Source organism: Camellia sinensis, chromosome 15 (assembly GCF_055761805.1).
Source record: "Camellia sinensis isolate YWXY chromosome 15, ASM5576180v1, whole genome shotgun sequence".
Taxonomy (NCBI): Eukaryota; Viridiplantae; Streptophyta; class Magnoliopsida; order Ericales; family Theaceae; genus Camellia; species Camellia sinensis.
Window position 1 is genome coordinate 54,108,049 of NC_138975.1, and position 72,089 is coordinate 54,180,137.

General features: G+C 35.8%; 1 protein-coding gene across 12 annotated transcripts; it reads right to left on the bottom strand.

Moving 5' to 3' along the window:
* Positions 1 to 15,447: 15,447 nt before the first annotated feature.
* On the bottom strand, positions 15,448 to 35,442 carry APG7 (ThiF family protein). 12 transcript variants are annotated; one of them, XM_082909473.1, is made up of 17 exons: positions 35,105 to 35,442; positions 34,031 to 34,240; positions 30,404 to 30,598; positions 19,976 to 20,193; positions 19,550 to 19,741; positions 19,409 to 19,463; positions 19,213 to 19,307; positions 18,861 to 19,050; positions 18,642 to 18,747; positions 18,408 to 18,552; positions 17,835 to 17,993; positions 17,552 to 17,740; positions 16,891 to 17,079; positions 16,698 to 16,813; positions 15,961 to 16,120; positions 15,706 to 15,878; positions 15,448 to 15,588 (listed from the first exon to the last, which is right to left on the bottom strand). In XM_082909473.1, the coding sequence occupies exons 3-16, from the start codon at positions 30,537 to 30,539 to the stop codon at positions 15,708 to 15,710; spliced, it is 2,121 nt and encodes a 706-aa protein (XP_082765599.1). In that variant the 5' UTR covers positions 30,540 to 30,598; positions 34,031 to 34,240; positions 35,105 to 35,442; the 3' UTR covers positions 15,448 to 15,588; positions 15,706 to 15,707. The 12 variants fall into 12 exon arrangements, with proteins under 12 accessions (XP_082765599.1, XP_028063290.2, XP_082765602.1 ...); XM_028207489.2 differs by having other exon boundaries at positions 30,404 to 30,607; XM_082909476.1 differs by lacking the exon at positions 34,031 to 34,240 and having other exon boundaries at positions 30,404 to 30,607; positions 35,105 to 35,437.
* Positions 35,443 to 72,089: the final 36,647 nt, after the last annotated feature.

Here is a 72,089-nt window from a genome sequence, read left to right on the forward strand (position 1 = left end):
GGCTGGCTAAAGTCGTGGTACATCTTTGTGCCTCATGGGTGTACCGCAAGGTGTGAATGGTGAAACTCTCAGAGTACTTCCTCTCTACAAGAAAGGGCGGTTTGAATATCTCACTCTAAAGTTAGAGTACACATTCAAACCCTTTTCTACCTTTCCGCTAGATATCTTCTCCCAGATGGTCTCTACCTTATGATCACCCTGTTGTGCTTCTATAACTCGGCTTACAAGTTTAGGTTATGCAACTATAGTAAACAAAGGAGCCAACTCAATAGACTCACCAAGATGTAAATCAAACTCTCTCATAGCATCCAACATCTCTCATTCCCGGATGGCAATACTAGCTACACTGCTTATGGATTTCCTATTCAAGGCATTAGCCACTTCATTGGCCTTCTCCGGATGATAGTTCAACTCAAAATCATAATCCTCCATAAACTGCATCCATCTCCTTAGCCTCAAATTTAAATCTTTTTGTGCAAACAGATATTTCAAACTCGTATGATTGGAAAATACTTCAAATCTCTCACCATATAAGTAATGCCTCCAAATTTTCAAGGCAAAGATCACTGCTGCTAGTTCTAGGTCGTGAGTAGGGTAATCTCTCATGTATTTTCAATTGCCGTGAACCATATACTATCACCTTTCCCTCTTGTATCAAGACACAACCTAAACCTTCTCGAGACGCATCATAATAAACCGAATAACTAGAACCTCTCTCCGGAATAATCAATACTAAAGCAGTGGTAAGTCTAACCTTAAGCTCTTAAAATGACTTCTCACAAGTCTCACTCTATACAAACTTAATTCCGTTCCTCATCAGTGTAGTCAATGGTGAGGCCAATCTACGGAAATCTTTCACAAAACGTTGGTAATACCCGGCTAAGCCCAAGAAACTCTAGATCTCAAAGGCATTCTTATATTGTTCCCAATCTTGCACTGCCTCTGTCTTAGAAGAGTCTACAATCACCCATTTCCTGGATACCACATGGCCTAAAAACTTAAATTTTTTCAATCAGAACTCGTACTTCCCGAACTTAACATACAACTGGTGTTCTCTAAGCAACTCAAGTACAACCCGCAAGTGTTCCTCGTGTTCCTTCTCGGAGGGTGAGTAGATCAAGATATCGCCAACAAAGACGACCACAAAACGGTCTAGGAACTCATGGAAGATTCGATTCATCAAATCCATAAACAAAGTCGGTGCGTTGGTTAGCCCGAAAAGGCATCGCTAAGAACTCGTAGTGGCCATACCGTGCACAAAATGCCATTTTCTAGATATCCTCTTCCTTCACCCTCAAATGATGATAACCTGATCTCAAGTCTATTTTAGAAAAATAACCCCTTCAACTGGTCCAACAAGTCATCTATGCGTGGTAATGGGTACTTGTTCTTAACAGTTACCCGGTTTAACTTTCGGTAATCAATACACAGTCGTAACGTGCCATCCTTTTTCTTGGCAAAGAGAGTCAATGCTCCCCAAGGCGAAGTACTAGGGTGAATAAAGCCCTTATCTAACAGTTCTTGGAGCTGAATCTTCTTCTCACTCAACTCAATGGGTGTGAATCTACATGGTGCCATAGAAATCAGTGTCGTGCTGAACACTAAGTCAATGGAGAACTCAATCTTAGAGTTGGGTGGCAAACTAGTGAGATTTTCGAAAAAGACGTCTGGTATTCACAAACTACCCTCAGTAAATCAACTAGGACGGCATCACTCTCATTACTCAAGAAAGTAGCAAGAAGAAGGCTAAACTCTCCCTAACCATGTGGGTCATACAATGGCGACAAAACTCTATCACTCAGTCTCCTAGAAAATAAAAAACAATCAACACTCGAGGTGCACACCATAACTCTCTAACAATAACAATCTATAACAGCACAGTACGAAGGTAACTAATCGATGCCCAAAATGACATCAAAACCTAACATATCTAACAATACAAAAGCAAAAGGAAGTCGGCGACTGGAAACCTCTATCTCACAATCCTGACATCTCTGGTTCAAAACGACTTTACCCCCAACAGGTGACTCTACTCTGAGCGGAGACGCTAACCGAGCCTTTTCTAACCCCAATGTTGATGCGAATGCAGACAAAATGAAAGAATGAGATGCACCAGTATCAATCAACACATTGGCAATAGAATTGCATAACAAGAAGTTACCTCACTACAGAAGGTGTTAGCAACAAATCCGGCGTGGTAACAGCATACACACACCCAGTGGGTTTCTGCTTTACCTGCTCACCTCTAAGAGCGTTGGTCTGATACACTGATTGAGCCGAAAAGGCCCCCTGATTGACCCTCCAATGCTAACTAAGTAGGCTGAGGGCTCTGTATCTGTCTCGAACCAGACACACCATATGTGCCACTAGAATGAAGGCAAAACCTCCTCAAGTGCCCTAACTGCCCACACTAATAACAGGTAGGCAGCTATCCTCTCTCTTGACTCTGGATCTAAGGACGAGTTGAAGACGATGCAGATTGTTGCCCTCCTCTCCTCTGCGGGGAAACCGAAGACTTGTAACCCAACTGGCCACACTTGAAACAAGTGAACCCTCATTGTTTACCTCTTCCCGAACTCGAACTCGGCACTGAAAACGTGGATCTAAATTGTGCTCCCTGGGATTACTGTAGGCTGGAACCCCCTATCTCTTGTTGTCTCAAGTCTCCCCATGAACCTCCTAACTCCTCTACCTGGAGCCCCTCATCGCTCTTTCTCCAACTAGATCACGGTCTCAAGATGTGCCGCTGCCTCCACAAGGTGACTATAATCCCTAATCATAGACCCGACCAGCTTGAAAGGAGCCCGATCCTCAACCTCTTCTCAAACTCGATACAACGGCGTTCCTCTGTCGCCACGAGTTCCTGTGCAAACCTCGATAAATTACTAAAAGCAATCTCAAACTTAGCCATCGGTATGTTAAGCTGCTCGAGCTTCAGGAATTGCTCTCTCAACTTCTCCATAGCAGTAGGAGGCAAGAACTTATCCTGGAAGGCGTTGACAAAGACCTCCCAAGTCACTCCAATGCACCCTCGCGCATACTTCCACCATTGACCCTCATCTCCCTTTAACTGGAAAGATGCCAAGGTCAGTCTCAACCCTTCATCCTCGATGTCAAGCATTTCGAACGTCTTCATCATCTATTCAAGCCACTCATCCGCTTTTAATGGCTCCTTCGAATCCCCTAAAAACTCATCCGGATTCAGGAAAAACCCCATCTTCAGAAAAGACAACTTTGTCTCAGCTACATGGGTCTGGACTTGATTCTCAACCCTGAGAATGTCCATGGGTTCTCGCAAAGCTCCGCCCATTTCATGGGCCAAAGAACCCATGGCCTGCTAACTTGCTGGCTCGATCACATTAGCCTGATTAACTTCCTCTTCTTGCGCCGGAATATCATCTGGTAACAACACCTCCTACTGCCTAGGCCTACCATACCTATCACCACCACGTCCATATTCTGACATCCTAATTAAGGTAACACAAGAGATTAGCACATTTACAAATGTGCTGAAACTAATTCACCTGTGTCCTAATACGATGGAAAACAAATAATTCACATCACAGAAGCACTTAGTCACATAAACACATACGAATCCCTTTTCTAGATAATGACCATCTAGCGACATTGTCAAAGTTCCAGTTAGAAATAGCAGTGATCAAGTGCTCTTCTAATAGGACTTCTAGAAACTCGTAGTCCCAATCAATTTCTTAGAAATTAAATCACATACTCACTTAGTCTCATAAGCATTTTATCACATAGCATACCAGGTTTACTTATAATATTAACGAGCGATATACCCATTGTGGTAAAAACCGCATCCCACAATCCCAAAATATTCAAACCCGGTAGCTCTGATACCAAATTGTAACGCCCCAAAATAATAACGATAAACCATTCCACGATATTTAATAAATAACAACATATTCCAAAATCATAATCTTCCATTCATATGAATTCATTGTACAAAAGGTAACATAAGCAAATATACATTCATAAGACCTAACCCCGAATCTATAGCATATGCCATATGCAAACGAAATGGAATAAATCTTTCTAAACCAATGCTTAAGTACAACAAAAGTGAGCTTAACTCAACACAGTTAAAGTCCGAGACTTGTACAAAAATAATTACATCAATAATCAAAAGGGAAGCCCTCGACTCCAAGTCCTCTCAAGCTATGTCCTTCGTGGAGGCATATCATCAGGACCTGAAAGTTGTTTTCCACATAGGGTGAGCCAAAACCTAGTTGAGATACTCTAACACAGTGTATGAATCTTAACAAAGTCATAATGAGAATACGCATGCAATGCCATTTTATAATTCAATTCATGAAAATAACTTTTAACATCATAAAATAAGGCAGTGGATACAAGCACTGGAATCACTAGGCACATGTCTGCCAGTAGGCTATACAAGCATTACTAAAGCAATTTTACCGGTACTAACCAAAAAGATCGGCACCTAACCGCGGGTTTCTGGACTTTCACCAAAGACACAGGCCAACATAATAACCACAATTATACACCCTGTCTAGATTCACCAAGGTATTCACCCATTTTTCTCAAAATAATACATTTTTAATGTTTAATCATGCAACAATGCTCAATGCAATATATATGAGAAATTAGTTTCAATTCACCTAATCTTCATGCAATTTTTACAACAATCAAAGTTATCATCTACCGATAGCCTAAAACAAATATTTCTATTCAAACAAATAATTTTCAATAAAAGGCATGATTCCATCATTTTCAAATGGGAGTGATATTACATATCCAACTCCACCATTCTCATCAACATCAACATTCATTCCAATCTTACAAATCCAACTCATTTTCCCATTTTCTTTCTAAAATCAATTTTGAGTGATAAAATCTACCATTTCAACATAGCTCAACTATAAACACATTCCCACAACCATTTCCAATAACCTATTTGAAAACCCCTCTTTTAAGTTCAAAATCAAACCCTAAGTTTTACCCAAAATCTCCAAATCACTAGATTTTTTAAATAGACAAATAACCAAGTTGAAAACCATACCAAAGGTTGAAGAAATGCCTACCTCAAAGCTAGAAGAAGACAAGGAAAACAAGGATAAAACTTTGATGAAGCCGAAAACGAACTTTGCTCCAATTAGAATGAAACTCTAGATGAGCTCTACCTTTTTCTTCAAAGGATAAAGGTGAAGAAATCAATGGATGATAGAGTATTTGAGGTTTGAAACCAAGAACTAGAGAGAGAATGTGTAGATTTAGGGTTTTGAAATGTTTAGACAGAGAGAGATATGAAAAAGTGATCCAAAAAATAGTTTTTCCGAATTGATATACACGCAAACCGCTCGAGCGACTAAAACACCGCTCGAGCGAACAGACACAATAAGTGACACCGCTCAAGCGAACAAAGTGACCGCTCGAGCGCACAATGACACTCTCCCAGAAGTTTTGCAGATAGAAGCAGACAACTCGAGCGCAAAAAAGACTGCTCAAGCGCAAGAAAGACCGCTCAGGTAAACATGTCAAAATTTGGACAACAACTCTTTTGAAAAACTAACTCTCAACCTGTTCCAAACGCAATAACAACACCCAAACAACCAAACTCAACTAGAATTAAGATGAATAAGGACATGATTAACCATTCAAGACAAGGAATCCCGGATCCAAAATAATTAACGGGTTGAGTCTAAATCAGAATCGTTATATGAAATGAAAAAAATTGTGATTAATATTATAGAAGTAATCCTTTTTTTTTCCATCAAATAGTAATTATAAGCTCATAAAGTCATTAGATTAATTTTGAAAGTTATATAATTTATAGACTTGATTCACTCATTCCTTTATTTATTTATTTTCTCTCTCTTGTAAGACCCTTTTATCTTATACCAAAAGTACAAAGACCACTTAACTCTCCACCTTTTGGAAGAGGACTTGGAGGTGGAGGACTCTTCTTCCTCTTCTTCAATGAATAATTATTGTTTTTGTGCTTTTAGGAAAGAGTCAAGCTGTATGAGTTGGTTTCGGAAGACAATGGAATCATAATATATTTAAAAAAATAAAATCTGAAACTTGTGAATCTATAGTGTTCTGTTATGATAGTACACTAAAAATAAAAATAAAAATACAAAATAAATAAGTAAATAAAAAATGATAGAAAGCCAAATACCTTCACGGTCTTATTTCAGCACAATATAAAAAAGGTATGCCATTTTAAAAAAATATTCCCAACCTCTCTAATCTTAATCACCTAAGCTACTAAAATGTTGACAAATAAATGAAATATCACTCATTGGTATCTTAAAATAACCGAAACTCTAATTTAAGTGTCCATTGTATTAAACACTATAAAATTCACACCAATGTAGATGGTGCATTGTTTATGGTGTGAGTTTTGTGGTGGTCCTTCCATGCATAATAAATACACCAACATACTAACTTAAAATCTTACACTTTATGATTAAGATAATTCATCATATTTTATAGAGAGTTAATACATTGCAGTTGTCCAAATATATTCTTCAAGTCTATTAGTAACCATGAAAATTTTATGTTACAAGGTTTGTAATTTATAGGGAACATTAGTGAATGGTCTAACTTTAAAAATCTTTTGTGGTAGACATGTGAGAATTGATCTTTGTTTATTACAAGTACAATCATATGTATTTGTTGATTATTAAGTCCAAACATGAGATGGGTAGGATGATTCATGACATCTTTTCCTTTTATGGGTTTATGTTAAAAAAATTTAAAATAACTTCAGCTATATAAAAATGTTTTAAATAAAATTAATATTTTGAATTCATCTTATTGAGATCTTTAAAATAAGATTCATGTTGAATATTAAATTTTAAAAAATAAATTAAAATCAACACATAGATATATTTGTTTCATTTTGCAATTAAATTGAGACAAGTCAAGGTCAAGACAACTATGCATTTGGTATTATCCAAACTTTCAACACAATAGAACATGAACTTGCTCCCCCATATGGATCAAATGACATGGTTTCTATCTTGTGCTTCATGATTTATGTGAGAAAATTCAAATTTAGAGCCAAATTTGCTTTTATTTCATATATAAAAATAACCAACCTAAAATACCTTTGGCAATTTCTCATTTGGCGCTTTCGAATGCATATATCTCACCAAAAAAAAAAAAAAAAAAAAAAAAAGGAAAAAAATGGAAAAAAAGATTTGTCCAAAACAAACAACCGAGTGCAAAATTATGTTCCATTGAAGTTTCAACACCATACATATTTTAGTTCTCAAATTTTATTTTTTATTTTCGTAAAATAGACAGATATATGCCTGACTTATTTTTTAATTTAAAAAACATTTAATATGTATTTTTCTATCCCCATATTTTTATTTAAAAATTGTTTTTAAAATGCACAAATATTTTTATCTGTAACCATTTTAAATTTGAAAGTGCATAGATATTTCTATTTTTCATCATTTTTAATTTAAAAGTGGACATATATTTCTATTAGTTCCCATTTTTTTTTAATTCAATTAAAAATAGGACATACACACACACACACATATATATATATGCCACTTTTGATTGTCATACTTTTTATTCCCAAAATAGTATATATGTATATATTTGTTCCAACTTTTTTTTAAAAAAAATTTGAAAGTGTAAAAATATAAATAATTGTCTCAGTTTTTAATTTGAAATAGCACATATAGAATATATGCCCCAATTTCTTTTTCAAAATTTCATATTTACCACGAATCTTGTTTAAAAGATCTAGAAAAGATGAATTTAGAAATATCAATTTTATAAAAAACAAATATGTTGAGATTTTAAAATTTTCAAATAGGAAATAGACATAAGGGCAAACTTGTACAAAAAAAATAGTGTGTTTTGGCCTTAAGGCTATGTTTGTTTGGGTGGACATGAGCTTGGGATTGGACTAATAGTCCAATAAAATTATTAATCCGATGTTTGGTTAAACAATTGAAGTACGGACTAATTATTTTAAACTTGACTATTAGTTAAGATAGGATACATAATCCAACGGATTCGTAATCCTAGGACTATTAGTCATGGGAATGCTAATCCAGTCCACCCAAACAAACATGATGTAGCGTCTGGATTGATTGTCCCAAAAATCTAAAAATTAGACTTCTGCCCAAGTGCCTTAATTTATCTCGTAATTATACTATTAATTATCTTTAAATTATAACGATTAATTATAGCCCAATTGTACTACTATTTGGATCATATATGTATATAAAAAAAGGATTAACAATGTTTGATAGCTCGAATTTTCATGACTCGAATGTCTCAAAACAATGTTGTTTTGATACATTCGAGTCACACAAATTCGAGTTACTAAGTATTTTTTATTAAAGAATATACAGTTTATTCTCAAAATCATATTTATCGTATATTTATAAAGATCAATGTAATACAGTCATATGATTATCAATATTCAATCAACTTGATTTTTATTTTTTATATAAATGATCTACTCGGTAAATCCTGCAAGACAAACGATCTAGATCATAAAAGTGGGGCACAAAAGTCCCATAGTAGGGCACAACCCACCATGTTATGCCTTGGGGTGCAAAAGGACCTCCTTTCAAGAATGGAACACAATTATATACATGATACAATACTATTTAATCACGATATCTTACAATTAGGGGTGGTATGGACTTGATGGCCCGCTTAGCTTGCCCAGTCCAACCCAGCCTAATAGTTTAGGGCAAGAATCAACTTTTGGTTGAGCGTCATCAAGGACCAAAATTCTCTAATGACATTTCTTCAAATCCTTGCCAATCAAAAGCCACATTCTCAATCCTACTTGGTGATTAACACTACTTCAAACTCTTCATCTGAATCTACTTCTTAAGATGATGACCCTCGTCTGGTTTTTATGACTACTATACAATCCTCGAATCAAATAGATCCCATTGTCGCAAAAGCTAATGATGCCGCTTCCCAAACCCCTTGTTACCTGAGGACCAAGCAACTTGCAAAATTCTCCAATGATCCTCCCCATGGTTTCTCATTTTAACAACATTCCTTTTTCCCAATGGAGGTATAAGATGTATGAGATGCATGCCTAATGAACTGATGAACTTCTCCAGCCTAAAACCTGCATGCCAATTGTTATTGATAAATTTGTGACTAAATTCCATTGTTGTCTCCATCAATGGTGGATAGCTTTGACCACATATTGACAATTCCAGATTCGACAAACTCCAAATGTTAATACCCACATAGGGTACGTCCATAATGAATTCATTGTTGCATGCAACTGTTACGCTACAAAGTCAGAAAAAAATATTGAGATAAATATTTGGTCCATATGATAGGTTTGAGCTGAAATTTTGAGCCAATTTAATTTTTGGGCTGGACTTAGAATTTTAGTACACCTCAACCTGTACCACTCTTCCGCTCATAGATAAAATATTAATTTAAAATTTTATATTATTTAGTTACATAATAAACTACAATATAATAAAAGATAAGAAAAGTGCATATATGTTTCTTTCCATTACTTATACTCAAATATTTGTTAAAAGGTCCAAGGTCATTTTACTATTATATTTGTTACTAATCTGAATTCAAATAATTACTAAGAAAGATCCAATTTAATTAATATCACTCCGAGACTTAGAAAAAATATATATATATACAATATATGTAAAATAAACAGGTTTGGAATTTAGAAATTAGTCAAGATTAAAAGTGAAAAAATTATACCTGATATCAAAATAAATTAGGGTTGTTTGGAAAGTGTTAGATTAGTATATTTTTTGACTTTTTACTAAAAAAACGTGAAATATAAGTTAGATTTGAAGTGATATAGTAGAGAGATGATGTGACCTAAATAAGATGATTATGACCCAAATAAAATAATATATATTATTTTAATGCATGCCAACAAGCACTGAACTTAAGATGATATACATGTTCTTATATGTAATACAGGTTCCACTTAAACCCACCCTGGCCCACCCCGAGTTGCGACTGGTGGGGGCAGATTGTCCTTTTCTTAATTGAACAATGTAGGTAGTTCAAAATTTTGTGACTGACTCGAATCACTTAAAACGACGTCGTATTGAGTGTAAATGAGTGTAAAACGACATCGTTTTGACAGATTTGAACCATTTGAGCCACAAAATTTTGAGTTACCAAACATTTTCCTTCTTAATTTATTGGAAAAAAATCAATCATGAATTGAGGGCTATGTTGCAATGCTCTTGCCCTGAATTCAACAACTCAATTTTCAGATATTTGTCATCTTGGCTTCAGCCAACTTTATTTGACAAAAAATCATACATTGTCCTACCAATTCATTCTGTTCATTTCATGCTATGTTTTCTCTAATTATTTCACTAGGTTATGATTCAATCTTTGAATTTAGCATTTTAACTTGGGTAGTATATTTTTTAAATTTGGTACGAGTTTGGATAATATTTCAAAAACCTGAAACTCAAATTGCATATATAAATCTATACAATATTAAATATAGATATAAAATATTTGTGATTATTTTGATAAAAAAGTTTCCTTCCTATATTATTGTTGCAGATTATTTATTTTGATGCTACTTATGCTTTTGTCAAATAAAATGTTTAGGGAGATTTATTAAAAAATCCTTTTTTCAAGTATTTGTATCTCAATTAGTTCATAAGATATTCTTGTATTTCAATAAGTCTTATTATTTGAACATTTGATCTACCAAATCTTAATTCTCATATTTAAAGTATTTTATGAACATTTCTCCCCTTACAAATAATTTTTGAACGGTTAGCAATTTAATGATGTGTATATTTATATTTTATAATGTGAACATTCACATTGACGATAAGAACATTTACATTGACGGTATAAACATTCATATCACGGAACATTCACATTGTAAATGTGAATATTATTAGAGATATTTTGGTAACTATGTCATTCATAGGATTTATTGGAATATAAGAAAATAATGCGGATTAAATGAAACATAAGTAAGTAAAAATGATTTACAAAAAAGTGTCCCAAATGTTTATAGGACCCAATTTTTAAAAAAAAAAATTAACCAGCATAGTTGTAAAAAGAAAATACTAAGCTCAGATTTAATTCAGACCTATCCCAAGTCCGATTTATTGAGCTGGGACCAGGTTTGGGCAGAAAAATTCAGATTGAAAGTTAGGTAATCAAATAGGGCTGGAGTAACCATCAAACCCAATCAAATTCACCCAAGTTGCATCCCTAAAAGAGAGGATTATTGAATTTAGATTATGTTTGAATTATGAATTTATAAATATATATATATATATATAAATAATGGAGATACACCAAAAAAGAAAGCAAATAAAACGAAAGACACTAAATTCAAAGGGTGTTGATTTACAGTTTTATTGTTTGGTATAATAAAAAATAAGTCAATAGAAAATGTTTTATATGTTATTGAAAACTGAGCAATGAGACAGAAGAGGGTCAAATTGCTAGAGCTGATGCAGCAGGCATTGCTGAAGGGATTGGCCCATTACTTAAATGACCAGAGGAGAAGGGGGCATTCTATTTGTAAATTTTAGTTCTTATTATATTCCAATTTAGATTTATAAATTTTAATTCTTATTATATTCTAATGTAAATTTACTAATAAGGATAATCTATATTAAACCCTAAAATAAAATATTTTTTTTTTCTCATTGTACACCCCAATCCATTATTCCAATTCAAATCTCTACATCTTCTTTTTCAAGAGATCAAAATTAGTTTGTCTTCCTCTTCTTTCGCACTCCAAAACTCTAATCCACCTTACCAAAACTCACAATTATTATTAACATCATTTTATTTTATTATTTTGAAATCATAAACCCTAGAAGAAAGTTTGAACAATCAAACAATGGAGGAAAGTGATAATCAAGATAATATTTTGAAGCAATCCATCAAAGAGGAGGTAAGCATTCATATAAAAATCAAAATATTTTCTTGATTATCACTTTCCTCCATTGTTTGATTGTTTAAACTTTCGTCTAGGGTTTAGGGTTTTAAAGTAATAAAAAAAACAATGATATTAATGATAATGGTGAGTTTCGGTAAGGTGAATTGGAGTTTTGGAGTGAGAAAGAAGAAGAAGAAGAAGAAGAAGAAGACAAACTAACTTTGATCTATTGGGGAAGAAGATGTAGAGATTTAAATAGAAATAATAGATTAGGGTGTACCACGAGGAAAAAAAGAAATTATTTTAGGGTTTAATATGGATTGTCCTTATTAACAAATTCACATTAATATATAATACGAATTAAAATTTATAAATTTAAATTGGACGTACTAAGATATTTTTTGGATTCAAATAGAATGCCCCGAGGAGAAGGCCATGGCCCTAATGGCGAGATTCAACCGAGCAGGGAGAAAGGCCCTGGCCCAAATGATGATGTTAGATCAGACTGGAAGGAAGGCCTTGGCCTGGATGATAACGCCCACCCAAGCAGGAAGGTAAGCCATTGTCGAAACAGCAACATCAACTAAGGAAAGAGGAAAGCCATGGCCCAAATGATGACACCTGCCTGGGTAGGAAGTTAGGCCTTGGCCCGGATGGCGACGCTTGCCCGTTGCAGGGAATAGGGCCGGCCCTGAGAATTCAGGGCCCTAAGCGAGCTTCTAAGTTTGGGCCCTTCCCTTGTACATACGCCTAAAAAAATATATATATATTTGCTAGTGGCCACTCAAGTTTGCTTGAGTAAATTTGGGCCCTTTGTTTGTTTTTTCAACTAGACTAATTTTTTTATTTGTTTTTAATATAGGCCTGCAATATGTTTTTATTTGGGCATTTTATAGTGGGCTGTTTTATTTTGGAGGGCTTCTATTTTAGTGGGTTGTTCTGTTTTTGAGGGCTTCTGACAATAATTGGACTTTATTTAAAACTTGATAGTATAATGGATCTTCAAAATTTGGGGCCCTATTTTGGGCCAAATTTTGGGGGCCCTAGTGTCACGTACCGACTCATTAGGGATGCGAGTTCTACACCAAGCACCTTGCAAGCGCATTAGTCTGTGAGCGGCAAGGCAGACAGGGTAGATCCCTATCGCATCTCCTGGGTTGGTCCTTGGGCATAATACACGGGGGTATGCAGTACCACTCGTGGAGCCGACTTCTCGGGAGGATGACAAGCGCCCAGTCCTTGACAAGTGGTATCAGAGCCAGCCTAGGGGCACTGTGATGGGGACGGTACGTGGGACTTACACCAAGCACCCTCATTGTGGGGTCCGCACCAAGAATGGTGTCCGCGCGGGACGGGTTTCCCGTGGGTAAGGGAACGGACAAGCATGGGGACATGCAGGGTAATGTCCCCCTGACGAGGGCGTCAGGGACTGGCAGTGGTAGCATGTCACGTACCGACTCATTAGGGATGCGAGTTCTACACCAAGCACCTTGCAAGCGCATTAGTTTGTGAGCTACAAGGCAGGCAGGGTAAATCCCTATCGCATCTCCTGGGTTGGTCTTTGGGCATAATGCACGGGGGTACGCAGTACCACTCGTGGAGCCGGCTTCTCGAGAGGATGACAAGCGCCCAGTCTGTGACACTAGGCACAGGCCTTACTCGCCTTAGCCCAGGGCCGGCCCTGGCTCGGAGGGATGAGCAGCAACCGATCCAGAGACATAATCAAGGACAACACCAGAAGAGATTGGCCAGTCAAGTAAATTAAGGGTTGGTTTGGGAAGTGGGTTAGCTTTTGACTTTTTGATTTTTTTGGCTATTTTAGCCTAGGCTAAAAATCTTTGTTTGAGAAAGACTTTTTTACTTTTTTGACTTTTTTTGTGAGAGAAGAGTATAATGATTATGGATTAGATGTAATGTTTTGTTGGTTGTAATTAAAATAGCCTATTTTATCTTTTGTGACAAAAATAGCCAAAAAAACCTACAAACCTGCTTTCCAAACGGTGCCTAAAAGCCTAACCGAGCAGGTTATCAATTGTTGGTATGACATCAGTACAGGTAGTCGCTAATAGTACAATCAGGAGAGACGATCGGGTCGAATATTCCTTATAATGTAAAGGGTATCATTCCTAGAAAAATCTGGTTGATCGAAAGGTAGGGCACATGGGGTACTACCCTCACTCATGTCAAAATCGTAACTAGGGAGAAAAGTTAGGACACCTATAACGAGAGAACACAACCGATAATTACCCCAAAAAAAAAGAACACAACTGATGGAAGGATAACTCACTCTACAACTGAGCACTAAAGCCCTAAATCCTTTCCTTTGTGTCTTCTTTCATAAGGACTTTCCAGCTACATCCCAGCCAACAGTAAGAGCCAACAGTAAGAGCTCTGGTATTGTTCAATTCAAGTGAAAGGCAACCCTGTACAGAGGCGAACTAGAGTTTTACTGATACAATCACCATTCTCACCGCTACCACAACTACCGCCACAACTATCACAACCGCCAACCCCATTGTTTTCAATGTTAAACCAAACACAGTAACATTCAAACCAAACACAATAACATTCAGTGTTTGATTTAAGCTTTTTTATTTTCGTATTTTTTTGTTTTGAGTAAATTGATTTAAAATTTTAAATATTTTTTTTTATTTTTTTAAATACACCTTACTTAGATGTATCTAAAAAATAAAAATTTATGAAAAAAACATTTTAAAAAATTAATAAATACATAAAAATACAAAAAAAAAAATTACTAAATTCTCGGGTTTTTTTTTTTTTTTTTTGTATTTTTGGTATTTAGTGAATTTTTAAAAAAATTTCTTCACAAACTTTTTACTTTTTAAGTATATTTATGTTAAATATATCTAAAAAGTAAAAAAGACTTTTTAAAATATTAAAAAAAATTCAATTAAAAAAAAAACACACAAAACAAAAAAGTAAAATTTTCTAAAAAGTGATTTTGGAAAAATGACACCAAGCAAAGTGATTTATTTTGCAAAAAGTGTGTTCCCAAACATATTCTTTTACAAAAAAAAAAAACTCTCCCAAAAATGGTTTTTGTCGAAACCAGAAGGCAATTGAAAGAACATTTCGAAAAGTTCTGGTAATTTATGGTGCACATAAATTCAGGTTTCTATTTGCTCCGCACAGTGAGCCAACCTCCTTCAAAAGCATCTCTTTTTTTAATGATATTATGAGAAGAAAAAAACATCCCTACACAAAAATTATGTAAACCAATGGCACTACGATTTAATTGCAGAAGCTACAAAATCCAAATTAAACTCGAGAGAGGCTACCTTTGGATCACTTTACCATACAACCTGATCTATCCCCCAAATAATACAGCTGGGCAAAGAGCATATCCAAAATCTATTAAACCATTTATAACCAAAGAGGGTATTTTAGTCATTTTGTGCAGATACGGTTATCCTGTGATAAGTTATCCCAACATGTACAGGATAAAAGAACCCCGGATAAATTATCCCAAGTCACAAAAGTCTAACCAAATATGGGATTCTGCCCCTTATTCGTGAATCCAATGTAACATATGGCCATCAAGTCAAAACTTCTTTATTGGTAATGTGGCATTAGCAGTCTCATCTCCAAATTAAGTCAACTTGGCCATTTGAATGCTATATGTAACACAGTCAACTGGTTCAATCATATCATATAAGGTCCAAGAAGAATCCCTAAAATAAAGGTGAAACCGATAATGAATGTGAATTTCATTTGGTTTCCTATTAAGTTCTCTGTACAATTGGCAAAGGTAATGCAACAGACATAATTCATAAAATTAAAAAGTTTACCCTCAGATTTCAACACAATCATCATCATCGTCATCCTCATTCTCCCAGTCCAGCATAATAGAGTTCGCTGACTTAATCAGCTCGGTTAGTCCAGTAAGATCCTCCAGATAGGTTGGATGATTAATGGCTTCAAGGACAAAATCCAACCCTCTTTCTCGATATTCTGATACCACCTGAACCGTATGAAATTCATAAATATAATGAAAAAATTAGGAAAAAAAATGAGGAACAAGAAGAAAATTGCTACACACTTACAGTGCAGCAACAAGCAGTACAACTATTTGAGGAGTGTCCAACAAGTGTCATCTGAGAAAACTGTGAGAGCGATCCTCGAACTTGATGCGGTAAAATGCCAAGAGGTTGCTCAGTGCTTCCACTGTCAGTAGAGTTTGCAAACTCCGCCTTGGCATGTATCCTGTTGTGGTACAATAATGAGAATGAGGACCAGAATTGAGAAGGAAACCTACATTAAATGGGTTATTTTCGCTTTTATCCCCTACACTGTTATTTTTTTTTCTATTTCATCCCTACCGTATCAATTTCATCTATTTAGTCATCAAAGTTTCTGATTTCAGATCATGTGAACCTAATTTGACGGTCGAAACGAAAATATAATATCAAAATTTGAACAATTTAACCATACAGGTTGGTTGTGGGGTGTAGTTTGTTCAAAATAATAAGAAAAATGAGGAACTAACATTGAGGGAAGGTAGCATCAGTGTTTGGTTGTATGTTTCAAGCTGTTCTAATTTTGAAATGACTTTTTTACCAATCAAATCAAGTTTTAACAGTTGGTGACGTGAGCAATCATTACCAATTGGACCACTTGAACTGAAATTAGAAACTTCATAGATGAAATTAATATTTTAAGGATGAAATAGAAAAAATAGTGATAGTTTAGGGCATAAAAGTGAAATTAATCAAAATTAAATTTTCTCAACTAAAAATCAGCAAATAACTGAGCTTCGTTAACATAATTTTCAAGGAGTTACCCATGAGGGTGATGTAGAATCCCCACTAAAAGTTCAACAGCAAGGGCTGAAGCAATAGGAGCAAGCCCCGGACGAGTAACTGTGCATTGTTGGTCCAAAGTGCGGTTGGCAGTTGACTGCACATAGAATGAATAGTCAGTGATTAACATATTTTCAGCAACTTTGAAATTATGGTTTCCGTTTAGAAAATTACATCAACTGGGGCAACCACGTCATTGCAAAAGTAACAACCCAATCTGTGCTCTCCATCTCTATCCATCTGGTAGAAGTTTCCCATTTCACAAGATACATCATCTTTGAAGTCACGAAGAGTGCCAAGAGGACCAGCACCATGCCGCATAACCAAGAAGCTATCGAACCCTAAAGCTGCAGTTATAGTGATCTGGAGATATAATACATCAGTGAATATAAGAACCAATCAATCAACAGTGTCCATGCAAACTATTTGGAATTGGCTCTTTTAGTTAGGCTTATTTGTCTCCAGTGAACTTTTTTAAAAATTATGTCAAATTTCTCTACTTTTTAGATCCATCTTGACTAGGTGGTCATAAAAACTTTAAAAAAATATATATATATATATATATATATATCTGAATTTTCTTTGAATAAAGTTCAGAAAAGAAAAAAATAAACCAATTTTTTTGGGAGCTTTTTGGATAAAAAAAATTGGCTTATTTTCGTCTTTGGTCAACTTTTTTTCAAAATTGACTCAAAATGTTTTAAATTCTTAGAATGAGTTGAAAAAAGAAGTTCGCCTTTTAGCTTTAGGCAAATGAATAACAGCAAGATCAGGAAATCTGATGGAAAGTTCACAAGAAAAATGCAATTTTATAAATAAACAAAAGGATAACAACCTTGTTAGCATTAGCACAAAGAAGAGTAGGGAGCCATCGACTTTCCCTTGTATCAGTCAACAAGAAAACAGCATCATGAGAATCAATTAAATCGTGTAGGCATCTGCAATCCTCAAGCACACTATTCACTTCGTGGCTAGGCACCGGATGGCCAGGCATTGGAATAGCCATCACAACACCTTCAGCTTCCTGAGAATAAAACCAACACAAACAGGTACATGGAAATCAAACTTTTTGGGTTGAATTAGGCGGATGTAGCTACGTAAAGGGTAATATTAATTACCACAGCCGGAAAGATTCTCTTGAGACTTTTAACCGCTGCTGAAGCTTTAAAATCGCCACCATTGAGGCAATCGTCCAATGTATACAGGGATTGCCTCAGCGGATTAGACATAGCCACCTTACCAGAGTCAAGTAGTGTAATTTTCCGAACACCCCAAGCCTGCAGTTGCACAATAATTTTCATAAACCAGGCAATAGAACAAGAGATTGATGTTTGTTAGTCTGTGTTCTAGATTGGTTTAGTCCATAAGGGTATTTTGGTCATTGTGTATTGCAATGCTAGTAATATAAATGCAAGTTACAGTGTACAGTTTCATGATTGAAACTCTACTCCTTTTTCATCACTCCGTTCTCTCGTTCTTTTCTTCCCAACTTTAATACATATTGACAATTAACTCTACTCCTTTTTCATCACTCTGTTCTCTCATTCTTTTCTTCCTAGCCTTAATACACATTGACAATTCTACTTGGTATCATGAAACTGTACACTGTAACTTGCATTAATATTACTAGCATTGCAACACATAAACCAATCTAAAACACACTAACAATGTTTAAGTTCTTATTCACTCACCATAAGCATGCGGGCAACCTGGCATCCAAGTGTACCTGCCCCTAAGAGAAGGCACTTAGTTGCAGATAACATGTTTATGTTCAAAGACGGCAAAGCACGCCATCTCATTAGTTTTAAATTTAAATCAGCAGCCGATATTGCTAACCTGTAAACATTTTAATCTTTAAATGTTAAGGATGCAAAAGAATAATACTGTTATGGGCTATGGATAGACAAGACAACCTCAAAAAATACCTAGTTGGATCAATGGATTTAGAAAGGCTAATACACCTGGGTACCTTCTTCCCTCTATTAAGTTCCCATCCCACGGCATTAGGAATATGTTGATCATCTTTCCATCCTAAAGAAATATTGTTCATGTGTTCAGGAAAGCCAATTCAGAAAACACATTCAACTAAAAAAGGAGAGAGTTTTAATTAGAAGAGAGTTGTTACCCAATTTCCGTCGCTCTACCTTGTGAAACTGTTATCAAGGCTTCACCAATGAGGGACAAGCTCAGATCAGCAAAACCACGATTCTCACGATAGCAAAAAAAGTGAATCTTTTCGAGATTCCATCTTGAACAAATAAGAGCAAGAAAGTTGCGAAGAGGCCAACCGGGATTACTTGGAAGATGACACGGGTCGTAAAAGCCAAATAAGAACTGCCACAACATACAATGTAGCTTTATGGAAGAGTCATCTAAAACTTTGACATAACTTTAACAGGATTCAATTCACCAAGTGTTTTAAACAAACTGTCTTGTTCATTTTAATTGGCAAAAGCTAGTATAAGTTTACAAAAAATGTGAAGTATGTGGACAAACCTTATGGCCATCGTGTTGGGATGATTCCCAGTACTTCAGATGCTTAATAGTAGCATGTGAGTTTGAAGCAATAGAGACCAGGAAAAAAGGCACATCTGCAACAGAATCGCATGCTTTAGGCACTCCATCAAAAAATAAAATAAAATAAAAAAGCAGCATAAATAAGGTTTGAGTAAAAATACAGTGGGCATTCTACCTGCCGTTGCACTTGAGTTACGCCACTCATTACAAGCTGCAGACAGCGATTCAGCCTGTATGCCACAACAATAACCTTTGTGTAAAAAAAAATAAGGAAAATTAAATACCATACTCACAAAATTACTAACATTCACAGCACCTCTTCCAGGCTTAACCACTGGGAAGCTGGTCTCAAATCAACCAAGGTTGCAGGAGGATCAAGCACCAGAGCAGGGAAAGCAAACCAATAATGAAAACTCCACTTTTTAAGGTCAGCAAATGATATAAGAAGGAACCTTGAAAGTACTGCACTGTCCTCCTCAGCTTTTCCAGAATGGATGTCCTCCCAAATCTGATATTCAATGAAAAACAAACTTGTGATATGAGACTTTTGTCTATTTGCTATATAGCAAGCCCCACCCACCCCTTTGCTACTTGAGCCGAGGCCCAGGGCCATTTGCAATCTGCTAAAGGGCTGTGGAACTGATAAGACTCTTCAATCAATTTGACAAACTCCACACAATAATACTTGCAAAAACAAAACACATGTATGAAAGAGTAAAATCTATTCGTATAAGAAAGATACCTTATTTGCCTCAGCCTTTAGCAAGCTCTGTTTGTCAAGTGCATGGAAACCCTCCAACGTATTTGTGTTGAAAAGAATACCAGGGACAGAACATTTATTCCTATTGCCACGGCTTGTTGTAGTTACTGATGATTGCTCACTTGGTTCAGGTGGAAAGGATTCAGCAAGAAGAGTTAAATGATTTGATACTTGAGAATGTGAGCAAGGTGCATAGAAACCTGGCACAACATTATTTCACCCTTCAGGTACATTAAATTACCCATTAAAAACAATTAATTTGTATTTCTTTTCTTGTCAATTAAATTGCACAAAAAAAATTAAGCTTGCTATTACAGAAATCTAAGTAAAATAACCAAAATCACTGCGGCAATAGAGGTCAGCTATATGGACCATATTTTCCATGAAGGTCTAAGATTAATTCACGACTAGCTCCCAGCCTGATATCCACCCACTAATACAAGATCCTGAGAGGCCTGATCGAAAGGTCACTATCAGTCAGCAATAACTATTTTGTCATTTATGCATTGTAAACTCATAAAACAAGATTTAATTTCATTTAAGAGCATCATGTCTGAAGACTTTGTTTCACAGTTGCATTTTCCTTGCTCCAGAGTTTCCTGATCCCAAGATCTTGTTTCAAAAATATAAAATGAGGGTGAGGGGAAAAAAAAAAGTGCACCCTAGCAATTGCAATCTTAGTTGAAAGTGAAGCTTGAATAATCAGCTTAGAGTATGATGAGATATCACCCCTTATTTATAAATGAAGATTAGGGTTTACAAACAAGACAATTACAAGATGATCCCTGAGGGCATAACAATGATTACAGACCCTAGTGCCTTTCGGCTAATAAAATACTAAGAGACTTTCGGTGATTATAATATGCCAACACTCCCCCTCAAGCTGGTGCGAAGATATCTCTCATGCCCAGCTTGCCTAATATGTCATGAAACGGTTTATTTCCAATTCCCTTGGTGAGAATGTCAGCAAGTTGTTCACCAGACTGAACAAAAGGAGTACAAATGGTACCACTAGTGAGTTTCTCCTTAATGAAGTGGCGATCAATCTCAACATGTTTTGTCCTGTCATGTTGAACTGGATTGTGAGCAATGTTGATGGCGGCCTTATTATCACAATATAACCGCATGGAGTCCGTCTGAGCAATACCTAGATCACTCAACAATAATTTGATCCATAAAAGTTCACACACACCTTGTGCCATAGCTCTAAACTCAGCTTCTGCACTTGACCTGGCAACCACATTTTGTTTCTTACTCCTCCAAGTAACTAGGTTGCCGCCGACAAATGTGCAATACCCTGAAGTTGATCTCCTATCAGTTATTGACCCAGCCCAGTCAGCATCTGTATAGGCTTCTACACGAAGATGATCATACTTTGAAAAATACAGACCCTTACCAGACTTCAAATACCTCAAGATTCTCATGACAGCCTCAAAATGAATCTGATGAGGAGCATGCATAAACTGACTAACTACACTGACAGCAACAGCAATATCAGGACGGGAGTGAGATAGGTAAATGAGCTTACCCACTAATCGTTGATAGCTCCTTCTATCCACAACTTCTCCTCCTTCATCATCTCCCAATTTTTGATTGGGTTCCAGTGGGGTGGCACATGCCTTGCAGCCAAGCATCCCAGTTTCCTTTAACAGGTCAAGCACATATTTTCTCTGTGAGATAAATATCCCATCCTTAGAGCGAGCAACTTCAATTCCCAGAAAATACTTCAAGCTTCCCAAGTCTTTGATTTCAAACTCTTTGGCTAAGTATTTCTTCAACAGAGGTATTTCCCCACTATCATTGCCTGTAAGAACTATGTCATCTACATAAACAATAAGTGCTGTAGTCTTACCGCATGAGGAATGTTTCACAAACAATGTGTGATCTGCCTGACTTTGTTTGAAACCATATTTAAACATCGCCTGAGTGAATCTTTCAAACCAAGCCCTTGGAGACTGTTTGAGACCATATAATGACTTCCGAAGTTTGCATACTTTCCCTTCTGTTTGATGATTCTCAAAACCCGGAGGAATATCCATATATACTTCTTCTTCGTGGTCACCATGGAGAAAAGCATTCTTGACATCAAACTGATAAAGCGGCCAATCTAGATTAGCTGCTAGAGAGAGAAGTGTAAGAAATAATGTATAGAGAAAGAGAGAGAATAAATTGTATGTATTATTATTGATTGATTTATTTTGATATCTATTACAATGATTCATGATTCCTATATATAGAAGAGGTTGAGTGTGTAGTAGGTAAGGAGTAGGTGAAGTGGAGGTGGTAGTGGTGTAGTGGGTTAGGTTTAGTGGAGTAGGTGAGGTGGTAGTGGTGTAGTGGGTTAGGTTTAGTGGAGTAGGTTTAAGTGGGTGAAGTAGGTGGAGAGTAGGTGGATTTTAACAGCCCCCCGCAAACTCAAGGGGGATAGGAACTAACCAACTTGAGTTTGGAGAGAGTAATAAAACAAGAAAATACATAAAAATAAAAGAGGATAGGAGACACTGTATGGTCGTGTCAGACCATTGGTGAAGACACTGGATGGTGGTGTCATAACGTTGTAGAGGACACTGTATGGGGGTGTCATAACGTTGTAGAGGACACTGTATGGTGATGTCATAACGGTGTAGAGGACACTGGATGGCGGTGTCAGACCGATGTAGAAGACAGTTTATGGGGTCATGTCGGACAGTTGTAGCAGACAATGTTGTGACAGTTGTTGTGACAGTTTACGGAGTCTTGCTGGACCCTTGTAGAAACTAACCGGAATCTATGTCGGGACAGTTTACAGAGTCTTGTCGGACCCTTGTAGAAACTAACCGGAATCAATGTCGGGACAGTTTACAAAGTCTTGTCGGACCTATGAAGGAGCTAACCGGAATCAATGTCGGGACAGTTTACAGAGTCTTGTCGGACCCTAAAAAAGTCGCACCCGCAAAAGGTGTGCCCAATCTTTCAAAAGGCGTGCCATCAAAAGGCGTGCCCAATCCATAAAAAGGCGTGCCATCAAAAGGCGTGCCCAATCCATAAAAAGGCGTGCCATCAAAAGGCGTGCCCAATCCATAAAAAGACGTGCCATCAAAAGGCGAGCCCAAGTCATAAAAAGATGTGTCGGACATGATGGCGAGGCACGTGAGTGCCTTGACTGGCGCGCCCGTTTGTCGTCTGGCGTCAAGTGGCGCGCGATACGCGTGGCTGCCTCGCTATTTAACCAAGGTTGATGCTGAGGCTGAGGCAGACAAAAAAACTTCTGAAAATCCTCTGAAAACAACTCTTCCTTTGCTGAGAAAGAAACTCTGTAATACTTTGTAACCAACCCGTCTCTGAAACACTCAGCAACATGGCCTCTTCTTCCCGTCCAGCTACCCAGAACATGGCCTCCTCTTCCCGTGGTCTGCTCACGCTCTTTCCAGAACTGAACGAGTCCACAAGAGAAATAACTGGTGCGGTGGCCAGTGAACCTCAACCAAACACCTCTGGTTTTGCTCCGTTGAACTTTCCGATGCGGTCGGTGGAGCAAAAAATGGCGGTGCAGTCGGATGTGGAGGCCAATCAGTATACCTTGAAGTCATGTGTGGAAACCATGACTGCGGTTACAAATTTGTCGAACCGGCTGCAGAGTAGGACAAATGAGGTGCAGCAGTTAAACGCCCAACTGGCTCTGCTCCAACGCATGTATAAGGATGCGCGAGCAGAGATAAGTGTGCTAAAGGCGGAAAACAAGGAGCTGAAACGGAAGGCCAGTTTTATGTTCCGATTTGGAGGGCCGCCATATGCTGCAGTGGAGGAGCAGGGAGTAGTGATCATGCCCAGTGGAGTGGGAAACACGGAGGCAACACCGGCAAGGGCCGCCCAAGACGGTGGCAAGAAGAAAAGACCGGCGGAATAGGCGAGAAGAAAAATCCCACTGTTCCGATTTGTGTTGGTTGTGTTTTGTTTTTTTTTTTTTTTTTTTTATTTATTTATTTATTTTTTTTATGGTGTAAAATGCTGATCGGGGTTGATCCCCGGCATGAAGAAATGACAAGTTTGTAAAATGTTGTTTTTTCTTTTTTTTTTTTTTGTTTTTGTTTTGGGAGTGTTTTGTTGAAAAAATAAAAATAAAATGAAAGAAAACAAGGGAGAAAGAAAATAGATAAAAAATATTTATAGATGGATTATATGAAAAACATCAGTGCGATTGTTTCAAAATAAAGTGGGGTATTTAAAAAAGAGGAAAAGTGACTTGGAAAAAATAAATAAAAATAAGTGATTTTTGAAATCAAATGGAGGAGAGAGAGGGACAAACCCATGTGATAAAGTGGAGAGAGAGTCGGTGAGTGGGGTGCAAAAGGTGAAGGAGAAATGATGGATTGAAAATGGTTTGGGTCAAAAGTGGACACTGTTAGTGGGGAACATGAGTGCATTGATTATTTGATATAATAATAATAATAATAATAATAAAAAGTTAGAACAGTTGGAGAGAATGAGTGGAGTATGGTAAGGGTTTCATCCAAAGCCAAAATTCCTGCAGCGAATCACTTCGCAAATCCTAGCATGAGCTTTTTCTCTTTCCAGGCTTATTCATGAATTTCCTGGTGATTTCAAGAGCCTCTGGTGGCATTGTGGCAGAGAACACCCCAACCTGGATTTTGGGTGGCAGCAACTGAGAACACCCCAACCTGGATTTTGGGTGGCAGCAACTGGAAAATATCATAGATCTGATTTTTAAAAAACCTCGTGACAGCATTTCATCAGCTTCATCCAAGACAAACATTTTGATGTAAACAGGGCGAAGTGATTGTCTCCGCAACATGTCAAACACACGACCAGGAGTACCAACAACAACATGAACCCCACTGGAGAGAATGCGCTGATCTTCGCGCACACTAGTCCCTCCAACACAAGCATGAACCTTCACACTTTGCTGGGCAAGTTCAAGAGTGGGTGGAAGAACCAAAGCTTGGCACTCAACCAAGCTATAATCTAGCTGCTGCAGAATTCCAGAGCGGAATGTTGCAGTGTTTCCAGTTCCAGACTGTCTCGTCATATGAGGTGAAGAATTCTTCTCCATCAGCCTCACACATGACTACAGTTGCACAAATCTTTGTTGATTTTATCAGCGGAATAGGTTGAGGTCCGGCGGGCGGCTAAGGTGAGGTTGCCGCCCGCCGGGGAAGCGAAAATACTAGGTTTTAAACCAGCTCTGATACCATGTAAGAAATAATGTATAGAGAAAGAGAGAGAATAAATTGTATGTATTATTATTGATTGATTTATTTTGATATCTATTACAATGATTCATGATTCCTATATATAGAAGAGGTTGAGTGTGTAGTAGGTAAGGAGTAGGTGAAGTGGAGGTGGTAGTGGTGTAGTGGGTTAGGTTTAGTGGAGTAGGTGAGGTGGTAGTGGTGTAGTGGGTTAGGTTTAGTGGAGTAGGTTTAAGTGGGTGAAGTAGGTGGAGAGTAGGTGGATTTTAACAAGAAGTACTCTGACTGAATTCATTTTAGCCACGGGTGCGAAGGTCTCCTGATAATCAATGCCATATGTCTGAGTAAACCCTTTTGCCACAAGTCTTGCCTTGTAACGCTCAATAGACCCATCTGCTTTGTGTTTCACAGTATATACCCATTTACAGCCCACAGGTCGTTTGCCCGTAGGTAACTCAGTCAAATACCAAGTGTCATTCTTCCTAAGTGCTTTCATTTCCCCAATCATAGCTAGTTTCCACTCAGAGATAGCAAGAGCATCCTGAAAATGGTTAGGAATGCTAACAGAGGAAATATTGGACACAAACGCCCTATATGAGGATGACAAATGAGAGTATGATACAAACTGTGAGATAGGATGTTGAGTACAAGATCTCACACCCTTCCTTTTGGCAATAGGAACATCAAGATCAATGGACTCATGAGATTCAAAGTTACCTAGACTCTCATCAGAAGCAGGAGATGGCAGTGGAGTAGCAGAAACGGTCCCTTGTATCCAGTTAACTTGTTTTCTGTCGATGTCCCGGACATAAACATGCCCATCCTTATTCTTGGTGACAGTGGGTTCTATAGTTCCAGTAGAAGAGGGGGGTGCAAGAACAACTGGTTCTACCATAGGAGGCACAGGACTCACTTCTACCATAGGAGACACAGGACTCACTTCACACCAAGGCTCCCCCGGAAATGAGGACGGTGACACCGGAGAGGACAAGAAATAGGACTGGGACTCAAAGAAAGTGACATCCATGGACACAAACCACTTACGAGAAGAAGGGTGGTAACATTTATACCCCTTTTGAGTAGGAGAATAACCAAGGAAAACACACTTGAGGGAGCGAGGGTCCAACTTACCACGAGAGGGAGAGTGATTATGGACAAAACAGACACAACCAAATATTTTGGGAGGAATAGAAAACAAAGACTGAGAACCGAGGAGGACGTGAAGCGGAGCCTTTTTGTCCAAGACCTGGGTAGGGAGACGATTAATAAGATGGGCAGCGGTGAGAACAGCGTCGCCCCAATAGGGTTGAGGCACATTCATAAAAAAACACATGCACCGAGCCATGTCAAGAAGATGCCGATTCTTGCGTTCGGCCACCCCATTTTGTTGAGGGGTATTGGTGCAAGAGGTCTGATGGATAATGCCATGAGTAGAGAAATATTGTCCTAACCCAGAATCTATGTATTCCCCGCCATTATCAGAACGAAATATTTTGATAGTGGCCCCAAACTGAGTACAAATCATCTTATGAAAAGTGCGAAACACAGAGAAAACTTCACTCTTATCTTTCATGAGATACACCCAAGTAGCACGAGAAAAATCATCAATAAATGTAACAAACCAACGATGACCTTTCACAGACAGAACACGAGAGGGACCCCAAACATCAGAATGTATTAATGAAAAAGGAACTAAGCTTTTATTCAAACTGGGAGCAAAAGAAGCTCTATGTTGTTTTCCAAGTTGACAAGACTCACAAAGAAAGTCAGACACATGATGATTTGCGAAACTAGAAGGAAATAAATGCTTAAGTAAATGAAATGAGGGATGCCCAAGACGCCGATGCCACAACCATACATCAGCGGGGATAGTAGAAGACGTGGTGGAAGAATAAGCAAGTTTGTCCGGTTGATCTAGGAAGTAGAGACCATTTTTTGCACTACCACTGCCAATCGTCCTCCCCGTGACAAGGTCCTGAAAAAGACAATGATCAGGAAAAAACGTCACACAACAATTCAAATCCTGGGTAAGACAACTTAAGGATAACAGATTAACAGAAAACTTGGGAACATGGAGAACAGAAGATAGATGCATGGTAGGAGTGACTTGGACTAAACCTTTTCCAGAAATGGAAGAAACAGTTCCATCGGCAATCCTAACTTTGTCCTGACCTGAAGAGGGCTTATAGGCAGAGAAAAGATCAGAGGAGCCAGACATATGATCTGAGGCACCAGAATCAATAATCCAAGGCAAAGATGTATGACACAGGAAAGCACAAGGAACAGATGCTAAGTTACCTGAGCGGGCAAAGGACGAGGAAGCGGTACTGAGAGCAGTAGAAGATCGGCGGTCCAACAATTGGCGCAAAGCATCCTCCAGCTCAGTATCAGAAGCTTGGGTAACAGAAGTAGAATTAGAATCAAGGGTATCAACGGCACTAGACTGATGAGCCCGGGAATAGGAACCACGTCCTCGAGAGTGGCCTGACCGACCTCCTCGAGAACCTGACCGATCACCTCGACCCCCAGATGGAGTCCCATGAAGCTTCCAACATGTCTCACGAGTATGTCGCGGCTTCTTGCAATAATCACAGAATACAGACTCCTTAGCAGCAAACTGAGGAGGCAGGCTGAAGCCATCTCGAGGAGTAGACAGTAATGCGGAACGGTCAGTAGAGACAGGGGACATCATAGCTGACCGACGACTCTCCTCATTTTGTACATAGGCAAATGCCTCCTGTAGTGAAGGAAGGGTGTCCATACTCAGAACTCGACCCCTAACTGGATCATACTCCATATTTAGGCCGGCCAAAAATTTAAAGACCCGTTCTTGAGCAATGAACTTCTTGTACCCGACAGAATCAGTAGGGCAAACGGGCTTATAGTCTTCCAGGTGGTCAAGGCGTTTCCAGCCGTTGGTGAGGAAAGTGAAGTACTGAAGAACAGTCTGCTCCCCCTGAAGTGTGCTCTCAATAGAGCGACGCAACTCAAATGCCTGTGAAAAATTTCCTTTGCGAGAATAGGTAACAGCCACAGCCTCCCAAATGTCCTGGGCAGTCTCCATAGACAAGTAGCCCTCACCAAGTTCTGGAACCATCGAATGGATAAGCCAACTCATAATCAAAGAGTTGGTAATCTCCCATTGGTCATAACCTGAGTCAGTGGTACTAGGTGCCTGTATCCTGCCATCAACATACCCCATCTTTCCTCTGCTTTTCAAAAACAAAGTCAAACTTTGAGACCATGCTAGGTAGTTCTGACCATTAAATAGAGAGGTGGTGATTTTCAGACTAGGGTTGGGATTCTCAGTCATGGTAGTAGGTAGAATGAGACTCTCACTCTTTGGTGTTTGAGACGAAGAGGACACACTAGTGGAATCTGTCATGGATACAATACTACCAAACCCACAACAAACTAGTAGAAATTACAAACCCGGAAGGTGGTAGTGAGATAACAGGCACAATGACCACTATAAAGACATAACAAAAAAAAATTAAGAAATGATTTTTTTTTTTTTTTTTTTTAAGTTGATTTATTTATACATGTCTTTATATATAACTATATATATATCCGGCTCTATTTATATATATATATCAGGATATATAGGTATATATATATATTTATATACCACAGTGAGATCAGAGGCTGAGGATGACGAAGAAGAGGATCGACGAAATGGCTGGAGGAGGTCGCCGAGCTGCGGTGCTGTCGGCCGAGTGACGATCGACAGAGGAGGTCGACGAGGAAGACGGTTGAGGAAGACGAGCTGAGGGGATGAGGAGATCGACTGAGGAAGACGGCTGAGGAGATCGACTGAGGAAGATCGACGGAGGACGACGGCTGAGGAAGATCCACCCAGGTAAGCTTCGAACCCTAGAGTGTTGTTGGTGAGAAGGTCTACCAACGAGGGTGAGCCGAAACCCTATAGGTTAAGCTCTGATACCATGAAGCTTGAATAATCAGTTTAGGGTATGATGAGATATCACCCCTTATTTATAAATGAAGATTAGGGTTTACAAACAAGACAATTACAAGATGATCCCTGAGGGCATAACAATGATTACAGACCCTAGTGCCTTTCGGCTAATAAAATACTAAGAGACTTTCGGTGATTATAATATGCCAACAGAAAGAAAACCAGACTTTGTATTTCAATTACTTACCTAGCTATTTTAATTTCTACCAAGAAAAGAAGAAATTAAAGAAATTGATAGTTGAAATGTCAAAGGCTTTTTAATTCAACAATTTCTCATGAAATGTCATTCGTAAGTGCCCCCCTTTATCCCGATCGGGCATTCCTCCCCTCCTCTATGGATGGTTCTAGCCCTCCTTCCTTTATTAGGCATGGGCTAGTGATGGCGCAGTCATAGATTGGTTGGAAGCACAATATCGGATTTGGAAACCCGAAGTGAAGCCCATTGGTCCAAAGACTTTTTGGTCCCAAAATGTAATTGGTAGGATGCATGTCCCTGGCCTGCATGCCGGTGTGAAGCGAAGTCTCACATCGCCCAAGTACTAAATAATAATATCGAATACATATATGCTTAACAGGTAGTTATTATTATTGTTTAGTTAGATACAATTACGTAAAATTTAGTATGTGATTTCATTTTGTTTCCCAAATAATATTAGGAAAATTTCCTAATTAGATCAGGGTTTTGGTTCTATATATATTAGGGCTTTGACATTGTAATAGTCAATTTTTGGAGTATTATTATTGAGAGTCAAAGGCTGTGGCCTTCTTGAGTGTTTCTTCCCCTCTGCTCTCCTATTCTGTTCACTAGCTAGCACCCCTTATTTCTTCCAGGTACAAACTAGTCCTCGAAAATGAACAAACTTGTGAATTGTTGAGTTAAGCATTCTCAAGGTCTTTGATCTAATGAAAACTTTCTTTCAAAACCAAGTCGTAGTGACGAAAGAAAGGCAAATGCGTAGATCAGATCAGCCCGCCACTTATTTATCTCGTAGTTCCACTTTCAGATAATGGAGCAACACCAAAAGAAGTGAGCATTTAGGGCTAGGGCTTTCCTCTATTAGTTCTTTTAATTTTTTTGATTTGAGAATTTTTCAATAATATGGATTGATATCATACATGTGGTTGCAGTGATTGATCTCATAATCTAACCAAAATTGAAGAATCCAAAAAATTAAAATGAAATGAAAAAAAATAAAGAAGCATACCAAAAAATAAAGAAGCATACCAAAAAATAAAGAAGCATACCAGTAATAGGAATAGGGGATTCATCAATTCCTAACTTGTTGAGCTTTAGCGAAGATAATCTATGCCAGAAACCCTCATCTACAAAACTCTGGAACGGTGCAAATTGTAGAACAGAGCCATGTTCATTTCCTGACATACTTGCTGTTGTAGTTTACCGCTTTTCACGTCCCAAGGAGATTTTCAATCAAGTTGCTTCTGTTGCGACTACTTGGTTAACAACCAAATTGTTAAAACTAAAATCAACACACCATCTGAGACAAACGTTGAATATCCCTATCTAGCAACAACTGAAGCAAATTGCATAGATGTAATAGAAATACAACAAGCTTTGACAAGGCAAAAGACAATTTATTTATCAATAACTAACATCTTTTTATATCACATTTTATTTACCACATCATGTGGCATGCTCACATTTTTTAAATACAACAGGTCTCACATGAATGTCATCAAACCAAATCAAACCAAGCCTTAAGTCCCATCAAATGAGGTCGATTATATGAATCCTTCTTTTCCACTCAACTCTATCAAAGGCCATTTGGTTAATCAAATTAATGAGACTCACATGAATGTCATTGATATTTCAACAGTATGAGCATGCCACATAACGTGATAAACAAAACATGGTAAAAAGAGATGGTCACTCTAGCATTATTGTTTATTTATCTTTTTAAAACAATGCTACATTTTTTTTTTTTTTTTGGATAAATTAAAAAAAAAAAATTGCTAGGTTGACCAGTTGTATTTACCATGTGATGAGGCATACTCCACACCCTATAGATATTAATGTTACATATGTGGGACCTATTATATCAATGATAATGGAGTGTGACACATCACAAGGTAAATGCAAACGGTCAAACCAAATGGTAAGCATAGCATTGCTCTTTTTATCTTTCAAGTAATTTGTCCCAGATTGGTTAGTATCACAATCAATTTTACAATCAATTTTTGCAATATGCACTCCTCTAAATACGAGTCACAAAACAAACTCATCATGACAGAAAATTCCAAGAAAAATAACAATGCCAATATTTTGAAGTTTTCAAGTTTCCAAAATCTATAATCACACACCAGTCACTCATCAGTACAACATTCAAGATCAAAAAATATTAATAATTACAATCCAAATTCTCTATTCATAGTGGTCTTCACTATTGGGTAAGTGTTTTGTATTCTATGAGTCCATACAATTTTTATTTTTGTTTTTTATTTACTTACTTATTTTTACATGTATTTGGGTTGGGGTGTGGAGTGGGGGTGGATATGAGCCCAAAGGCCCACCCAACCTGCCCAAGCCTGCCCATTACTTCCAGGGTTTTGGGATTACATTTTAGGCCCATAAGGCATAGCAATTTTTTTAGGCTCGTTTATAATCATGGGCAGTCTTGGGAAGAATGTATGAAATCTAGCCCAGCCTGCAACTTATATACAAAATATATTTATACTTATTCATATTTTATATTATTTAATTTTGTTTGTTTGTCTATTGAATTTTGATCTAGTTGGATGAATATGTGGTTGGGTTGTCTATAGCAAGTTCGGGGCTTCATCTTTCACTGGATTATGAATCAATGAGCATTGCCTTGCCTTTAAAGTCCATTTAACCAATATGCTATTAGGGACCATTGTTGCAGTACTAAGATGTGAAACAGTTGTTATTTGGCAATACTCTTTAAACTCTTCTTTTCTTAATATTTACATATTTACATATATACTTACATAAATAATTTTCATGGTATGCATATCTATATACGAATATATTTGTAACTACAAAACTTTGTTGTTAGAAATGAGAAATAATATATAAATTAATTAGTACGAAAATTTGAGCTCTTAACTTTGAGTATACAAGAAAACACTAAAATCAAAAAATAATCAACATTATTTTATATTTTTGTGATACAATACAAATATATTTATCTATACTATTATATTAAGTGAAACTTTGATTTAGTCTCTGAAGCTCCTACCATGTGGAATTTAGGTGATTTAAAAATACAAAAAAAAAAAAAAAAAACTCCCACGTTTCCTCATTTTCCTAACCAACTACTTAATACTCAACTTGAAGAAGAATTTAAAGGGGGGAAAAAAAAAAGCCCACGTATCCTCGCCATGTTTCTACACGTTTCCGCCCACCCAAGCAATAATCAACCAACCATCTCTCAATCTCTCCATTAGTTTCATCATTTTTTTTTAAAACTTTTTTGGTTTCTTCCTCTCTACTTTTTGGTTTCTTCTCTCTTTTTTTAATGATATTCCCTTTCAAAGAAAGTACAAAACAAAATTGTTATATACAATTATGGCAAAGGAAATACAAACAAGATTATTATTCCTCTTTGAAGGTAAATGATCTAAAACTCATTAATTTTTATGACTATTAGAGGTTTGAGAAATTCTATGACTATGTTATTCTACTTCCATGTAAACATAGAGAGAACACTGTTGTAATCAGCAGTTGTGACCGTGATTGATTGTTGTAGCTACAATGCATTGCAGGGAAATATATCACACTAAATTAGTACAACAATGAGTTGCAAGTGGACGACAGCAGTATGAATCACCAGCCATTGGTCTAATATACTTTTAAGTTATTCCAATTTCAAAGGGTTCGACTCTTCTACATTGAATCATTGCATTTTATTGAGAAAGTAACACATCCAAATGGGTGCCCAGGGAAAAAGTTTAAAAATAAAAAATAAAAAAATAAAAACCATTCCCCACTAGTGGGCTTATTTCCAGATGTTGCATGGCAGTCCCAAAATGTAAAATAAAGATTCCAGGTAACAAAGAATGATGCCACAACAGTATCATTTATAAAGTACCCATTATAATTTCTCCTCGACGTGTCATAGTCCAGCCCCTAATAGCCAAATGAAATATTGAATGATAAATATATCTTAATTTACATAATAAACAAACTCTAGAATTCACATCTGTGACAATCATGAAGTTAAAAATAAGTTTGGTTAATTTACAAAAAGGATGGCACGAGGTGACAAGCAGTTGAATATGCTCTGTCTGGATTACTAAACCATATATTAAAGGAAAATTAACCAACTCAATTCTAAACTTAAAAAAATACTGAAAACAGAATGCAGACCAGATAATTTTAGCAAAGTTAGAGACAATCCCGCTGATCAAAAAAAAGTTCGACACAATCCTAGCAGAATACTAATGCTTTAACCTTATAATTGAGACCAAGACCTTGGACAACAAGTGCAAGTACAAGGAAGATGAAAAATGATTCATGTACTCTTGTCAGACAAACACTACCATTGCGAATCTAGGGGAAAAACTAAAACCATTTTCTATCTAAAATTGATCATCAGAAATATAGAGGTACCCATGTTAGTAACAAACCAATAAATGATAAGATGAATAAGCATTCATAATATCTTACATAAGTAATCACAATTAGTAGGTAGTCAAATATGTTGACTTCCATAGTAAACAACACAGATCCACAACAAAACAAAGTTAAAAAACATGAAGTCATTCAGATCAGTTACAAGGAAGTAGAAAATAACTTCTTTGACCAGAACAAGAGAAAAAGATAAAACATTTATACATAATTCAGTTGTACGACATATATATATATATATTGAGGAGTAGTTAGATGCATACTTAGGACCAATGTAGCCCATTGTTGTTCCCAATCCTCCATTAAGCTTTAACACAACAAGTTTGTCCAAAAGCTTCCTAGTTTCATCAGGATCCGCAACAATTCAAATGCTTCCTAGTTTCTATCATCCTAGTTTCTTCAGGATCTGTTTCTATAGCTTCATGGCTATGCAGGTGACACCCAAAACTTTGGCTGACGTGAAAGGTGGTACTCTGTAAAAGTGGTTGTTATAAATTGTTATAATTAGGTTAAATTTCTGGAAATGATTTTCTGTAAAAATAAAAAATAAAATAATGATAAATAAGTAAAATGCAAAGAGCAACACATTTTTTTTTTTTTTTTGATCCCTAGGATGATAGAAAAACTGCTTTAAGCCCATCTATATAGTAAACAAAGCAAACAAGCAAAGGATTCATTTATTATGTTTAAATTATCATTTTTACAACCAATTCAATTATGAAATTCTACATACTTGTTATCATCTTCAGATTTGAGGGCTTATAAAATTTTCAATGAAGAACAATTTGCACACAGGGACTCTTAACAGTTCTGTTTTTAGGTAAGCACGAACTTCTCACCTTCTAGACATGAAAATTCACAGCAACTATGTAAAAGGAATTGTAAGAATCTAGAATTTGTACCAAGTGATAATGATTCATGTCAATGTCAATGCTAACAGAACAATCAACTAGAAAATCCAGTTAGCATGATCAGCGAACTAACTTAATATTACATATAAATCAAGCAAATTCAAGACTAGGACCTTTTATCTTCCAAATTCAAATTTACCAGTTCTTGCCTCAACAAATTCAAACTTGCTGATAATCAATGAAATCTCGATTCCGAGTTAAAAACAATAGTGTACTGCTCACTATAATGTATTGAAGAAGAAATTCAGAGATATACACTAATAGATATGGAAAAATGCAAGAAAATAGGGCAAGAATGAAACGAGTCGAACCAGTACATATCTGTACGCGAATGAGAAAGGAATGAGTCGAACCAGAGCTTCCTCGTATGATATGTGTGTGTGGCTAGAGAGAGAGAGATTAGAAGCGAGATTGAGAGATTCATACCGCTGGAGATCTTCAGACGACGATGGCGAGCGGGCGAACTGACGAGCGAGAGAGCAGAGCTATACAGGTCTGTCGAACGCGTGCGAGAGAGAGAGAACGATCCGCCATAGATCTTCAGAGCTATTTGTCAATTCTCTCTCTAGAATCATCTAGAACACAAGCTATCAGCGATATATACACAAATATAAGCGTCAATGGCTACCCGAGAAGCGAGAGCTTCGACGATTCATTTAACACCGAGAGAGAGAACCATATCAGTGCTTGTGAAAAAGGGCTAGGGCAAATATAAGGAAAGTATAAGAACAAAGAAAATAAAGCGTAAACTACTAATCGGTCTTGGATTTGTTCAAGTGCTATTAAAAATATATTTGATAAAATTGTCACTAAAAATGATTATTTTGTAATAATTTTTTATATATGATACTAAAAATTAACAATTAATTTGTCATGATTTTTATAAATTGTCACTAAAATTTACAATTAGTGACATTTTTTTATGATAATTTTTTTTTTCATAAGACCTATTAGAGAATAAATTCACTTATTAAGACCTACACGTAAGTACCCCAAGAATAAGGCGGTGTTTGGCAAGTTGGTTTTTGGGTTTTTTTTGATTTTTTTACTACAAGACAAATGTTTTATAAAACTAAAAAAAATTAATCCAAACAAAATAGCATATCAAACCCCATAATCATTTCACTTTTTCTTTCACAAATATCACATCTAATCATAAAAAAATTCAACTATCTTCCCAAATAAAAAAAAAATTCTCTAATAATATTCTACAACTAAAAAAACTACAAAAAAATTCACTTCCCAAACACCCACTTTATTCATGTGATGGCAAATGCTAGTAGGAAAAGGTTATTTTTCTAGTAGTGATTCATGAGTGCTAACTCCAAATTTATAGTATATGTTATAGGCAAATGACATGAAATTTAAGCTAAATAGATAATTAAGGCCTCGTTTGGGAACAGCCTAATTTAGTAACTTTTTGGCTATTTGGCTAAAAAGGTAGGTAAAAAAAACTTGTATGTTTGGGATGACTTTTTGGCTAATTACGAAAAGATGTGCAAAAAGTAGAGAGAAAAGAGAATCTTTGACTTTTTGGTATGAGTTGTTGGCTTTTTGGCTAATTTAGTAACTTTTTGGCTAATTGGCTAAAAAAGTAAGTCCCCAAACGAGGCCTAAATATCTTAATAATTTTTTAGGACGATACTTGGTTATAATAAAAGTAAGTCCAAGCTCAATACAATTTAAGGCTTAAGCTTGTATAAAAATAAATGCACAAATAAACAAAAAGAAACCTTCAGCCCTAGATCTTCCCAAGTCATGTTCTTGACAAAGGTATATCATCAGCACCTGAAAATAATTTTCTTACATAAGATGAACCAAAACCAAGTAGAAACATTCTAATACAATATATGAATCTTAATAAAATTATAAGGTGAATACATATGTAATGCTCGTGTTAAAACATTTTATATCTCTTTTCAAAATCATGCAATGCCAGTTTATATCATAAATCAAGAATCATTTCCTTTACATTAGAAAATAACGCAATGAACACAACTCTAGGAATCCCTAGGTACAATATCTGCAAGCAGGCTATACAAGCACTACCAAATTGTCATTTTTACCAGTATTAACCAGAAGGCTCGATACCTAACCACGCAGGTTTCTAGACTTTCACTAAGAATGCACAGGCCAACATAATATCTCAACCACACCCCTACCCAAATTCACCAAGGCATTCACCATTTTTCTCAAAATAATAAACATTTTCAATGTGTTAAATATGCAACAATACTCAATGCAATGAATGAGAAATTAGTTTCGATTCTCCTAATTCTCATGCAATTTCTACAACAATCATAGCTATTCTCCACCGATAGCCTAAAACAGATATCTCTGAATAGATAAATAATTTTCAATAAAGATAAAATTTCCAACATTTCAAGATAGGAGTGATGATACATATCCAACTCCATATCTTTACCAACATCATCATCATCATCCCAATTTCACAAAAATTCCAACATTTATTTTCATTTCTCTTTACAAAATCAACTATTAAGATTTTAGGGCAGACCCCCTTTTCTTAATAAACCAATCCCAAGGATTCAAAATCCATCATTTTAATCACCATTCAACCATATTACAATCCCACAATCATTTTTAATTAACCATTTGAAAATCCCTCTTTTGATTTTTAAATTAGAACCCTAGATTTGTCCAAAAATCTCCAAATCACAATGTTGCTTTAGAAAAGCAAATAATCAAGTTAAAAATCATAAGAAAGTGTAGAGAAATCACTACCTCATGCTTAAAGACAAGGAAGAACAAGGGTTGAAACTCAATGACACCAAAAACCAACTTTGCTCCGATCAAAAGGAAGCTCTCGATGTGCTCTACCTTTTTAACAAAGGAATTAGGGTTGAGAAATCAATGAATCTATGTATATTTGAGGTTAGAAGGTGAGTTCTAAAGAGAGAGAGGTTCTCAACTTAAGGTTTTGAAATGTTTAGAGAGAGATAGATGAAAAAGTGATCCAAAAAGTGACTTTTACGAACTGATATACGCGCAGACCGCTTGAGCGCAAGAAATACCGGTCGAGCGACCAGATATAATAAGTGAGACTGCTCGAGCGAAGAATACCATGCTCCCAGAAGTTTTGCAGATAGAAGACCACCGCTTGAGCTAAAAAAGGATTGCTCGAGCCAACACTGCTCGAGCGCAGGAAACATTGCTCGAGTGAAGAATGCTACCCTCTTAGTACTTTTGCAGACCTGCAAAGTACTGAGAGTTCTCAAAGACTGCTCGAGCGACAAAAGCACCGCTCGAGTGAAGAGGCAAATATTTGGGCAAAGACTTCCTTGAAAAACAGACTCCCAACCTGTTCCAAACGCAGCCAAGGCACTCTAATAACCAAACTCAATGAGGAATAAGATGAACAAAGGTATAAACAACCATACAAAACAAGGAAATCCGGAACCAAGACATCAAATGGGTCGAGTCTAAACTAGAATCGCTATAGGATCCATCACATGTGTTGGATTGGACCGAGTTGGAGGTAGATGAAGATGCCTCGTATGAGGAGAGACCAGTTAAAGTCTTACATACTTGAGAACAAGTCTTGCAAGTCAAGACAATTCCATTGGTAAAGGTGTAATGGAAACATCACGGGGTTAAGAAAGCAACTCGGGAGCGTGAGGCGGAAGTCCATGAGAAGTATCCAAATCTATTTGTTAATGTTTGAACTTGTATTGAAAATCTTGTTGTGTTGATTTAATATAAACATTGTGGATGTTTTGGAAATGTGAATTGTATATTCAGTATTGAGAACTTATTTATCATTGTTACAAGGATGGATGGTCAGTGGATGGATCACGGTTATGGTTGAATTAATTATAATTGTTATTGTTTTGATTTTAAAATTTCGAGGATGAAATTTCTTAAGTGGGGAGGTTATAACGATTCTGGCTTCGACCTGACCAGTTCAATGTTTTGGATCCGAGTTTTCTTGTCTTGAATGGGTGTTGTTGTCCTTATTCATCTTATACTTCATTGAGTTTGGTTATTGGAGTGCCTTGATCGCCTTTGGAACAAGTTGGGAGTCCGTTTTTCAAAGAAGTCATTGCCCAGATTGTGACACCCTAAAAATTGGGAACATCAGATAATATATTAACAATTAAATACAAGGTTTATCTAAGGTTACAAGAGTAGGAAACACTACTTATGAGTCATTTGGCTAATAACCAAGCAAGATCCCAGGAAGGTCAGAAGAGTCAAAATAACCTCCCTTTTAAGTCCAACCACTTTAGATAATAAAGCTACATTTTTGACAGATCTTGACAAAGTATTAACACAAGGCCTATATGAGTTGACGGAGTATAAGGATGGGTTACAAATGTTATATATAAAAATTACAAAATCATGTCTTCAAATACAACAAACGATTAATCACTTACAATCTCATAATTGTGTTTACAAAACTAGTTATTAACTCTCATAGGATAGCCATACGTCTTCAAATACTTCAGCTTTGCCTTCGATCGGTCTAATAATCCTCAATACCTAGCATGAAACGCCGTGAGTTTGAATGCCCAATAAACGCACACACACACCATCCCTTTTTCCTAATTCAATACACCAACGTATTTATAATAAACAAGTAGTGAAACATGATATTCAAGTCAATAACAACAATTTCAATAATAAAGGAAAGGAACATGATATTCAAATAGATAACAAAGGCTACAATGTTAGTGGTTAGTGTTAGGTCACTAGTTGCCAATTCTGTGAACAAACTCGATTTGATAGAGTTGTAATTTTTGCCTTTGTTTTGGTCTTCCCACTCGAGCGGGAACATTTGCGCTCGAGCGGAGTTTGCACTGTCTCAATAGTTGGGCTTGTCTGCATAAATACTGGGAAGTGTGTTTTCGCGCTCGAGCGTGAGACCTGTTTTGTCGCATGAATTTTAGTGACTTCGCTCGAGCGACAAGTTCTGCGCTTGAGCGGGGGTACGCGGCCCCTGTTTTCTATATATATGTGTTAAAGTCTTTTTTTAGGGTTAACACTCCTAGATCTGTTTTAGAAGCTTTAGGGTTTTGTTTTGGGGCTCATTTGCTAGTTTTCCTTTGATACTTGCTGGAGTATTAAACTCACATAGTTGGTTAATATACATCAAAGGGTTGTTTGAGTGATCTACTTCAAGAGTGTTCTTTTTCGGTGGAATCCGGAGATTCAAGCGTGGAGTGTTGAAGGTGTTCGAAGCTATGCGCAGTCGTTAAGTCGACGTGGATGTTGTGGAATCAACATCAATCTAATCAATTCCGAGACGAAGGTTGCGGTGAAAGATATACAGAAGATTTGAAGACAAATTGGAAGTGTTTGGGTAATTTGTTTGGTATCTTTGTAATCTTTCTTTCTTCAGTAGTGGATTGATTTGTGGCGTTTCGCCCGTGGTTTTTTTATCACAATTGGAGGTGTTCCAATTGTGTTTTTTTTTCTTAAAAATTGTTTGTGTCTATTTATTATTTTTGAAACAACAATCTAAATCACGTTTGTACGTGCTTGATGATTTAGATTGTTAGTTTTAATTGTTTGGGAATTGGTACAATTAAATCTTGATCTAATCACGAATCACTTAGGTTTTTCAGTTAGTATTCTAGAAATCTCCCAAAGAGATTTCATTCTCCCAACCACAAGAATTAGACTCGGATTATTCAATATACCCCCTCTTTTGCTGCTTTGCAGGCCTTACTCCGGATGCCTACCAATGGTTATATACCGCATAGCGCCAGCCGAGGACCTCAAAAGAGATGATAAATTAAGGGCCTTGCCCATAACCTCCTCTAACATTATCCATCATAAGCACCTAGGGTCCAAATACAACCGATCCATTCAAGGGTTCCGATATAACCGCTTGCGCAAGACTTTCCTTCAATTAGGAAACACATCCCATCAATCCATACTTAACACATTATCATCTCGTCATTATTCAAGTGATCGAAAGCCCAATACCAACCCAATTAAGTATCCCGTTGAGTTAAAAGTTTTAAATTAAAGTTAGAACAACTTAACAAGGTAGTAATATTCACATAAGCATGAGCGCCATCAAATGAAGAAGATAAGGAACATAACAATAATACATGCAATATCATAGCAAGACACGATCATATATTAATAAGCACATTCATGAAGACAAGAGCATAAAACACCAATGCAAAATAGAATTTCCAAATTCAGTATCGCTAAAAGATTAAAATTAAAAAGACCATTTCAGATTTTTCCCGAACCTGAGCTCCCTGTGATTTGTAGAGAATTTTATCTAGTTTTCAGAACATATTTTATAAGTTTTATTGCCTTCCTATATTTTTAGTTATCTAAGAAATACTCCAACGTTGTCAGATTCGTCGACTGTTACGAAAATCGGGTTTTCTCACAAACCGCTCACTCTTTTTCAATGAAACCAATTTTCCTGGAAATTTAACTCCTAAAGGAAGATTTTGATGTAAAACCAAGGTCCAGAAGATTTTTCTACATTTTTCTAGAATTTTTGAAAGTTGGTTGTAAAATAGAATTTTTTGGTATAATTCTTGAAATAAGAAAGTTGATGAGGAAAGAGATCAACTAGAGGAAATTTTCCACTCCTCTTGTTATGAAACATGCTAACTAATATATATTAAACTCAAAAATTTTAAGGTGAAGGTGTGCCATTGGAAATTTTGAGAGATTGATATGGAAAAATGTAGTTTTATACCGATTAAGAAAAATACAAGAAGGGTAAAATCAAGGCTCAACTCCTTTCTTTTTAACACAAGAATACCATCAAAAAACATCTTAAATGAATGCTTAAAACTTCTAAGAGCATGTATTTGAAAGGAAAAATAAGAGAGAGTTGTGTTGTGGCTTATTTGAGGGTTGTTAGAATTGCTAGCAAACTTTTTCTTCATCTCCTATCTTCTACCAAGCTCACCCTCCTTCCTCTCTTCTCTCTCAGCTGAATATAGTGTATATATGTGTGTTCTTGCATGTAAAATGCTATGGGAGATGTTGTTTTTATAATGAATTTGGTGCAAAAGATCATAAATGCCCATTGGTTAGAATTTGATTGGATTGTTTGGATTTAGTTTGAATTCAATGGAATAGTGGAGGATTAGAGGCCTTAATTAGGTTCCTAAACATGATCTAGTTAGGGTTTTCGTCCTAATCAAACCAACCTAGTTGCATAAATACATAAATACATAAAAGATATTTTCCTTAAATCATGCAAAATTGTTTCAAAGTACATTCATAGTATCTATATAGGTTATAGTTGGCCATAAATGGTGATTTAAGGGACTTATTTTATTATTTTTTTGGGTACAAATGTTGGAAATTGTAAAAAATAATGTTTAAAAAAGGTTTTAGGATACAAGTGTGTACATAAATATATAATGGTACTTGTTCGGATCAAAATGTGATTTAATAAAAATGTGAGGGCTTGGGCTCAATTAAAATATCTATTTCAAGTGTAGAGTTAATAAATTAGTGTTGGAAAAAATAATTCGGTTTGTATTATCTTGCTTTGAATTTAAAGGTCAATAACCAAACAAAACTGTGAAAACCAGAAGTTAAAGTTTAGAGAGATTAATTTAAAATTTGAGAGTTAAATAATTAATATTAGAGTAAAAGAAATAATTTCTAAGCTTCCTGGGTCGATTAGGGTTTGTATGGGTTCATCTATGATACGTCGTCGGTTCTAGGGTTTAATTATGAGCATAAACGGGGAAGTAAGGGTTTTTATTATAATCACTCAAAATTTAGGAACCTAATAAGGTTTACTAAAGTTAGGGGTCTCACACATATTTTGGTCTGTTCGCTCGAGTGGTCCTTTGGTTGCTCGAGTGGTCTTTGAGAACTTTCCATAATTTTGTAGGCTTGCAGAGATATTGAGAGTGTAGCATTCTTTGCTCCAGCGGTGTTACTTGCACTCAAGTGGTGTTGGCTCGAGCGGTCTTTTTGTGCTCGAGTGATGGTCTTCTATCTGCAAAACTTCTGGGAGTATGGTATTCTTTACTTGAACGGTCACTTTGTTTGCTCGAGTGGTCTCACTTTTTGTGTCTAGTCGCTCAAGCAGTGTTTTCTTCGCTCGAGCGATCTGCGCATATATTAGTTCATAAAAGTCACTTTTTGGATTACTTTTTCATCTCTTTCTCTCTCTAAACATTCTAAAACCTCAGAGCTACATAATCTCTCTCTAAAACTTATCTCAAACTTTCAAATATACCTATATCTGCTGATCTTTACAACCTAGTCCCTTTGTTAAAAATGTAGATCTCATCTAGAGTTTCGTTCTAATTGGAACAAAGTTAGTTTTCGGCATCGTTAAGGTTTCTTCACTCTCTTTTTTGCCCTCTAGCTTCGAGGTAGTGGTTTCTCCACACTTTCTTATGATTTTTAACTTAGTTATTTGTTTTTCTAAAACAACATTGTAATTTGGAGATTTTTGAACAATCTAGGGTATTGGTTTGAAATAAAAAAGAAGGGTTTTCAAATGGGTTATAGCAAATGATTGTGGGATTGTAATTGTGGTTGAGATGTGATCAAATGATGACTTTTTATCATTGGAATTGATTTATAAAGGAAAGTGAATTTTGCCATAAAATGTGAATATTTTGATTTTGTAAAGAGGAAGTGGAAATGATGTGGTTTTGTGAAATTGGAATGATGATGATGAGGATAGAGGAGTTGGATATGTATTATCACTCCCATCTTGAAATTTTGAAAAGTTTATCTTTATGGAAAATTATTTATCTGTTTAAAGGTATCTGTTTTGGGCTATCAGTGGAGGATAGCTATGATTGTTGCAAAAATTGCATGAGAATTAGGAGGATTGAAACTAATTTCTCATCCATTGCATTAAGCATTGTTGCATACTTAACACATTGAAAATGTTATTGTTTTGAGAAAAGGATTGAATACCTTGGTGAATCTGGATAGGGGGTGTGGTTGTAATATTATGTTGGCCTGTGTGTCCTTGGTGAAAGTCCAAAAACCCGTGTGGTTAGGTGTTGAGGCTTCCGGTTAATATCGGTAAAAATGACAATTGGTAGTGCTTGTATAGCCTACTTGCAGACACGCACCTAGAGATTCCTAGAGTCGCACTCACTGCCCCATTTTCTATTGTAAATGAACTGATTTATGAAATGTGAAATAAACCTGGCATTGCATGGTTTTGAAAAGAGATCGTAGACACCCCATTTTTTACCGCTTTTAAGACTTGGGCGCTTTATTCCGAACACCCGATGATGAAAGTTACACTGCGCAATCTTTTGAATTCTTAGCGAAAAAATTTGGATTCAAGCTCTAATCCCAAACCTTGCACCCCATTTTGGCCAAACTATTTTAGACCTTAAAACCCTCATTTTAAAATATTTTCCAAATGCTTCTACGATGTTCTGAGGCTCGCATTTCGTTTAAAACATTGCACTTTTTGGTAAACTAAGTAAGGACAAAGTGGAAATAAATGAAAGTGAGGTGAACTCTTTGAAAAATATTTAAAACATCTTATTTATAGGTTTGGAGTTGAAGGAAATAGGAGGGGAAGGAAGAAAACTAGTTTAGGAAAACGTTGAGCATCGAACCGTTGAGAAAGAAATAAGTAGCCTTCACTAAATTAGGCATACCTCTTTTTAAACTTAGAATTTAGATATGAGGCCACTACCATTGGAAAGTATACTTTCGAGGCTTTAATTTAGACTCAAGAATCACCTAAAACCAAGTCTGGATGAGAGAGATATACCCGTTTGAAGTTGGACATGGAATGCAAATTTTTGGAGTTGGCCGGGTCCATTTAGATCTGGTTGTGGCTCATTTAGAGCCGGCTTGCTTTCAATGGAAAATTGTGAATTGGTGCCTTTCAGAGTCGGCCTTTCATTTTTGGGGCCAACCATATGTTTTGGAGGCCGACTGGCTCTCAATAGCGCCAAACAGACAGTTGGCGGGAACTGGACAGTTGGCTTTGTTTGAAAATATTTTTGGCTAATTTGGCTCAAACTCTATAAATTCGACCTCTCCCTTGAAAATTGGGGGTTAGCAAATTTTCCAAAGGCTTTGAAGAGCTAAAAAGACCCCCTTTCATCTTCAACACCTTTCTTCACTTTCAAACATTTTTCAACAATACATACACAATACATACACAATTAGAGCTTATTCTTGGAGCTGTTTGTTGAAATTTCAAACTAAATTTCAGAACCTTGAGGGTGTTTTGAATCAAGTTTGTTAAATAAAAAGCATCCTCTCTTTCAAGAGGTAGAAGCTTGTCACCTTTTTCATTGCTTTCTTTTTAATATTTTTCTATCTTTTTCTTGTGTTTCCCTACTGTTTTGGATACATTCTAAGTGTTGGAATTTGGGGTTGAATAGCTACCAAAGGTAGAAAATTTTAACACCCTTTCTTGCACCTTATTTCATAGCTCATACCTTTTGTTTTGACACTCTTTTCTTTGTTTTTTTTTACACTGATTTTCAGAGTTTAAAAAGGTTAAAAAACATGGTTTAAAAGTCTCAAAAGTGGCGGAGTTAGCCACATCTCCTTGATTTTGCGTACTAGCTTTATATACCTTACTTTTGTCTATCTTTTTGTGCTCTTTAAACACACTTTTAGCCACTGTTTTTGGGCCATTTTGGGACTATTCTTGGATTGTTTTAGGGTTGAAATATGTGATTTAAAATTGCAAAAAGTGGAGGGGTTAGCCACCCCTCCTTAGGCTTTGTTCCATAGCTTTTTCTCTACTCTTTTTACTTACTTTCTCTTGCTTTTAGTTACCGTTTTTTACATTTTAGGGGTTGTTATGGGCTATTTAATTTATTTAAATAGTTTATGCTTTGAATATCATAATTGTTGTGTTGTAAGTCCTCATGGCTTCGGTTGTTTAGGCCTTAGACACCGAGTCATTTGAGTTGATAGCTTTATTTACTTAGTTTTCATATCAAGAGTCTCACCCTAATAATCAAGTTCACATAATCATTTCTGCACCCTCCCTCCTTTCTTCTTTTCTTTTGTTCGAAAGCTATTTCAAACAAGTGTTTGTTGTTCAAGGCATGAGAAAGAGATCTATGCTCAATGGCTTAATCTTTATAGAGGTTCATCGTCAAGGCGTAGTCTCTCTTTCATGCTATGAATCACTTCTCATTTGACATTTCCTCTCATTTAGTGGACTTAACCATCACTTTGGACAAATTGACTAAAGAATGGAAATGACTAATGAAACCGGCTTAAAATGAACTAAACCGACATAAAGAAAATGTTTGGAGTTGGTTAGATTCGGCCGGACATTATGCTGAATCCATCGCTTCGAGAATTGTCACTTATTAATCCATGATATTTTGACAAAACTTGAAGCGTGTCTATCTCCCTCTTTGAGCCTCTATGACGAGAGGGAGGGGTGGTCGCCTACATTGCATTTATTAATTATTTTATCCAAATTATGTTCAAAATCATCAAGCCATCAACTTGTGCCAATTGATGGTTTCGAACTCGAATTCACTTTTCTCTTGAGTTTCATAATAGAGGAGAGCACAAGGGACAAACAGGGCCTAGAAAGGCTTTGTCTGCACTAACCTCACCTTAGAGCACAAAACAGGTTTTGGCATGAAAATTAGGACTGGCCGGCCTTATTGGGGGTTGGTCGGCTTCCAATGTTTGGTAAGTGGTGAATTTTAGCAGAAACAGAGGGAAAAAACTGAGGGTGAAACTGAGCGGTCTGGGCAAACAGAGTAGTTTCTGGACACTGTGCATGCGATCATTGGGTCTCTTGGTTGTTTCAATTAATATTCTCATTATGATTGATGTAATTACTTATTATTGTTGTAATTAAGTAATTAGTATTGTTTATTTGTAATTGTATGGCTAATAAAAGTAGATTGCTAGTTTATTGCTCATTGTCGTTGTTGTAATAACTTAGCTAATTAGTTATATAATTCATTTATTCGAATTTGTAATAATTAGTTAATCCGAACACTTGGACACCCATCCGAACCCTCTTGCACAAGGGCAAATATGTAATAATGGAGTATGTCTTCCAACCCTCATTTCTTTCTTCCTTTTATTTACCCACTTATAATGGTAGCTTCATATTTACTTAGTATTCCAATGTTTGCATACACTCGTCTCATGTACATTTGGGTTTGGCTCATCATACTAACCGATGTCAATTTCAATTTCATTGTTTGAAAACGTGATTTATCACATGTCTCGAATTGAATCACATACCATGCTCATAGCCGAGCCTATAAAAATTGCATAAATGTGTACGTTGCATTAGTCACATTGTAGTGTTTAGGAACATGCATATTTTCTAATCATTTTTCTTTTATTGGCTTGCCTTGGAGTACTAGATAAGCGTTTATTGCTTTAGCATCTTGCATTGCGTGTGATTGTTGCCATATCAAGCATGTTTTCTATGAGGCTAATTGCTTAAATGATATACTTGTTTGAAAGCCGGTGGATGAAGGCTAATTGCTAAAATTGAGACAAATTGATTAATGTACGAACTCACCTTTTCAAGTGACAAGTATCAAAAACAATTTTCAAACGAACATGAAATCAAAGCGTTCCAATATTTGCAAATTAGTCTATACTTGTGTGCATCACTTAGTAATGTTAGCTAATAAATCGGAACAAGAGCATATAATATAAATAAAAATCACATCATGATTAGTAGAGACTGATCTTTGATCGGGTTAGAGGGGTGCTCAATTCATGACCTTCCCTTCTCATACCTACGTTCCCGAGCCGAGACATTTTGGTGATGACGGATAAGTGACCTTTGGCACGAGTCACGGGTTTCCTAAATTTCTCAAAAATATTTAGGTGGCGACTCTGTAATCTGACAAAGCAGTTCATTTTTGACATTTGATTCAAACGTCGATTTTTCAAAAGATTTGCCAGATTTGGACTCATTTTTGTTTATCTATTTCACATTGTACTTGTGAAATCAGATTCAGAATCACGAGATTTCGAACTGTAGAGCTATCGTATCCAAAAGGAGCACGAAAAGTAAGCTACAGAGATATAAACTGTTTTGGCACGAGCATTGCATTTTATAACTTTGTTAAGATTCATATACTGTGTTAGAGTATTTCTACTAGGTTTTGGCTCACCCTATATGGAAAACTATTTTCTAGTGCTGATAATATGCCTCCACCAAGAATATGACTTGGGAGGAACTTGGAGTTGAAGGCTTCCTTTTGTTATTTGTTGTATTTATTTTTGTACTGTATTGAGCTTTGACTCACTTTTGTTGTAACCAAGTATTGTTTTGAAAAGTTATAGCCTTTAAGGCAATTAATCATTTGTTTAACTTTACCTTATTGATACATGCTATAGATTCAGGATTAGGACTTATGAATATATAATTGCATGTGTTATTTTTGTACAATTGAATCTTATGAATGAAAGAACACTTTATTCAGAAATGTGTGGTTATTTAATTAATGTCGAGTAATGGTTTTAGTATTGTATTTTCGGAGCGTTACAGTGATGTCCTACGTTTTTTTCAATCAACATGATCAACAAAATGGAAATGTATACATTATGATATGGATTTTACGCTCATATTTTTATGATTTTTTTTTCATTTTTTCCACCATATGAAAGTTCAATCTAAATTACAAAAAAAAAAAAAAAAAACAAACATGTATGCATTATTGTTTTATTTTGTTGATCATGTTGATTGAAAAAAACGACAAAAAAAAATATATGTATACATTATAACGTGGATTTTAGGCTCATATTTTAAAAAAAAAACTTTTTAATTTTTTGCACCAAATAAAAGTACAATCTAAATTACAAATACAAATATATATAGACACATTATGATGTGGATTTTAGGCTAATATTTTTACGAAAAACTATGTGAATTTTAGGCTCATATTTTTATGACAAATTTATTCATAAAAACCACCATATAAAAGTTCAATCTAAATTACAAATAAAAAAAACATATATACATTATGATATGTATTTTAGACTCATATTTTTATCATTTTTTTTTAAAAATTTTTCCCACCACATAAAAGTTCAATCTAAGTGACAATTAATACCCTCATCACCATGTGAGAATTTTGTAGGTCCTGACTTCTTTTTTTGGGATGACCTATTGTCGGGTTATTATTTTTTTTGCAAGTTACTTTACAATTTTGTATTATTTAGAACTAATAACCTTTCTAGGGATTGTTTAACACCATCAATTTCCTTCTACTGTAAGCGTTTTATTAGTGTTTGTTTGCTTATTTGTTTTTTAAAAAAAAATTATAAATTTTGTAATTGTTTAGTAAAAAAATGATATTTATTTATTATTATTTTTTTGTTTATTAATTAGCAATTTAGAACTAATAAAAATTCACTTTTCCATTTTGTTAGTCATGTTGATTAAAAAAAATAACAAATAAAAAAAAAGAGAAATGCATAATGTGGATTGTAAACTCATATTTTTATGATTTTGTTTTTCATTTTTTCCACCATATAAAAGTCCAATCTAATTACAAATAAAACAACAGAAAGTGTATACATTATGGTACGCTCATATTTTTATGATTTTTTATTTTTATTTTTTCAACCATCTAAAAGTTCAATCTAAAGTATAAAAAAAAAAAAAACATATATACATTATGATATGGATTTTAGATTCATATTTTTATGAATTTTTTTTAAAATTTTTCCCACCATATAAAAGTTCAATCTAAGTTATAAATAATAATTAAAAAAATGTATACATTATGATGTGGATTTTATGCTCGTATTTTTATGATTTTTTTTAATTTTTTTTCAACCATATAAAAGTTCAATCTAAATTAATAATTAAAAGAAACATATATACATTATGATATGGATTTTAGACTCATATTTTTATGGTTTTTTGTTTTAAAAATTTTTCCCACCATATAAAAGTTCAACCTAAAGGGTTGTTTGGGATGTCTTAAATAAATGCATTTTTTGACTTTTTAGACTAAAAAGTTGAGGAAAAAAGGATAATTGTTTGGGATAACTTTTTGACTTTTTACGAAAAAATGTGTATTAAAAAATTATATAAATTAGTGTATAGGAGAAGATTGGAGGGAATTGGCTATACAATAGGCTGAATTGAGGGACAGCGTACAGTGTAGAGGCTGGGAAATGATTCCCTGCTTTTTGGGCATTGAATTAGAGGTGTTGTTTGGCCTATGGGGGGCCCACCACAGGTCTCGTTTTGCTAATCAAAACCGTTCAATGTGTAGAACTCGTCGAGTACTATATTCTTATAAAAAATCACGTTGATTGGATATCGATAGCTATCTGATCAGATTAGTTTGTTTTCAACTGTTAACTATAACACCATCCATTTTATAAATTTTAACTGATTTGATCATATAGTTACCGATATCTAATCAATGTGATTTTCTACAGGTATATAGTACTTGACGAGTTCTACACATTGAACTGTTCAGATTATTAAAAAGGGACCCATGATGGGCCCCATGGGCCGAACAACACCGTACTATTTGTATACCTAAATAAGTGTAATTTTTCCCATATGTCAGCTCCCCTTCTGTGCCGTCAGAGTTGTTTGACAAGGAAGATTGTGTAAAATTAATTTTTTAATATTTTTTTGGGTGAATAGTGATAATTTTTTAACTTTTTAAGTAACTTTTTGGCTTTTTGGCTTTTTTGGGTACCCAAATCAGGCCTAAATTAGTGAAAAAACAACAAATAAAAAAAAATATGTATACATTATAATGTGAATTTTAGGCTCATATTTTTATGAAAAACTTTTTCATCTTTCGCACCAAATAAAAGTTCAATCTAAATTACAAATACAAAAAAAAAAAAAAAAATACACATACATATATTATGATGTGGATTTTAGGCTCATATTTTTATGAAAAACTAAGGCTGTGTTTGGTTGCATTTTCAAACTATATTTCCACCCATACATTTACACTTTACGTTTGGACACAATTTTCAAATTGTAATTCCACCATACAATTCAAAATACATCTCAACTTCCCGTTTGGCAGATTTTTTCCTTCGTTTCTCCACTGTAAAAGCTTCCAACGATACTTCTCTGTATCTTGAATATTCTTCATTTCTGAAAAGCTTCACGTGAAAGAAATTGAAAGCTGAATTTCTGAAATGCTTCACCTTAAAGAAATTTAAAGCTGAACTTCACGAGTGGTGAACTTCACGAGTCCTCTTTCTCTTTTTCAACGATCACAAGTGAAGATTCTTTACGGGTCGTATTGCTCTGTGAACTAAGACCTTCGAATATAAAATATGTTTGTGAACCCCCTCTCCACCCATAAAATTGCATTTACCAGCTCCCATAAATCAAGCGAGTTACAGTTTCTGCGTTGTGGAAGATTCACTCTCCGAGCAACGAAACAACGACAAGACCGAGGTCAACCACATCACAAATTTCTTTCAAATTTTAAATTATAACTTACTGATTTCCTCAAAATTCCCCAAATTCATTCCCAATTTATGTGTGTCAGGTCAAATTTGTGAAGCTTATTCTTCAATTAGATGCATACTGAAGAATCGCATATTCACCCACTGTATCCACTCAGTCATCGGTGACAACTATTCCACTCCTACTGCTCTAGTACGCGTATCCTTGAATGGATCTACTAGTCGTTTATCGTTCAATCCTTCATATATCTTTCAATGGATTTTGCTAGTCGTATATCGTTCAATCCTTTACTCGATCTAGTATGTAATAGCTGAGAGGACAAATGTTCTGTCAAACCAGTCAACCACCAAGACAACTAGCCGGTTGTCCTACCAGACTTCCGGGCGGTTGACCAGCCAGTCGACCGTCGGCCCACAGCCCTCTCCTCTTGGTCGACCGTCATTACCCTTTTGATGCTTATCTTCTTCTTCTGGTGGCCTTGTGGTTATTTCTGCTTATTCTCTACTGTATACACTTCTCTCATAAACTTTTTGCATATAATATTATGTTTTTTCTTGTTATATAACACTGTTAACACTTGAATTGATATTTTTTTTCCTAACCATATTCTGCTGCTTTTTCTTCTACTTTTTCCTCTTGTATCTATTTTTCCTAACACTGTTAACAACTTCAATTGATGCACTTTCTTTCCAACAAAAACATAATTGGAAATGATTCTTGCATTTATTTTTTAATATCCAATTCAGATTAATTTAGATATAAATTGTGTGTTGTTAGATGGATGGCAACAATTCTGATGACAATCAGGACATAAGAATGTGGAGTTCTAGAATAGAAATGAAGCTAATAAACATGTTGAAAGATGAGGTACAAAAAAATCAAACAACATGTCGTATTACTGTGTGGACAGTTAAGCATTGGACTCATTTTGCAACTAAGTTGCAAAATTTGTATAGGTTTCGATACACACCAAAACAGATAAGACAAAAATATCAGCGACTGAAAGCTGATTATCAAACCTTCAAGCGATTGCAAGCATAGACCAGTCTGGGATGGGATCCCATTGTAGGAACGGTTGTTGCACCCGATGAATTTTGGGATAGGGTATTTAATTAACCTATACCATTTTCAATTTTTTTGTAACATTTTATAACACATACAGAACACTTATTTTTAATATGTTCAATTGTTGTAGGCAACAAAAAATGTTAAGAAATTTAGGACAAAAGGATTTGAGTATTTTCTAGAAATGGCCAAAATTGTTGAAAACTATTGTGCCATAGGACCCTTGGCCTGTGCATCCACACAAGGAGCCCCTAATTCTGATGAAGAGAATGAAATGCTTAATAAATTTTGGTCTCCTGGAGCTGGTGGGAGTAATGCGGCTGAACCTATTACTGTTGACTTATTCGGCGATGAGTACATAGAACTATTGAAGGGCAAAAGTCACAAGAGGGGCTCTACAACTAGCCAGACTGATAGTGGTCATTCTAAAAGGTCACGGTCAAGTGGCTTTGATGATGTATGCGCAACTTTCACTACCTATGTACAGGCAAAGTTCACATGACATGCTTTTTTTTTTTTTTTTTTTTTTCTGTCTTGCTTTTTTTATTTTTATAATTTTTACAACTGTTTCTGTTTTACATATTAATATTTGATGATGTCTGTTTTCTTATTTCTGCTTTAACTTTCAATTTTACACAGAACATACAATATGAAAATGTAGTAATGACAATCTGACTAAATATTAACATGTTTTTTCTTGGCAAGTACGTTTCCATCTACTTCGATAAATAAGTAAGGTCGACAAATTGTAAGCAGTCGTCTATTTTAATTTCACCAATAATGGTAATACTTAGCATGTTGTTAATAATTTTTTTTTTATAATTATGCGTTATTGTCATGTAGCTGAAATAATATGTCATTTGACACAGAAAACAATGCAATGGAGATGTCATCAGAGGAGGATGAGGTTATTGAAGATTTTATGGACTTTTTAATGATTGCTTTTATGAATGAACATATCAATGTGTCAACCAGTAGACGACCGTAGCGAACTTGCCCATTCAGAGGTGATGACTACATCTTCAGTTTATTAACTGGCCATCCAGAAACAATGATAGACATCATGCAAATAGATGCCTAAACATTCATTTTATTGAAAGACACCATACTTCAAAATGGCTTAGTCGAAACTAAACATATGCATATCAGTGTCGAGGAATCGCTTGGCATTTTTTTGTACGCTTTTGCACAAAATGACCGGCATAGACTACTAGTCCATAGATTTCAACACTCCACTGAAACTATTTGTCGGCACATCAAAATCATTATGCGGGCACTGTGCAAGATTGCATCAACGGTTATCAAACCACGTAGCCAAGATGACATATCGGCAAAAATTTTTAATGATAGAAGATTTTTTTCTGTGGTTCAAGGTATGACTACATGTTTGTGTTGTAAGTTTTCAATAACAGTAACGAATCAAATGTTTTTTTTTTTTAATTTTTATGTTTTACAAGTAATATCTAGGTGACCTTTGCGTTTAATGTTAAACTAATATATTGCAAGTACGGTTGTGTCGATGCTATCGATGGCACATTGGTGGATGCGTGGGTCCCAACCTCAAGACAGAATACATTCCTTGGTCGCAAAGCTACTGTATCGCAAAGTGTACTCGTAGCTTGCGATTTTGACATGCTGTTCACATTTATTAATTCTGGATAGGAAGGTAGTGCCCACAACAATGCAATTTTAGTTGACTCAATTACAAGAGCTAATCTACATTTCCCACACCCACCCCATGGTGAGTGTCACCAAATACGTACCTGTTTAGTCTTAAATGTTTATTTTTCTGTACATGTATTTGACAGAGCATTGCCCACATTATTTATATGAAGGCAAGTATTATTTAGTGGATGCTGGTTTCACGAAAATGCCTGAATTTCTTGCCCCATTTCGTTCGCAACGCTATCACTTGCAAGAGTTTCATGGCCGTCATTATTCTGGACTAAAGGAATTGTTTAACCACCGACATTCATCATTACGCAATGTCATAGAAAGAACATTTGGTGTTCTGAAGAAGCGCTTTCCAATATTGCGGTCCATGCCAAATTACAAGTCCACAAGATAAGGACCCCTCGTTATTGCATGTTGTGTAGTGCATAATTGGATCCGTTTGCATGCAGCTATGGACCTATTCTTCATGGAAACTGATAATGAAATGGCGGCTGAAGCGACACCAGACAGGTTTGTTGGAAGTGAAGCTGACTATGTTGACATGTCACAACATGGGTTGACGTACCAATCGAACATCAAGGATGCAATTGCTACTGCTATGTAGCAAAATCATGTTGGCCATGGGTAGATTTGTGATGTGAAGAAATAATGTCAATTTCAACATATTGTATTTATTATTACATTCGACTTTTTTTTTTAAATGTGTAAAACATTTGAAAAACATATTAATAGTTGGATAACTCTGCTCTTGTTGGTGTATAAATAACAACGATTTTAAAATTCATGTACCCCGTTCGGCGCTACAATAGCAACCATAATTTTTAAAAAACATCCCCAAAAAAGTTGTTTATGTTGTAACAAATTAAAATATTTAAGTAAAACAAATATAATAATAATAAAAAGCATTTAAACATTCATCTACCCGTTGGTGTTCTGCAAAATCAACCATAATTTGTAAAAAAAATATTACAAAAATTATTGTTGTAACATATTAAAATATTTCAGTAAACCAAAAATACAAAATTAAAAAAAAGCCACTTCGGTATTCATCTACCCCGTTGGTGTTCTACAAAAGCAACCATAAATTTTTAAAAAATATAAAAAAATAAATTTGTTGGAAAATATTAAAATAGGAGGTTTAAAAACATAATTAAAAAAAAAAACCGTTTTGAAATTGTACATTAGTCAATTGGTGATCTACAAAAGTAACCATAATTTTTAAAAAAATATAACAAAAAATAATTTTATCGTAAAATATTAAAATATGAGGTTTAAAAAAATAATTAATAAACCACCGTATAGTTAACTCAATTGGTGTTCTACAAAAACAACCATAATTTTAAACAAGAAAAAAATAATAATTTTGTTGTCAACCGTTTTAAAATGATGACTCAATTGGTGTTTTTTTACACAAAATCAACCATAATTTTGAAAAACATATAAAAAAATAATAGATGTGGTAAAAAAAATTAATTTTGTTGTCAACCGTTTTAAAGTGATGACTCAATTGGTGTTTTTTTACACAAAATCAACCATAATTTTGACAAACATATAAAAAGAATGATAGATGTGGTAAAATATTAAAAAATTTCAGTTTGGTTATTAAAGGTTTCTTGTAAAATATTTCAGTTTGGTTATTAATATTTTGTTATAAAATATTAAAATATTTCAGTGAAACAAAAATTATATATAAAAAAAAAACCAGTTTGGTTACCATTTGTTTTTTCAATTAACTGTTCTTTTACACAAAACTAGATTGACAACAATTCTGTTATTTTTCTTTTGTTAATAAAACCATATTTTCAACTAAATTTTAAGAACATTTTGGGTAGTAGTATCTTTTTTGTTAATAAATATTTCTTCAACTGCAATTTGAAAAGAGTTGGTTATGAAAAATAAAAACAGGAAAATAAAATAGAAACAAAGTAAAATAAACAGATAGGTGTATCATTTACAAAATAACAACAAACATCAGTACATTACAATGACAGCATGGTTAAAGACATCCATGAACCAAAAAAATTAAGAAAGAAAGAAAAGGAAACAAATAAATAAGAACAGAAAGTACGCGTAAATCTGCAACACAATTAAAAATCGTAACATGCGTCAACCATTTAATTTGCTCATCGAAACAAATTAAGCGTCATTGCCAGGTGGTGGTGGAGGTGGAGGGAAGTAGTGATAGTAGACCTGAGTCACTCGATGGTCAATCTGATCAATGCGGTTGCTTGTTACTTTATCACGTCTTTCAATATCAACACGAAACTCACCAAATTGTTGAATTAGTGAGTTCTAAGCGGCGACAAATGCATCGAAATTATTGCCCAATGCATTGAACTGATTCTTCATTTGTTGTTCCCATTGTACGCGTTGATTGTGTTGCTCTTGTTCTAGCGCCAAATAATCAGTCCAATATTGGGGTTATTGATTTTATGGCATGGCATTGTCATTGGGGTCTTCGAGATCATCAGCTATTGGTGCATTTGCAACATCAATAGATCCTAATAAGTTGTCTGCGCCATCAGCTTGGGTCAATGTATACTCTGAAATTAGTGCTTGGATTTTCACATCTACTTTATTTACAAGGCTGACATGATGAGCTTTGAAAATTTTGGTTAGTAGAGTGTCAAAAGGTAGTGACCGGCCACTGAGAGTACCAAGATTTGCAACCACCATTTCCTTCAGTATTATGTAGCATAAATCTAATTTTTGTCCAATTTCAAAACAATATAACAAATAAACATTATAAAATGGAACAACATCAAAATGTCCTTTTTTAGGAGTGACATTTTCGACTATCCATCGATGAAGAATACGGAGGTGGGGTTTTAAATGGCGTGCTTGTAAATTGGTGTTGGTAAATCGGTTCTCACAAATTGTAGTATAAACCTCACTTATATCACTAACCATGTTAACTAGGTCAGTCTCACTTTGAAAATGACTTTGCAAATCCCCTGATTGAACTCCAATAAGTTGTGCCAAACTGTGGGGGTTCAGTGTGATTAGTTTACCTTTCACGTAAGATGTCAAACTATTCTCTCGAGCTACTCCCTTAGTAGATCGTAAGTGAAGGTAAAATAGATATACATGACGTGGATATACCTTTTGTGGTAAATTAGTTAAAGGTAGCCATCCCATCGTATCCATTCTACTAACCAACAAAGGATCATATTGAGGAGGTAGATTTACCATTCTCCTGGTAACAATTGGTCGGTTGGCAAAATTTGGATAAGCTTGTTCATGATTATAGGTAAGAAAATCAATTGTTGGATAAGTCTGCTATTGTTGGCGTTGTGGAGGGTTAGAGGTTTGTCCACATTCTGGTCTGACTCTTTTTGTTCTCGGCGTGACTTATGAATGTAAGTAAAGGATAGCAAAATGTAAGAAAAATGTATACCAAAATGAATAAAAATGGTATGAAAAAGATAACCAACAGATAGCAAAATCTTAGCCTTGGGTTCAGACATGGTAGAAGCTGCAATAGAGAGGCCAGTTGACCTGTCGGATGACCGATCAGTTGTTCGGCCTGATGACCCACCGGTTGACAACCGGTAGTTCGGTTTGTTGCATTATTCGGTTCTACAGAACAGATCTGAAGGCATCTATTCAAAAATAGTTCTACAGAACAGATCTGAAAGAACCTTTGAATTTTTTAAATTAATTGAATATGTTATTAATTGAGGTAGGTGGTAGAGGAGGTGGTTTCACTCATTTCGGGTATTGATAGTATTTTGATATAAAGAGCAACGAAGATGTTGAAGAAGATGGTGAAAGTGGTGAAGCAAGAAGTTGTTGGAATGAAGATGGTGTTGCTAAAAGTTGTGAAGTGAATTGTTGGTTACGAGAGTGATATAAAGAGCTTCGGTCAAACAAAATGGTCAAAAATATATTGAGTTTTGGGTTTTTTTGTTTTATTTATTTTTATAAATAACATCCAAAGCTGACCAGCTATTTTGGTTTTTTTTTTTTCCTTTTTCTTTTATGAAAGCTGACATTCAGAGATTTTGCAGAGGGCTGATGGATTTGCAGAAATGAGTGAAATTACCATGCTGTCCTTTTTTATTTTTTTTCTAACATATGAATTTAGTATTTATTAAAAGAGGGGTAATGTGGTAATTTCAATGTGAAATCCGTCACACACCATCATTATTGATGGTACTTCACTTCACGGGTCATTGTTTCACTCTTTACCAGAAGCAGTTGATAGTGAAACGGTAGGTGAGTACAATAATGAAGGTGAAATTAATGGTATAGGTGTACATATTTTTTTTTATAAAAGTGATAAAATTTAACAAATAAATAAATGTTTAGGTAGTATTTGGTAAATAAATGTTCAGGTGAAAAGTATTTATATTAATATTTTGTTATTTTCTAATAATGGGATCATACACATTATAATTGAAAAAAAATTATTACAAAAAAAATTGGGAAGAAATTAATTAAAAAAATAATTGAAAAAAAAAATAAATTGAAAAACATTAATTGAAAAAATAAATGAATTGAAATAAAATAATTGCAATAAAAATTATTTCAAATTAAAAATTATTTGGAAAAAAAAGTAATTGAAAAGAAAATTAATTGAAAAAAATAATTGAAATAAACATTAATTGCAAAAAAAAGTAATTGAAAAAAATTAATTGATAGTGAAATGGATAGGTGAGTACAATAATGAAGGTGAAATTAATGGTATAGGTGTACAGATTTTTTTAAAAAGTGATAAAATTTAACAAATAAATAAATGTGTAGGTAGTGTTTGGTAAATAAATGTTCAGGTCAAAAGTATTTATATTAATATTTTATTATTTTCTGACAATGGGATCATACACATTATAATTGAAAAAAAATTATTACAAAAAAAATTGGGAAGAAATTAATTTAAAGAAAAATAATTGAAAAAGAAAATAAACGGAATAACATTAAGTAAAAAAATAAATGAATTGAAATAAAATAATTGCAATAAAAATTATTTCAAATTAAAAATTATTTGGGAAAAAAAGTAATTGAAAAAAAAAATTGAAATAAACATTAATTGCAAAAAAAAAAGTAATTGAAAAAAATTATTTGGAAAACAAATTAATTGAAAAAAAAATTATTTCAAAAAAAAAAATTAATCAAAAAAAAATTATTAATTCATTTTATGAATTGAATTTTAAAAAGAGTTTGGTTATGAATGTTGATCAATAATTTCAATTGAGCTATGTGTGTTTGATTATGATTTATAACTTTTTGAATTAAGTTTTGAAAACTCATAAAAAAACTCAAAACCAAACAAATTTTCTTACTTCACATGTCACATCAAAATTTCAAAACTCAATTCCACACTCAATTCAAAATCAATTCAACACTCTATTCAAAAACCATAACCAAACAAATTTTTTACACTCAAATCATAATTTCAAAACTCATAAACTCAAAATATAACTCCTACTCTCAAATCATATTTACAAAACTCTACCAAACGCTACCAACTAATTCTATAATCTCTCTCTATATAAAGGCCAGTTGTCAGTCTTTTTTGTATTACAAAAACAATCTTGCTTTCGGAGTCTGAGTTAGTTGAGTTTATAGTTGAGTTGTGATTTTCATGGCTGCTTTTGGTTCATCATCAGTGGAAAAAGCCTAGAAGACGATGAATTCTGACAAAGCTGAGAAGATGATGAATTTCGAAATTGAGGTGGTTGAGGCAAAACCAGTCGAAGATTGAAATCTGACTTTAAGTGATGAGTCGAAAAAGAATAAGGAGAATGTGTGTCATGGCACACTGCTGGAATTTTGCAAGCATGCTTTCTCCCCGTTCATGCCGCCTTCCCATGGATTTGAATGCTTCGAGATTGCTTTCTTCTATTGAGAGATATTACTATTCCGACTTGGTTGTTAGTTATACAAATTTTATGTTTTTTTCTCACATGTTTTTTGGATTTTGAACTGGTATAATTTTAAAATTTTAATTTCATGTGTAAATTTTATCACATTACTTAGTATTATTGTTATTGTTAACCATATTGTGTTTTGATGGTTATTTTGATTATGTTTTAATTTTGTTCTTGATAAATTAAATTGATCAATATAATGTGTTTTATCTATATCAATTTAATCTATTTTCTCATGATGCTAACCATGTTCTTAGAGGCCAATATACAACTTAAACAGGTCTAAAACAACATCAGAATTGAGCCAAAATAGCACTAGCACTATAGAATGAGTTAGCCGGCGGTACAGGTCTTTTGGCAGGCCGACAGATAATTTGGCCGGTTGACAGATATTTTGGCTAGTTTGGATAGTAAATTTGGCTGTGGAGGTTGTCCGGTTGGACGTCCAGGAGGACGATTGGCTGAGGCCTTTCGGCCTAGAACAACTCTGTTTCAGTTCTACTTCACATTGGTTGTCAAACAAACAGTATATTCGACATTTGTGGTAATCATCCTTGATGACCGGGACTTAACCGGACATCTAGGTGGACATCCAGGAGGACATCTGGGCAAATGACCACCTAACAAAACTCCAACTGGGACACCTTGGTGGACGTATACTCTGTATGAATCTGTTGCAACGACTCTTTTTCAAATTTACTTACCATTAATCAGATCCATCCTTCAACTCCTTCAACATCTAATAATGTATGGGAAGTACAAATTTGAGTAGAGTAGATTTAACCAAAATCTTACTTGTAACATGCAGGGTGGGTACCCGCGCGCGTTAAATAGTTTGAACCCTCTGTCTCTTTGATCTAGTCTTATAAGTGCAATATGAAACATAGAAGAGAGTCCACATTTGGCAAACTTTAAAAAATCCATTTTATTACAAAATATATATATGTATATATTTTTCCAGAAATGGAATGCGTCATCAGATCTTAGAGTCGTGACCTAATATTTTGGGAAATTAGGAAACCAATGACTCGTGCCAAGGCCACTGTTCGTCATAACCAAAGTTGTCTCGGTTCAGAACCTTAGGTATGAGAGTGGAAGGTCATTAATTGAGTACCCCCGCTCACCTGATCAAAAGATCGGCCTTTACTAAACCATGATATGAATTTTATTTACTTTATATGTTCATATTCCAATTATTTAATAAATCCCAAAAAAATTACTATGTGAAGCATACAAGTATAGACTATGTCACCCACTTTGGAACAACTTGATTTCATGTAGTTTTGAAAGAGTTTTGAAGATGCACAACCCAAATAAATTGAGTTTACAAACATGAAAATCAACTTCATTCCAAATTAAGCGACACAACCTCCATCCACAGGCATTCATAGAGTTATATAACATAAGCAAATAGCTTCATGGTAGAATGTTAAACATAGTAAGAAAAACACACACAAATGGGATGCTAAAGCATAAAAACTTACATGTTTGACGTCCCGCGAACAAGTTACAAAACAAAGTTAGTAAAATATGCATGATCTTAGATACAAAATCCTAATGCAATTCACTCATGAGATGCAACTAAAGATTTGGCTTCTTAGATATGACATGTGAATCATTTCAAGAACATAAGGTAGCACATATATCACATAGGAATTGATTAAATCCACAAATGCAAACTTAGCTGAATCAAGATGCATGAAACATAAATGCAAAGCATGGATATAACAAAAAAAAAAAAAAAAAAAATAAAATAAACATGATGCATATCCACAAATAAGGAAAACAAGTAAAAGAACGAGATAGAAAGAAGTGTGGTGGGAAATTATTAAAACACTTTGAACAAATTACTACAAACCAAATTAGAGCGGGGTGAGGAGAATATTATAATAAAATAAAAACCTCACAATATACTCAAAATAAAATAAAAAAAAGAAAAGAAAAGAAAAAAAAGTTTTATGTGCCTTGAAAACCACTGGAAGTTGGTTAACATCGGAAAACAACGTCGTCTTGTCCAAAAGCCATTACTAGGCCTAGCAAAACTTGTCTTATTGCGAAACCAAGAAAAGGAACAAATAAGAAATATGTAGGTGGCTTAACTAACCATTACCGGTTAGATTAAAAACAAAAAAACAAATATAAATTAAAAAAAAGGGTGCAAACTTACAATAAAACTAACATGAACCGAAAACTGGAAAACAAATATAAGGTAGAACATGCAAGATTACAACAAAACTAATATGAGACTAATACAAGAAAAATATAAGTTAGGAAATGGAAGATTACAACATAATTACTATGAAATTAAAACAAGAAAACAAATATAAGATATAATATGCAAGATTACAACAAAACTAATATGAACCTATAAAAAAAGAAAAGAAAAGAAGAAGAAGCAAATATGAGGTAGAACATGCAAGATTACAACAAAACTAATATGAACCTAAAACAAAAAAAAAAACAAAAAACAAATATGAGGTAGAACATTCAAGATTAGAATAAAACTAATATAAAACTAATACAAGAAAAATATAAGTTAGGAAATGAAATATTACAACACAATTATTATGAAACTAAAATAAGAAAGCAAATATAAGATAGAATATGCAAGATTACAACAAAACTAACATGAACTTAAAAGAAGAAAGCAAATATGAGGTAGAACATGCAAGATTACAACAAAATTAATATGAAATTAATGCAAGCGAATAAAAATAAATAAGTAAATAAATAATTATGAGTAAAACAAACCACTTAGATTACAACAACACAATGAAATATAAAGTAAGAAAATAAATATGAGACAAATAAACCACTTGGATTATAACGAAACACTATGAAATAAGAAGTAAGAAAATAAATATGAGATAGAACATATAAGAAAATGAAAGACTAGAAATTCACCTTCCAAAGAAAGATTGAGCTTGTTAATTTCCAAACTTCCTCTTGATCATCTTTAAGTTTAGAAAGTGTGTTCTCAATTTTCAATTTGAAACTAGAATGGAACTCTAGATATCTATGGTGGAAAACTAGCTAACTTTCTTATTTTTTTCTTACTTTCAACAACACTTACTCTTTCCCTTGATCAATCATTACTGAAATTTAGCTATTTCAAAATTTTTGGAGGAGTTTTGGGTGTAGGAAAGATGGAATTTCAGTTTGTATGGAAGGTATGGGGTGTATATGAAAGATAGGATTGTTTTTGGCCCAAAAACTCAATTTTTCTCTATTTTTTCACTCTTTTCTCACTCTTTTCTCTTCAATTTCGTGGTCCTCCTTCTCTCTTACAATTTGATCATTCTATATAGGCAATGAAGGAGAGTTAAGGTCAAAAAGAAGGTGTGAGACAAGGTAGGAGACAAGAATGTGATAGGAGGGGTGAATTTTCAAAGTGGTTGCATGGGATACTCCTTTATGGATGCAAACAAAACCTCTTTTTGACAAGGGGGGATGATTAGGTATGTATTTGGTGATATATGGGTTGGCCAATAGGGTAGAGGAGTGTCCCATACACAAGAAAAAAAATGCAAAAATAAACCTTCTTTGCCTGCTGGTTTGAAATAGTCAAATATTATTTGAGTGGAAATATAACACAAGGCAAAGCTTTGGCAGAGTGGTTAAGGTGTTGGGTATTGAGTGGTAGGTTGGGGGTTCAAACCTCTTTCCAAGCATTCCTTAAATTCATTTTTTTGGGTAAAGACAAGTCAACGCTACATCATCAGCAAGGACTAATCCAGTCATTCCACGCTAGTAAGACTGCCACGTCAGCGTCCCAGTTAGCATTGACGGAATATTCTGCATATGGACGAAATATTCCCTGACATAACAGAATATTCCTGCACATAACAGAATATTCCCTGAGTTTACAATTTGGATTAGAAGTTTCAAATAATTATGCTGTAACCCAGATTTCAGGACAATTTTTCAGTAAGGCGCTCGGAAGTGCAGCGAAGGTTGATCCTAGCTAAATGAACCATTCTGGACGCAACCATGAGGTCAGAATATGCCCTTGGAAAGGTAATTTGTGGCTATTTAGGGTTGGAAACAAGGCTCAAATTTTAAGTTTTCTTATTGAGGATTCTGTGAGAAACACCTTATTGTTTTGTCATCATAGGATAATCAAAAGAAAACGCCCAAGTCTTAGGGCCAGTCAAAATGAGGTGTCTATAGTTGCCTCTCTTTGACAGAGCTCAAAGTCATTTCTTGACGTAAGTGAATGTCAAAGCCCGAAGATGAATCTTTTGACAAGGCTATAAGACTTGGGCAAACAAATAAGATGCAGATGTAATTGGTTGAACCTGAAGGTTGCCTACGTATCTCTTTGCAAGGAATCAAACCAGCAGAGTTCAGGGGAAGAATGCAAATGACATGCTCAAAATGAAGTTTAAAAGTTGGACTTACACACTTCGCGAAGCCAGTTGTTTTAAAATTCATGATTATGCAATGCAGTGCAATGTCATGGAGTGATGATAAAGATATGAAGATGGCAACATGAAAGACAAGCTTCGTGCAAATGATATGAAACATAACGGGGGGTGCATCGCATTAAATGTGCGACAAGATCACATACAAATGTGCCATAACACAAATGATAGGTGAACTCGAAATCCACACGTGCCTTACGCGAGAAGAGAAAAAAATGAACACGAAATCCAAACGCGTTTCACGTTGGAGGAGGTATAGTGGTGTAACCAATAGATATTCCTAGCCGTATTTCATACAGAGAGGAGGAAGGTAAACATCAAATCCTAACACGTTTTAGTGAAAAGAACAAAGATGGTGAAACCAACAGCGTACCTAACTGTATCTCATACAGAGAGAGTGAAGGTTTTAATCGGGTAAATATCGAATCCTAACACGTTTCACGTGAAAAGAACAAAGGTGGTATAACCAACAAATGTACCTAACCATATCTTATACAGAAAGGGGGAAGGTTTTAACCAGGTAAACATCAAATCCTAACACCTTTTCTATGAAAAGAAGAAAGGTGGTGTTACCAATAGACGTACCTAACCGTATCTCATACGGAAATGGTAAAGGTTTTAACCAGGTAAACTTCAAATCCTAACACGTTTCACATGAAAGGAGCAAAGGTGGTGTAACTAACAGACGTACCTAATCGTATCTCATATGGAAACGGTAATGGTTTTAACCAGGTAAACTTCAAATCCTGACACGTTTCATGTGAACGAAGCAAAGGTGGTGTAACCAACAGAAGTACCTAACCGTATCTCATACGGAAATGGGGAAGGTTTTAACCAGGTAAACATAAAATCTTAACACGTTTCACGTGAAATGAACAAAGGTAGTGTAACCAACAAACGTACCTAACCTTATCTCATGCAGAAAGGGAGAAGGTTTTAACTAGGTAAACATCAAATCCTAACATGTTTTATGTGAAATGTGCAAAGGTGGTGTAACCAACAGACGTACCTAACTGTATCTCATACGGAAAGGAGGAAGGTTTTAACTAAGTAAACATCAAATCCTAACACGTTTCACGTGAAATGAACAAAGGTGGTGTAACCAACAGACGTACCTAACCGTATCTCATACGGAAAGGGGGAAGGTTTTAACTAGGTAAACATCAAATCCTAATACGTTTTACATGAAAGGTGCAAAGGTGGTGTAACCAATAGGCATACCTAACCGTATCTTATACGGAGAGCGGGAAGGTTACATATACACACGAACGATATACAAAATATGTATTACATACGTATACAGATACACACAGGCAAATTATATACGTATAGCGATACATACATGTACATATACAGAGAAAATATATGCATAGTTACATGTACACAGACATATACGTACATAATATAATACACACATACACACGTACACATACATATACATCTCTCTCTCTTTCTCCTTTCCTATTTCTGTCTCTCTCTCTCTCTCTGTTCCTTCATCTTCTTTGAGCATCGTGTTTGGTGCGCGATTTCAACAATCGCAGCGCCTAACCGACAGGCTGTCCCGATTTTTCAACGCCTTATCTCAATGTTTCTCCTTTTTGTCTTTTTCTTCTTCTTCACTCTCTTCTTAAGTTGAGGCATGCAAGAGAGGCAGAGCAAAAGCTTGCAAACCTTCTCTGCCACCACTCTGCAACCTCTTTCTTTTACTCTCCTCTGACATGGCCTCTTTACACGGTTCTCTCACTCTTTTTCCAGACCTGAATGAGTCTACGATAGAGATGACCGATTCTGACTCCCCTGAACCTCAATCGCGGCCTCCTCCTCTTTCCCCTGTTTTCAGCTTTACAGCGATGTCAGTTGAGCAAATAATGGCAGCACAATCTAACATCGAAGCAAACTCGTATACGCTGAGGACATGTGTGGAGACCGTGACTGCGGTCTCCAACTTATCCCGTCGATTGCAGAACAGGACGTTTGATGTACATCAGTTAACTACACAATTCTCCCTGCTCCAACGTATGTACAAGGACTCTCGAGTAGAAATTAGTGCACTGAAAAAGCAGAACAAAGAACTGAAATGATAGGCCACCTCCGTAGCACGATTCGGAGTTCCTTCACATAACCAATTTGATGGCCGGTGAGGACAAGAGTTTCGAAGGAGTAAAGATGAAGCGAGACAGTTGATGGTAAAGTCAGGCAACGAAGCTGTGTGTAAATAAAGTCGGTTGTAATCTTCGCCACCAGGCTGCTGCTGGAAAATTGAGAAAATGTTACTTTCACTCTCACTCTTTTTTTGTTTTTTTGTTGTTGTTGTTGTTGTTGTTGTTGTTTTTTTTTTTTTTTTTTTTTTTTTTTTTTTTTTTTTTTTTGGAGTGGGCACCTATAGTTTCAACTCCTTTTTGTACAACTTTGATCGGGGTTGATCCTTGGCATTAATAAAATGAGTTTGTTCTACAAATCTGAATGGCATGAATGGCACAACACTGAACATAAAAATCATTTTGTTTTGAATTTTAAACTTGAAAATGGCTGCATTTTAGTGAATTCTATACTGAATATTGAGCATATCACTGACCAAAACACAAAACACAACTTAATGAAATGAAAATGAAGCAAAAATCATCCAAAACACACCCCTTTGCTCTTGTCGGAGCAAAATGAACGCAAAACAGAGCAACACCGGTTGACCGTTGATGGAAAAGCATCGCCGACGACAACTACTGTGCATTTTCCGGCGATTGCTTGATTAAGGTGACGAGAACTCGATAGTGTGGGTGAACGACAGAAAACCTAACTCAACTGTGCCCCTAGTTCATCACTTTGCCCTTTTTGTTTTTCCTTTCTGCTAAAGCGATTTTGATCTACATGAGAGGTAAATTAGCACACTTGTTCCATTTTCTATCTTGAAATCATATGAGTCAAATTATGAGGCCTGGAATTTTTTTTTTTTGGTCTAAAGAATGGTCTGAGTTTTGCAAAAATGAAATAATTTTTGAGAAAATCAGTGAACTTCATTAAAAGTCCTCAAAATCTATTTTCGCAAATGACCAGCACTCGATCAACATGAAATCAACCCTTGAGATGTACAACTGAATTCGTCTTGTGACTGAACCTGTCATGAAGGAGAAATAAGACAACTGAATCAAATGGGGACGAGCCAATCAAATATGAATAACCAAGTCGAATAAAGATACACCAACCAAACATGGATGAGATGAGTGACTTGAAAAATGATTAAGGCCGAACTTCAAGATGAAGCTGCTTACGTATCCCAAAGATAGGAATCAGGCCATATGTAGTTCCGGTTAAGGTTCACTCGGGTATTGACACTCTCCTTTTGTGCCTTAACTTTTGCCAAAACCGCCCTTTCGGGTTTTCAACCTTGCGAGCTTTTCATTTTTTTATTTTTCTATTTTTTTTTCGTCATCATTTTTTTTATTTTATTATTTTTTTTGTTTTTCTGCTCTAACTTTTGCCTGGGTCGCCCTTTCGGGTTTTCGACCCAACGAGCCTCTCAAGGGTAGTACTTCTTCAACTTGTCCATGTTGATTGGTTGTGAGAACTCCAAACCATCCAAATCCATGAGAATGACTGCTCCTCCTGACCAGATTGATTTAATGATGTAGGGCCTCGTCTAATTAGGTGTAAACTTGCCCCTAAGGTCATGAATAGGAGCTCGGTTGTCTTTCAACACTAAGTCCCCTTACCTCAAATTCCTAGATCTAACCTTTTTGTTGAATGCTCTGGCAATCCTGCGTTGATACCCTTGAATGTGGTATAATGCCTTCAATCTTCGCTCATCAAATAGCATCAGTTCCTCAAATCGGTTTTGTTGCCAATCAGCTTCTGGTATCTGACATTTAGCCATAATCCTCTGTAGACGTCCCCGAACGCTCCGGGAGGGAGAACCCCGTTCTGTTCGTATTGGGCTCACTACAGTTCGGACTCTCGAATTGTCACGGTTCTTAATCTGAACCAAAGAGTCCAAATCCGGCAAAATCGTTTTGAGAAAAACAGATTTTTAGAAAAGAAGTGCCAAACATGGACTGCTTTGCCAGATACAGAGTCGCCACCTAAATATTTTATTTTGAGAAATTTAGGAAACCTTGACTTAGTGCCAAAGGCCACGTGTCCGTCATCACCAAAGTTGCCTCGGCTCGGGAACTTGGGTACGATCGGGGAAGGTCAGTTATGAGCACCCCCTCTCGCCCGATCCAAAGATCGGCCTCTACTAACCATGATATCCAATTTTGAAAACGTTATGTGTTCTTATTCCGGTTTAATTAGCTAGAATTACTATGTGATGCGCATAGCAAAACAAGCATAGACTAGATCACCTAATTTAGAACAAAGCATCGCATATCCGTTTGTTTGGAAAATGTTTTGAAATTTGCTACTCGCGAGTAGGCTAAAACACGGATTTCAACGAGTTGTTCCAACTCAAACAATCCAACCTTCACCCACAGGTATTCAAGCAGTTTATATCACATAAGCATCTAGCCACATGGTAAGCATGCTGTCATGTTGACATGCACACTCATGCGAGATGCTAAAGCATAAAAATAATTACAATGTACTCCGAGCCAAAACAAAAGCTAGTTAGTAATCAATGCATGATCCTAGCTCATGTTAAAATGGCTAATGCAACACATACAAGATGCAACTACAATAGGCTCGGCTATTCTAAGATGGCATGTGAGATGCGACAAATAACATGTGTTCAAGTTTGATTTGAAATACTATGCAGTTAGCGTGATGCGCCGAGCCCGGTGAATGCAAGACTAATGAATGATGCACGCATGCATAGCATAAGGTATGCTAAAGTAAACATGTCCTAATACTAACCGTCAAAAGCAGGTAAGTAAAAAGGAGAAAGAAGTGGGGGTTGGAAGACATGCACACACGCACCCACACTTATTACAAATTTGCCCTCGCTCGGAGGGACTGAAAGAATAATACAAATTAATTAACCTACAAGCTAATTAAATATTACATACCAATTAATTAATTAACAAATTAATTAATCTAATGAAAGCAGTAAACAGCCTCGGGAAGAGGGCCCAATGCAATGCGCACTCGGCTCCGCTCGGAAAGCCACTGCCATGCACAAGTTGCCTCTACTTTGACTGTTATCCTTCTCTAAAGACTGCACAAATCTCAAGGTTGCTTTCCTGAATGCTGTGGAACACCACCGGCTGAGGGAATTGGTCATCGGCCATGGAGAATAGTCACCGGCCGCAAATTAATCCATCTGCCACTTATGGATGGCTGGTCGGCACTGCAGATGGCCGGTCGGCTAAATCTTCCTGCAGAATCTGTTTTTGACAGCAGCAGAGGGCAAAACATAGCATGGCAATGCATTTCAAGCAATGTATGCACCAATCACACCCCTTATCATATTCATGACTCAAAGGGATATGATTCTCGATTCTTGGACCACCAATCGCGCATTTCCATGCATGATGGCCCAAGGAACCAAGTATGCATTTTGATATGGAATGCAATGCACATAATCAAGCAAAGGGGGCTCAACCTCTATCATACTCAACTCAAGAGGTGAAGCATGCATGCCAATGCAATGCATCCTAGGTATGGAGGATAGTATGCAACATGGCAATGCAATGTATAATGTAGGTTAGGCACACAACCTAAGTAAAGAAGCATGTAAGGCATGAAGCAATGCAACCTACAAGTATGCAAGACACGATACGGATGTTCAAGCATGCAAGCAAGTATGTGACTTCATTCAATCATGCAACAACACACTAGTATGCAACAACACACAAGGTGAGCATGCAACAACATGCAAAGGGGTGGACTTAAACTAATTTAGGAAGCCCTCAAACAAGCCTAAAACAGTGGCCAATGCTATGGAAATGAGGGCCTACACTCACACACACATGTACATGTTGATGGGCCAACACTTAAGCATCAAACAAGCAATCTTTAAGCACACTTAAAAGAGCTTAAACATGAACAATTAGCATGCAATGTAAACTCTGGAAATCATGTTAATAATGATGCCAAACCAATTTAAACAAGACAAACATGGCATAAAATTGGTCCAAGTACTTGAGGTAAGCCAAGGAGACTTAAACCATGGCTAAGTCAACCAAGCCTCACAAGGCCAAGAGGACTTAAAACAGGTTCGAGGCAGACTTAGACAATGCTAAGGGAACACCTAGATGGCATCTAAGTGACTTGAACGCGCAAGCATACAAAGAAGCACATTCATGGAGCATGAGGCAACAACCTTTTAAAGCGACAAAGGAGTATCAAATGCAAGTATGCAAGCATGTTATAAGGACTGAAATAACATGGTAAGTGGTTCCAAACCACTAAAATAGTGCAAGTAATGCATGCTACACACTCACACACCTAAGGCTAACAAGCCAAAATGCAAGGTGGCTATACTAAGCATGCTATGGTCGACCAAAACAACCAAGAATAGAACTCAAGCATGCTAAAACAAACACAAAAGCTTCACAAAGCTTGGCCAAAATCATGCTAAAACAAGGATCAAAACCTAAAGCATGTTAAGGGCAAAGCATGGCATTACAAGACATGTATGCAAAGCATGCAAGGTATGTATAAACCAACTTAACACAATGCTATATCATGGCAATATAAGCACAAAAATCAGTTAAGGCATGACCAACATGAACCTAAACTAGATGCTCCCTCAAGTGGCAAAAATGGCCATTTTTAAGGACAACAAGGAGAGGGGGTGGCCCTCTCCTTCTTAGGACCTCAAGGCACCATTCTCACCATTGAAATCCCTCAAGATTTCAGTGGTGAGGAGGCCCAAACATAATGGTCCCGGAGCTCACCAAAATGACACCAAAAAAGGGTCAAATAAGCCCTAAGAGGGGTCAAACAACCTCAAGGCTCAAAACACCCTCAACCAACTATTTAAAGGACTCAAAAATAGAACTTTTATATATTATATGCAAAGCCTAAAAACAGTTGCAAGATAGGTAAAAAAGCTATGCAAAAATGGGGTATTTAAAGGTAAAGTCCTTACCCTTGAAGACCTCTTTCAAGAACAGCACTCCAGCTGCTTCTTTGGCTCCAAACCAGTCTAAAAACTTCAAGAACAGCTTCTTAGTACCTCAGTAGCTAAAGGAAGGTGTAATGGTGGGTGTTTATGCACAAAAGTAAGACAAAACACACACAAATGCAAGAGAGAGGGAGATATAGATATAGGATAGATACACAACTCAAACCCAAAAACTCAAAGCTCTGAAAAAGAGTTGTCTCACCTAAAAGAGGGAGAAGAGGCCTCCTCTTATAGAGGATTCAATCTTGTAAAGCTTCCAAGGCAAGCTAACAAGAGGGACGTGTATGGAGGGGAGCAAAGTGTATGCCAGCTATCACAGCTGGCATAAAAATATCTGCAAAAGCAGATGAACAGTGGTCGGCTGGCCAAAAATGCAATTTGGCCAAAAAAGATGGCCGGTCGACCATCTATAGTGCCGATTGGCCAAACATTTGGCCGATGGAAACAAAACACAGCCGGTGGCCTCAAGCCATGGTCGGTGATGTGTGGGGGTGGCCCACAAGCCATTCGCTGCCCTCCAAAGCAAAAACACAAGTGTTTGATGCAAAACCAAACACAAAACAGTCGAGTCGAGAGGTCCTGAGGCAAGGTGCGTAGCCAAGACCTCCGAGAACTCAAGACAAACACAAACAAGGGTGATCACCGAGTGTTCAAGCGGTGACGTCCAAGTCTTGAGGACGGTAAAAAATGGGGTGTCTACATCCTCAATGAAGGCACTTCTAACTCAATCGGCAAAACAACCTCCATTCCATATACCAAAGAGTAAGGGGTTGCCCCTGTAGACATTCGAATTGATGTCCTGTATCCCCAAAGTGCAAAAGGTAACTTATTTGGCTAATCTCTATAAGTTTCTACCGTCTTACACAGAATGGTCTTGATGTTCTTATTTGCAGCTTCAATGGCTCCATTGGTTTGTGGCCTGTAAGTTGATGACTTGTGAAAAGACAGGTTATAC

What these genes read in the sequence shown, in the direction of transcription:
- APG7 (XM_082909473.1), bottom strand. Translation starts at nt 30,539, where the DNA reads ATGTCAGGAAATGAACATGGCTCTGTTCTACAATTTGCACCGTTCCAG. An exon ending in ATCCCCTATTCCTATTACTG is followed by an intron (nt 20,194 to 30,403) that starts GTATGCTTCTTT and finishes ATGTTGTGCCAG; the next exon opens with GTTTCTATGCACCTTGCTCA. An exon ending in TAAAGGCTGAGGCAAATAAG is followed by an intron (nt 19,742 to 19,975) that starts GTATCTTTCTTA and finishes ATTGAATATCAG; the next exon opens with ATTTGGGAGGACATCCATTC.